At 36.6% G+C, this 72,089-nt stretch overlaps 3 protein-coding genes across 5 annotated transcripts; 2 read left to right on the top strand and 1 right to left on the bottom strand.

Moving 5' to 3' along the window:
- Nucleotides 1-35,577: 35,577 nt before the first annotated feature.
- On the top strand, nt 35,578-48,054 carry LOC140894664 (protein MICRORCHIDIA 6-like). 3 transcript variants are annotated; one of them, XM_073303230.1, is made up of 21 exons: nt 35,578-35,714; nt 38,126-38,497; nt 38,727-38,801; nt 38,909-38,943; nt 39,411-39,489; nt 39,590-39,679; nt 39,754-39,829; nt 41,780-41,858; nt 42,766-42,894; nt 43,110-43,208; nt 43,335-43,436; nt 43,526-43,663; nt 44,383-44,475; nt 45,297-45,348; nt 45,438-45,549; nt 45,812-46,068; nt 46,303-46,415; nt 46,532-46,608; nt 47,017-47,059; nt 47,558-47,690; nt 47,789-48,054. In XM_073303230.1, the coding sequence occupies exons 2-20, from the start codon at nt 38,134-38,136 to the stop codon at nt 47,675-47,677; spliced, it is 2,133 nt and encodes a 710-aa protein (XP_073159331.1). In that variant the 5' UTR covers nt 35,578-35,714; nt 38,126-38,133; the 3' UTR covers nt 47,678-47,690; nt 47,789-48,054. The 3 variants fall into 3 exon arrangements, with proteins under 3 accessions (XP_073159331.1, XP_073159330.1, XP_073159332.1); XM_073303229.1 differs by lacking the exon at nt 35,578-35,714 and adding an exon at nt 35,774-35,890; XM_073303231.1 differs by lacking the exon at nt 35,578-35,714 and adding an exon at nt 36,248-36,846.
- A 3,995-nt stretch (nt 48,055-52,049) lies between these two features.
- Nucleotides 52,050-52,901, bottom strand: LOC140862246 (uncharacterized). Its single transcript, XM_073265251.1, has one exon. The coding sequence runs from the start codon at nt 52,899-52,901 to the stop codon at nt 52,050-52,052; it is 852 nt and encodes a 283-aa protein (XP_073121352.1).
- A 1,035-nt stretch (nt 52,902-53,936) lies between these two features.
- On the top strand, nt 53,937-64,536 carry LOC140894663 (protein MICRORCHIDIA 6-like). The gene is made up of 20 exons (XM_073303228.1): nt 53,937-54,058; nt 55,191-55,559; nt 55,775-55,849; nt 55,948-55,982; nt 56,513-56,591; nt 56,735-56,824; nt 56,888-56,963; nt 58,281-58,359; nt 58,592-58,720; nt 59,758-59,856; nt 59,994-60,095; nt 60,181-60,318; nt 61,010-61,102; nt 61,915-61,966; nt 62,056-62,167; nt 62,422-62,678; nt 62,922-63,034; nt 63,188-63,243; nt 63,600-63,642; nt 64,217-64,536. The coding sequence occupies exons 1-20, from the start codon at nt 53,992-53,994 to the stop codon at nt 64,307-64,309; spliced, it is 2,157 nt and encodes a 718-aa protein (XP_073159329.1). The 5' UTR covers nt 53,937-53,991; the 3' UTR covers nt 64,310-64,536.
- Nucleotides 64,537-72,089: the final 7,553 nt, after the last annotated feature.

The raw sequence follows: 72,089 nt of genomic DNA, 5'->3' as shown, positions 1-72,089 counted from the left end.
AGAATTTGTGAGAAATTTGCATGAAAGAGTAAAGGCGAACATTGAGAAAAAGAATTTCCAATATACAAAGCAAGCAAATAAGGGAAAGCAGAGAGTTGTGTTTGAGCCGGGTGATTGGGTGTGGTTGCATTTGAGGAAAGAGCGGTTTCCTGAAAAACGGCGCTCAAAGCTTTTACCTAGAGGCGATGGACCATTTCAAGTATTGGAGCGCATCAACGACAATGCCTACAAATTAGATTTGCTAGGTGAGTATAATGTCAGTGCTACTTTTAATGTTTTTGATTTATCTCCGTTTGATGTAGGTGATGATCAAGATTCGAGGACAAATCCTTTTCAAGAAGGGGAGGATGATGCGAACATGGATGTCTCACATGATGTTCAAGTGGCCAAGGATCCGTTGGAGTTACCAAGAGGACCAGTTACTAGAGGTCGAGCTCAGAAGTTCAAGGAAGCACTTCGATCTTTGATGTTGAAGTCACAAGGGGGTGTTGGATTTCTTGATATTCCGTTTGGGGGATGTTATAATTTTATGGAGGTCAAAGGAGTTCAAGAAAGTGAAGAAATTGAAGCCCAAGGTCGAAGCTACAGCGCGCCCATGCCTGTTATTTTCGAACCAACGGCGCGCCCGCGCCGTGTCCTATGAATTTTGCGAACTATGGGCGCGCCCGTGCTGTTTTCTCGCGCGGCCACACCGTGTCCTGTGCAACTGCAGCGCGCCCACGCTACACCCTAGCGCGCCCGCCCCGACGTATTTTACACACACCAAAGGTGTTTGTGTGTGTGCGAGATATTATGCATATTTTGATATTATATGCTATTTTTAAAGTCTTTTATTCCTACTAGGAAACTTTAGGAGATATCTTTGATATCTTTTTGATTTATTGTGCGTTATATTTCAATATTTTGGGTTGTAATATAAATACTACAATATTCATTATTAATAATTAATTAAAATTTCTGATTATTGATTATTCAATACAAAATTCTCTCTAAAATTTTATCAAAGCTTTTGCTTTACCCAAAATCAAACTTATCAAAGTTTCATAGCTTTGTGGCGTTTGTCAATCGATTTTCAATTGGGTTGTCAAAGACAGATTCCTTTGAAGGTCTAATTGAATCTTTGATTGTTTTCTATCGTGAATTCTCTGTTGCTAGTTACAGGTTCAACTAGAGGTGGGATTCCAAAATCTGTTACTTGTTTTAAAGTCGGGACAAAATCTTTGAATTCTTTTGTTATAGAATTGAGGTGCGATTCGTTGTAGTCGTGTTGCCTTTCATACATAAGATTCATATCATGTACCAAGATCACATGTATATGTTGCATGACACATGTTAAGAGAAGTTTTCAATACCTCAAGATTGGTAGAGCCATTACACAAGTATTTGTCATGTAATGTCTTGTGCACTACTTTGTGTAAGGTATATGAGGAATACATTGCTCATGACTCAATGAGATCACATTTGTTGATGTCAATTGTCACCTAATGTCTAGAATTGGGTAATAATTATAATTTTCAAACTCGAAAGTTGTTGAATATGAGTTTTTATCATCTATTACATCAATTTATAAGACGACGCAAGTACGTGAACTCCACTAATCATATAGAATATGATTGGTGAGATCAGGCACAACACATACATAGTAAGAGAATACAATAGACTTAATCGAGCACTTTTGTTCCAAATTTGAGGACTATCAGTTGGATCATCAAGATCACTCTCTCCTAGCCGAAGTGAAATGTAAAATATTCGGAACAATATTAGACATATCCGGAATAATCGATTTGATTTGTGGCACAAGATGACTTGTCATTGAGAACTAGATCATCATCGTTTGCACGTGTATCAAGATCACATGTATATGTTGCATGACACACGTTAAGAGAAGTTTTCAATACCTCAACATTGGTAGAATCATTACACAAGTGTTTGTCATGTAATGTCTTGTGCACTACTTTATGTAAGGTATATGAGGAATACATTGTTAATGACTCAATGAGATCACATTTGTTGATGTCAATTGTCACCTAATGTCTAGAATTGGGTAATAATTGTAATTTTCAAACTCAAAAGTTGTTGAATATGAGTTTTTATCATTTATTACATCAATTTATAAGACGACGCATGTAGCGACCCGACCTGGATCCACTACCTAATCAAAGTTAAGAGCATAATTAAGCATACATTAAATAAATCGTTGCGGAAGACTTAAATACAATTAGACCGGCAGAATACAATCGGTTAAACAAATTCGATTATACAACCCAATCGAATAAACTTAAATAAAACCTACAGCTAATCTTGCTGTCTTCAAGGGTCACTGGTCTCTCCAAGCTCCTGGTGCTCAATCCTGCACCTATACCTGCCCCGTCGAATGGGGTGTCCAGGTACAGAGAAAAGACTGGACGTGAGCTCTAAGCTCAATACGCAAATACGGATAAACATACAAATATGATGCATGCAAATGACAGGGTATCCATATCAGGGATAACTGTATACAAACTGCTCAGACCGGCGCCTGAGATATGAGCTCGTCACATCGGGGTAGCTAACCACTGAGTGCGACCACTCACTCCCGAATCTCGGACGTGGACCACGGATTTCTCTAGGTACCAATACCTAAGGGTACTCGATATCAAACGTTCAAACAGAGCTGAGCAACCCTAACTGGCTCATCTCAAAAGATGTATAGATGTACAGGCATAAGATGATATGTACATGCCATATATCAATAACAATAACATGCAAACACATAAATGCAACATATAAGCATGCATATCCGCTGGCAATCTCAGTCAGTACTTACGTACCTTACTACAGGCAGTCCTAGTAGTCCCACTCTAGGTTCCAAGTCTATCATCAACTCTGCGTCTGTCGTCAGCCCACTGATGGCGACTGCCTCAGAACTTAGGCACAGCTCCTCTACGCCGTCGGGATAGCTCCGCTACTTTCAGATTCCCAATAGGACGCCTAGAACTCCCTAGATCTGACTAGAAAGGCTAAGAAACGGGAGAGAAGAGAGGAAATGTGCGAGTTGGAATGAAGCCTCGGATCCCATATTTATAGACGCGGAACAGAACGTCCGTTCCTCCATCATTGCGTCCGTTCTCCATCGTTGCGTCCGTCCGAAACATTTTGTTCGATGTCCCATCATGTTTGTAAGCAATGACATCATCTTGCTGGCGTCACGGATGATATCAGCTGGCACGAACGTTGCATCCGTTCTCCGGACGTTGCTTCCGTTCTAGGTCACCCTTCGGGCCATTTCTGATCATTCTGAATCCATTTCTGAAGTCCGTTAATCCAATAGAAATTTCCTTAATCATGTTTTACTAAATATAAACGCGCTCATATGATTAATTACATATTAATCGCTAAATACGGATACGGGTCACTACATTCTCCCCCCCCCCCCCCCCTCCCCTCTTTAAAGATTTCGTCCTCGAAATCTAGGGTAAACCTCAAGAACATAACATAGACCACTTGTCCAATCCACCAATAGTTTCGGTTCGAAGCATTTGGTCGAACAACCTTCGACAACCCCAAACCTCGCTCAACCTGCAGGGTCTATTTAATCACTGAACCACATCAGAACTTATACTCTGTTTAGAATCCATGCTGATTCTAAACTCGTACGCCTTAAACGATTACCTTGGCAATCAATGTCTTCTTATCCGTAATCCTGCTAGAATTGTGTAACACTACTGACTACCGTCAATTATCCATCATTAACCGCAAACGACACGGCACATTTGGTCCAAATTGCCGACTGTATCAGCCACACTGCCTACAAATCTAAGTGATGACACTCCTGCTAAGATCGTAACTAGTCATTAGCTATCTCTAGACACGCACGAACTCCATCGCTGCCCATCGAGAAAAAAGTACAATACATTGTATCTCACTAGTCTAACACTAACATTGCATCCCTCGATGTTATCGCAAAGCTCTAAACAATCTATCTAGATTCCACTCTAACCATCTGAAATCCGCAGTTGATTGCGATCAACCTTGATCCGAATCTCGCTATCGTAGATAGCATCTACTCGATCACATTAGTCATCTTGCCATGGATAACAACCAAATCCTGACAATTCCTGGCATCATAGCGCGTACCTTCAGTACTTACCCTGCCCGATGCTGACGAATGTTCCCAAAGAACACCAAATAAGTAAACAGATGACAAAATCTTTGTCTACTAACCCCAATTGTGACAAAATCATTGCATACAATTTCTTGTCTTAATGAACTCTTCGAGGTCGTCGCCTCAAAATACACTACCATCCTGTTGAAACTCTCAGATGGACTAACACCATCCTCAGCATTATTAGTCTATATCGAACATTTACCTCTATCTCGTCACTAGAGATAGTATCGACGAAAACGATTCAGGTTATCCTGTCCTAGATAACGGAAAATCCTTGACTCACTAACTGGGATAACCAAACTGGTTCACCTTGATCCCACACAGAATCTATCAATACTAGCGGCAATCCCGCTATCTCAACCTCTCAATGACACAGCATATCAGAACGCACTGGGATATCAGCGACAACAATCCCGCCAGACTCAGAAACACAAGTCTTAGCTGATGTCTCATCCCATGAAACAACTAATGCTAACTTTCTAATGCTCATTGAAATCCATAAGCACTTGTCGAATTGCCTCTCAAGAACAACTCTTGAGAAATCTGCTGGAAGCACCCAAGTAAAACACTCCGACTAACAGTCCCCAAAATTTGTTCGCTGACAATCCTGGGACAATCACTGAATCCTATTTCCGCAAACTGGATCAATCATTGCTAACACCAAGCAATGCTCAGATCAAAATCCGCCAATGGTAATCTCAGCAACGCTATCAACGAACTATGATCACAAGAGCCAACCTATGACCACTTTCATGATTCGTATAATCCAAAAGCCCTAATTCCCGCATTCCTGGAGATCCTTAACGACTAGAGAATTCTCTAAATGCACTTGAGTCGCTGCATCTAAGCATACCATGCTTTTAGTAATATCCCAAGTACTTACTGAATCACTATATCCCAATCAGCAACAATTGGAATAATCTGATCGATCAAGTCGATCTACTGTAGCTCTCGCTCTGCATGACAGTATCAACCCTACTCATAAAATCACTTATCAATGAAAAACTCTCAGGGCTCGATCAATATCGATGATCTCACTGCCACACGTCCGAAAATCCCAAATACTTGGAATCAAAAGAATCACAGCTGATTCAATCACTTATCTTTGACAGAGTCAGACAACAGCTACAAGTATGAAAGAGTGGGTGTCCGGTGAGCCAACTTGTGGCTAAGGGCTTTGATGACTCTATGTACAAACAATCTTTTGTTTAATATAATTTACATCTTTTATAATGGCGTTTACTTTATCTTTTATCATATTATTATGTTGTGACATACTATAAGATGTTTAGATGAAGACCTTGAATATACTATAGTGTATGTAAGATGTGGTAGCACATGGGGATGACTATCATGAAACACATCTTATAGTCACTGTATATTCTAAACAGTTCCTAGTCGATTGAGCCGTCTGTTAATAAGGATAAGGATCGCTCGAGATTGAGACTAGCATTTGCGATGCCGAGTACCACGTTTCATTGGTATGGGACATAGAGATGTTCAAAGCATGCAAATGGATATTCATACGATGAATGATCGAACTACCTATTCGGACTTTTCAAGTGGTTATCACTTATCGAGTGGATAAAGTCCGCGGTTTTGGTTGTACACCATTAGTACTTACTACTTGAAACATCATTGAGACTCTATATGCTAGTACTGTACTTTGACTCGTTTACCGACTCTATTGGGGTCATCAGGTGTCGGGATTGGGTATAGTTACAACACATATAGGAGTCGATGATTTGTTGTCAAGGATTCACCACATACTTGCTAGTGTGGATATCCTATGCAATCTGAGGAGATATTAGTGTGACGAATCTCTGGCCAGAGTACATGATGTGTTTTAGGAAATGGTTTCTTAGTAGCACATGCAATGTCACTATTTGATCTTCAAGATGTATTGCATAGTTATCGAATCTCGAACGACTCTCGATTTACCAATGGTTGTTGATTCGATCGGGATATCTGGATGAAGGGACCGTACTGTACGCTAACCAAAATCTATTGGTTCTTGCAGGCACTATCAGTGATACCTAGGGAATCATGGGGCGATGTTGCTAGGCGCTCTTACCATGATTCGATGGGCAAGTCGAAAATTGTTGTTCCGAGTCACAAGGAGTTGTGAGCCCACGGCTAGCTGTATCCCTGAACCATTGAGGGTCACACAAGTAATGGATTTTTAATCCCCGTTGAGATAATTAAATTTAAAGAGTTAAATTTAGTGAATAAAGAAGTGGGACTTCTTATTTAAGAGTAGAGGGAGTAAGATTTCCTAAAATGACATAGGGATGGACATTTTTGGAAACCACTGAATTCGGATTCAGAAAATTTATCTTGACTCTAAAAGATGCAGAAATGGTTTCTGTGAACATTGGTGAAATTGGTTTATCAATCTGAGTCACGATGAATTTTATATTAATTTCTGAACATGCGGGCTTTGCTTGTCAGGCTTGAACTTATGACTAATGGGCCCTAAGCTGTTAGCAGCCCACATTATAAATAAGTTATTGCAGTACAGAAATTACACAACAGAGGTCACAAAATATTTTCGAAAACCCTAGCTGTTTTTCCCATAATGGCCGCCGCCCCCTCCCTCTCTGTTCTGAAAATTCCAGCCTGTGAATTTTGAATTTGCAGTCTGGTTTAACGGATCAAATTCGTTAATTCTCTTCGTAGAAACTTCTGATAGATTTTCTAGTGCAATCTATCAGAGGGATTAAACTTCTGTTCGTGGACCTGATTGAAGAATTGTTCGTCCATCAGTTCCTGGGATATACAACAAGAGCAGAGTAATCTGTTGGTGTCCATAATCTCGTTTCGAGATTTCAAGGTAAAAATTTAATTGTTATTTAATTTTTACACGCACAATTTAATCGTAAAGTTTTGATACCCATGATATGGAATTGTTCCATATAAAATTTTTTAAAACTTTCGCTGCACCGGGTATCAATTCCAATTGATCTGATCACCGTTATCCAACAAAGTAGACACTAGTGCCAAACATACACCCATCTAGACATACTATCCACTGTCTATATTCATTCAAGATGATCATTAGGACTTGCCAAACCCAAAATGCACTACAATTCCAAAAGATTCCAACTAATGCTGAACTTGATCCTGATAATTATATCTCTCGCTAAGACTGCAACAAATCAAAGCTGAGGTAACCTACCACGATGTCCCACCTGGGATCACCACCAAGTGTATACTGACATAAGTCACGCTTCCCTCATGCCTCAAATAGCCCTGTGCAATTTTTAGCATCTGATATAATTCACTATTGAGAAAAACTCTCATCGCTGGAAAATACGCTCCCCCGATCCGATGTCCCAAACAGTTTACAAATTCATCTTTTGGATAACCCCTATCACAAGAGAATCCAATCACCGACTAGATTCACTAGTCTAGCAGTATCCCATAGACTAAAACTATCTTCTCAGAGTACACGCTTGTCAAAGAATCTTTTCCAAGACTGGTCCTTACGACAGAACTCCAAATCAATATATCTGACGATAGTCAGACGATATCTAAACCACTGATACCTAACCAGGCATCTAATCCAAGGTCATACCCCATCTTGACTATTACCAAGACTCTATACTGAGAAGCCTTCCCACCGCCGATCCTGAAGCACGAATGCTTCCAGGAAACCTCTGAAGTACAAAGACTCCAAGGTAACACTGCCATAGGATCGCGCCCCATCACGTCTAATCATGATCATAGTCCACAACTCTCGACATATACTCGACTTGGCATCCCGATGAAATCCCATCATCACGAAGTCTCAACCTACAAAGGTCAAACAAACTACTGTTCTAAGGAAATAACCTAGAAAAAAACTCAAAATTCCAAGCCGAACAATATTTCCATGCCTCCAGATGAATCACCTCATCACCGGAACTAACCCAGTCAAACGACTAATTAGGTCAATCCTAGGAAAACACATAGACTAACCCTATGTCAATCAGTTATAGCTGGCTTACTCAAAACCCTTGAGCTAGCATAGTTGATCACTAATCAACTAGAACCAAGCCAAGCTTAGAAAAATCACTTGTAATCATTCACGATTGGCTGGATAATTAATACATGTATCATTATTTCAAGTTATGTATAATTCTTTATTACAATCTCATGTAATACAATTACATTATTTCCAAAAATACAACGAAAATGTACAACCAATAACTTGAAATGATACAACCGGATTTTGATGATTCATTACAACTGAAATACTATTTACAATTACAAAAATACAGTATTTAAAAACCTCGTACTAGTCTTCGTTCCTTGAGCATGAAGTTTCTAATAGGCGCACGCATCAATGCAAGCATACTCCTTACCAATCTCTCTACCCATCCTCCTACAAAGACATTCGGAGAAATGATCCGTGCTCGCTAACCAGCTATGCTCTGCATCAGTGCCTGTCAGCCGTCCTTTTCTGCTCACGATCTACCATCTGCTTTCTTCTTGTAACTATTTCATGCTTTTGGACATGAAGTTTTTTGTTTGCCTATCGAACGCATCGATACATGCATACCGGCAAAACCATGTTCTGCATGAGTTTAATGACTTTACGCTCAAAACCTGTCATGCCTTAAGCACTCGAGCATTTTCTGGTGAAGGTCTTTATGACAGTCTCTCCAAATACAAGTGGAGAATCTCTTCGGACTGGAACCACATGGGTTATTACACACCATTCGTTCCAAAAAGTCCTCAGAGGTATCTGACGCGATATACTCGTTTTTCTCTTCCAGTCTTTCCTAGCTGGAATCCATATGTTCTTCGATCAGCATCCCAATGCATCGAATGATGAACCGTACACAGCAGTCAACCTATCTATCGATATGCTACTACTGGTGTTCTCATCACTGTTGCATTTCTTATAGTAAATACTTCTGCCGCAAACCTCGGCAATGAAGAACCAAATCTTCTTTCGTTAGGTCTCATCAATCCTACAAGGATAATCCAAAGTCTCAGTACTATATCCCAAGTATTTTGCATGCAGCTCTGATACAATAAATGTAGCGACCCTACCCGATCCACTACCTAATCAGAGTTAAGAGCATAATTAAATATGCAGAAAATAAATCGCTGCGGAAGACTTAAATACAAGTAGACAGGCAGAATACAATCGGTTAAACAAATTTGATTATACAACCCAATCGAATAAACTTAAATAAAACCTACATCTAATCTTGTTGTCTTCAAGGGTCACTGGCCTCTCCAAGCTCCTGGTGCTCAATCCTGCACCTATACCTGCCCCGTCGAATGGGGTGTCCAGATACACAGAAAAAACTAGATGTGAGCTCTAAGCTCAATACGTAAATACGGATAAACATACAAATATGATGCATGCAAATGACAGGGTATCCATATCAGGGATAACTGTATACAAACTGCTCAGACTGGCGCCTGGGATATGGGCTCATCACATCGGGGTAGCTAACCACTGTGTGCGACCACTCACTCCCGAATCTCGGACGCGGACCACGGAGTCCTCTAGGTACCAGTAACTAAGGTACTTGATATCAAACGTCAAAATAGAGCTGAGCAACCCTAACTGGCTCATCTCAAAAGATGTACAGATGTACAGGCATAAGATGATATATACATGCCATATATCAATAACAATAAATACAAACACATAAATGCAACATATAAGCATGCATATCCGCTGGCAATCTCAGTCAGTACTTACGTACCTTACTATAGGCAGTCTTAGTAGTCCCACCCTAGGTTCCAAGTCTATCATCAACTCTGCGCCTGTCGTCAGCCCACTGATGGCGACTACCTCAGAAATTAGGCACAGCTCCGCTCCGCCCCGGGATCGCTCCGCTACTTTCGGATTCCAAATAGGATGTCTAGAACTCCCTATAGGCAGTCCTAGTAGTCCCACCCTAGGTTCCAAGTCTATCATCAACTCTGCGCCTGTCGTCAGCCCACTTATGGCGACTACCTCATAAATTAGTCACAGCTCTGCTCTGCCGCCGGGATCGCTCCGCTACTTTCGGATTCCAAATAGGACGCCTAGAACTCCCTATATCTGACTAGAAAGGGTAAGAAACGAGAGAGAAAAGAGGAGATGTGTGAGTTGGAATGAAGCCTCGGATCCCATATTTATAGACACGGAACGGAACGTTCGTTCCTCCATCATTGCGTCTGTTCTCCATCGTTGCGTCCGTCCGAATAACGTTGAGTCCGATGTCCCATCATGTTCGTAAGAAATGACGTCATCTTGCTGACATCACGGATGACATCAGCTGGCACGAATGTTGCATCCGTTCCCCGTTGCTTTCGTTCTAGGTCACCCTTCGGGCCATTTCTGATCATTTTGAATCCATTTCTAAAGTTCGTTAATCCAATAAAAATTTCCTTAATCATGTTTTACTAAATCTAAACATGCTCATACAATTAATTACATATTAATCGCTAAATACGGATACGGGTCACTACAACTCATGTACGTGAACTCCATTAATCATATAGAATATGATTGGTGAGATCAGGCACAACACGTACGCAGTAAGAGAATACATTAGACTTAATCGAGCATACTTTGTTCCAACTTTGAGGACTATCAGTTGAATAATCAAGATCACTCTCTCCTATCCGAAGTGAAATGTAAAATATTTGGAACAATCTCAAAAATATTCGGAATAATTGATTTGATTTGCGGCACAACATGAATTGTCATTGAGAACTAGATCTTCATCGTTTGCACGTGCACCAAGATCACATGTATATGTTGCATGACATACGTTAAGAGAAGCTTTCAATACCTCATGATTGATAGAACTATTACACAAATGTTTTTCATGTAATGTCTTGTGCACTATTTTGTTGGAACACTCACAAAAGTATTCGGAATAATCGGTTTGATTTGCGTCACAAGTTGACTTGTCATTGGGAACTGGATCTTCATTATGATTATCACGGTGAATCTCTTCAGAAATCATTACAGTTGAAATCAAACACAAGTAAGCAACGTAGATAAATCTGTGTACATTCAATGCCTCAACAATCTGCATCCTCGACCATCAATGGTTCAACAGAACAGTTAAATTACAAGCATAATGAGCATTCATCCTCCGATGCGCTACACAACCAGTCTATTAGTGCACCTGTGTCTGACCATATTGTAGAAATATGTTGTTGTTTTGATTGCACATGTTTTGTTCTTGTGCTAATATTACTTGTAGCTCTGTTTGTTGTAATAATCAGACAATAAGTTCCAAATTTATACAAATTTATTCCAAATTAAATACAAGTGGTATAAACTATATATCAATTAGTTTATGCCATTTTGAAATTTAAAAAGACCTACTAATTTAATTAGTTGTTAACTGGAAAGACATATGATAGGAGTCGTTTTTATGTGTTTTTATTGCTTGTTTTGTGTTTGTTTTGCTTTCGTTTCGTTTACATATTGTCCGTTCTTTTCCATTCTTGTTCTTTATATTGTTTTATTATGTTCGTATTCACTCCTCTGGTTTATCTATTTTTATGGCAGGAAATCACCAAGAAATGCCGATAATTGGTGGGAAGGTGATGCACAATAGAGGCCATGCAGATAGAACAAGAAGAAAGGCAAAATTCTGGAAACAAAGAAGGGCGCGCGGGCGGCCACTATCTACCGCGCGGGTGCATACACGGTTGAGAAAAACAGTAGGTTGGAACTTTAGGAGGCGCCCGAGCGGCCATATTCTACCGCGCGGGCGCGGTCACGTATTTTTGAGACAGTAGCGCAAGGAATTTCGAGGCGCCCGAGCGGCCAATTTCTACCGCTCGGGCGCGGCGCGCAGTTTTTTTTATTTTATTATTTTGAGAGTTTATTTCGGAGAGGATTCTGGGGAACTATAAATACAATTATTTTTTTAGTTTTGAGGGTTACACGGGACGCATATCAGAAGACTACCGGCGGCTGAACGTTTGCGATTTCTCTTCTCCGTTGGGAGTTTTTCCTTTTCTTCTTCTTCTGAATTTTTATGTTGAACATCTTGGAGATTAAATTTTTGTAATGAATTCTAGTAGCTAAACTATTATTTTGTTGGAATCGAGGGGATCCTAATCCCGACACACTGTAGTGTGATTGAATCACCGGACGTATTGGGAATTTATTTATGTTTATAATTGATTTTATCATGTTTTTCTTTCTATGTTGATGATTAGCTACCTTTAACATAGATTCGTAAATTATGAATTGCTGTCGAGAGATAGGTTTATAATTAGGACGAATGATATAATCCATGGACTTAAAATATGCATAGAGATATGGTATTTAGTACATGTTAATAGCCATAGACCACCAGGTTGAAAGTTGTAGAATTCATAGAACGCAAAGCAATCAGTCGTGATAAATAATTAGAGAGATTTAATTATTTCACTGATTTGATTAGTTTGGCATCACCTCGAGAGAGAGTGTCAATGTTATAGGAACTTCTGTTAAATTTATAAGAATAAATTAAGTTCCAATCGTCCAGTTCAATTAGGAAAAAAGTGAACCAAAATTCCAACAAAATCTTTTTTGAATTGTTATTCTTCACTCTGAGATTTGTTGGCTTGGTTGTGAAATTTAATTTTATTTATATTGAGTTTTAATTTTAGATGTTAGTTAATTCACAAATCACTTTTTCGATACTTTGTGTAGTTAAAAATTGAAAAGACAAATTATTTTCGTTAGTCCCTGAGGACGATACTTGTACTCAGTACATTATATTATAACTTGAATCGTGCACTTGCGATTTATTCGAGCTTCATTGATAGATATATTTTACGTTGATTTTTCGTGGTAGTATTTGCTCGATCAACATATTTTTCTAAAACATCAATGACAAAGAGTATTTCTCAAATTCAAACATTATACATTACTCAAATGTGTAACAATATTGTTAACACAAAAGAAGTTGGTTCCAGAATAATATAAGACAACACAATACACTTGAGTACACTACGACCAAAACTCAAGTTAAAATATCACAACAGTTGGTTTCACAAAAACCTCAAACCAAGCGCAATCCAGCAATGCTTCTACTCGAATGTGTATGTCTTCTCGTGGGCATTTCCATGCTCAAACCCCCTTTTGGAGATATTTCTGCACATTTTTTGCCCATACTCACAAAAATATCCATCAAGCTACAACCACTGAAGATTGAGAAGAATTTTTGTATTTGTAGCAACCCAAAAACGAAAGATTGCAAGAACCACTTCCAGATTCCATTTTCAAACTACAAAAAACAGTCCCAACAATCGAAATATGATACATTCATTCATAATACATTATACACAAAAAAATAGTACACAATAACAAATTCAAGAACAATTACAGTAGGAATTAAAACTAAAACCATTATATTATGAATTAAAATATTATAATCGAGAATAATTAGAAATACTAGCTAATCTATCACAAAATTCCATAAAATGAACTGCATTCCCAGTAACAGACATAGAAATGGATATTTGTAAGCAAATCTGTAAAACTATCGCAATACACCAAATTAAACACATCTAAAATCATAACAAAATCTCAAACAATTCCATCAATCATGGATTTCGGAGATATTTCTGCACATTTTTTTCCCAAACTCACAAAAACATTCATCAATCTACAACCTCTAAAGATTGAGATGACGAACAATTGCTTCTTGTATATACGATAATCCAAAAACGGAAGATTGCAAGGACCACTTTCAGATTCCATTTTCAAACTACAAAAAACAAGCCAAAAAATCGCAACATAATACATTCATTCATAATACATTACACACAAACGAATAGTACACAATAACAAATTCAAGAACAATTACAGTAGGATTTAAAACTAAAATCATTATATTATAAATTAAAACATTATAATCGAGAACAATAAGAAATACCAACCAATCTATCACAAAATTTCATAAAATGAACAACATTCCCAGTAACATACGTATAAAGTGGATATTGGTAAGCAAATCAGTAAAAATATCGCTCACCAAATTAAACACAACTTTTAAAATCATAACAAAATCTCAAACAATTCCATCAATCGTGGATTTCGGAGATATTTCTGCACATTTTCTGCCCAGACTCACAAAAACATCTATCAAGTTACAACCTCTGAAGTTTTAGATGAAAAAAATTTCTTCTTCTATTTACAGAAACCCAAAACTTAAGATTGTTTGGATCAAAATAATTCCATCGATCGAACATTTTAAACACGAACACAATACATCAAGCTGTGACAATCTACTGTTCGCCCAAATTTTATAATATTTCAAATCGAAATTCATACCTTCAAATCTACGAAAAATTGACTGTGAGAAGTGGACATAAAGATTGACAAATTTCTTCAGTCAACGCAGATCTACAAAAAAACCCAAGCCGATGGATTACTCGTTTTTTATTGAGGGAGAATACTGGGGAGAATCAAGAAGAACAAGTGAGGAAAAGTACCGATCGTTCTTACTCCGAACATTATTATAAGCTTTTTGTTTCTTTTTTTCATTTGAAAAATAATAATAGAGGGTATTGTGGGGTTTTCAAGCAAATTGAGGGTAGTTTGGTAAATTGCTCACAAAAAGAGAGCTTAAACAATGTACAGACAATTGTCACGGAGTTGAAACATAAAAGCCTTACACAGGGACTGAAGAACAAATTATGTTTCTTGTTGGTGATTTATCTAGACTTTGCCCTTAAATCAAATCTCACTTCAATCACAATTTTTTGCAATTTTAGGTATATTTCAGTCTTTCACATGATGATCGTGCATCGAAAAAATTGAAGAGCTTACGGTAAATAGGTAATGTCCTACTCTTTTTACCCATGTCTCTCCTATTAATTAACCCGTCCCCTAAAAATTTGATGAAATTTTTCAAAGAATATAATATTGTATAATTGTTGTATTTCTATTTGATTTGCCTCTTGGTGTAACTCGTGATCTCAATATTTCAATCAGATGCTCGTGCAACTAGATTCTTGTTTTAGTTGCTCATCCGTTGCTTTTCATACCTTCACATTTTTTGTTTTTTGGCTAACAATATTATAATTGTTGACTTATTTATCTTCGTTACTTCAATTCATCTCCTGATACAAAATTCAAAGCCTGATGAAGTAGCATATATTAGGCGAATTTTTTTATTTGGGATTTTGTGCCAGAGAGTCAATTGTTTTGCGGTGGACCCGTTGGCAAACAATGAAAGTGTGGTGGTAAAGATGCAGAATTTGAAATTATAAATTGTGTTTGCACTTATATTGAATGTCTGGTATATGTTTGGAATATTTTAGCAGTAGTTTTTTTTCTTCTTTGTGTTACCCCTATTTTTAATTATAAATATTTTTAAAATTGTTTCCTCATCCAAAAAAGGAACCTATTAGAGTGCTACAACAGTGAATATAATTAATGCTGTGATGGATTCAACATCTTCTGGTAATTTTGAATTTGCTCTATTTTAGATAATTTCTACCATTTTGATGTCTCAGAGCCGAAAATTACTCATCTTGCACATTGCGTTTTGCTATCTTGAGAGGCTTATTGATGTTTCGGAGCTGTAAATTGCTTATCTTATAAAATAAAACTTTGCACATTGCCTTGCTGTCAAGAGGTTTATTTTTATAATCATTTGCACATGATATTTGAAATTCTTTTCAATTAATTTTGTTTCAAGCTTGATATTATATTTGTTTTTGTTTTTTTCAGTTTGCCCTACTGATATTATCTATATCTGCAGGAATCTATTTTTTGTGAGCTGCATCTAAACTGAAATCGACGAAATAGTATTATTATCAAGTGGTCACTAGACTCACCACACAAGAATCACATAAAAGTTAAAGATTGGATTTGTGTGAAAATAATACAGAAGTGGAATGAAATATTTGATTTGTGAATATGGATATTTGTGCAGAGTTTATTGATTTTGTAATTTTTTTTTGTCATAAGATCAAAGACATACAAATACAATTTACTTTTTCGTGTAATATATTAGAATATATTGCGTGTATAACCGACCTTTTCTCAGTTATTTTTCACAATGTGAATGGTTTGTGATATTATCAATTTCAATTTTTAAGTTATCTTCTCATTTTCTAAATACTTCTTTTTACACCGTTGTTTATTTTTGAACATGTATGCTTGGGTTGTGTTAATATGCCTGATGTCCCGGTAAGCCAGGAGGCCCGGGCCACGAATGACCCGGAGTGGTAGGGCTGTATTAAGGTAGCCCAGTAGCCTCAGGAGCCCGGAAAACCAGGTCTGCAGGACTTATATAAAGCCCGTGTTTAGGGGCATGATCCCCACGATTATCACCAACACAAGCTTTCCGGGTTCATCGTACGTGACAGGCAAACATGGGCAACTACCACACCCACGATCCAGATCGTGGCCACTACACTGGAATTGCGGAGTGACACTCTCACTCCAAGACCTTTAAATATCTGGTCATAGATATTTGTAGAGGTATGTTCACCTAAGTTTCCAAAGCACTATACTCATTTTCTCTAAAAAGCCCACTCTATTTCTAAGTCTAACTTAAGCATCGGAGTGGCCCCGCCGGAACTTTCTCCGACGTTCCACTAACGTGCTTTTTATTCCCTTTTTGGGTGTGCAGATCATCTTGATTAAGGAAGGGCAGCTCATATATTACTTCCATTAGCCCGGTCACCACGTCAGGCCCACAACACTACCCTGATAGCCCGGGCCCTGGTTTTACAACCATCATCATTGGCGCCGTCTGTGGGAAGCTTGTTCTATAGACGTAGATATGGCTTCTCATGATCAAACATTACCTGGAGACCATCAGCCAGAACGGAATATTACTATTCCCTTGGAGCAGTTAGAATCATTTGTCCAAGATGTGGTACGGAAGTCGTTGATAGCTGCAAAGCAGCCACAATCAAAGGACATAACAGTGGAGGAAGAAGGAAATCAGGGTAATCCAAACCCTATTGCCCAGGTTCAAGAAGGAGAAGAAGAAGAAAGCTCTTGGATGCACTCAATACAGCCGTCCATGGCAGATGAGTTTCATGAGCTCAGGAGGAAGGTACAGAAGTTGGAGGAGGGGGGTTCCCAAATGGCTTACCCTATCAAAATTCCGGGTTGCCCTTTTTCACAGGAGGTGATAGAGGAACCCTTGCCACTAAATTACAAGTCGAATAAAATCCGGGAATACGATGGGAGCACAGACCCAGAGGAGCACCTGGCTCGGTTTGAAAATGTAGCCATGTTACATTGCTATGGAGATAAGATCAAATGCAAAGTTTTCCTAACCACTTTGGTGGATTCTGCCCAAAGATGGTTTGAGAAGTTGGAGCCCCAGAGTGTTCAATCATTTGCAAAATTCAATCAAGTGTTTTTGCAGCACTTCGGCAGTAGCAAGAGGTATAGGAAAACTGCCTATAGCCTTTTTGAAGCAAAGCAGTCAGGAGAGGAGTCTTTACGAACCTATATCAAAAGGTTTAACAAAATTGCTTTGGAGGTCCCGACTTGTGCCCAGGAGACCAAGATCACGGCTTTCACTCAAGGTCTTCGGGAGGGGGAATTTTTCAAATCACTGGTGAAAAAAGCACCCCGGACCTTCGAAGATTTGCTGGCTCGGGCTGAAAAATACATTAACATGGAGGAAGCTCAGAGGCAGAAAAAGGAGGTGGCCCGGCGGGAGGGAGGCCGGGAACAAGGAAGAAGTAGAGAGAACCATGATCCCATGGGGCGATTGTCCCGGTATGCTCCGTACCGAGGGACCCGAGATAAGGCTGTTCATATGTGTGAAGAAAGGGTCGACACGCAGACCCCTGTTTCTAAGGAGAAGCTCTGAAAGTACTGTGCACTTCATCAAGAGTGCACTCATGACACCAGTGAGTGTCGAACTCTGCAGCAAAGACACCAACTGCCTTATGCTAGAGATGGTAGGCCGGTCCCAAAAAAGCCCCGAAGCGTGCCTTGGTTTCGGGGGTCACAGACGTCGATTCCTCCCCGGGATGCCACCAGCTCTCGGGAAAAAAGAAAACAAGAAATGGATCATGCAAAAAAAGACAAAACATCTGGGGATGGGCCGGCCAAAGGTATCATTAACATGATATCGGGAGGATCTACGGATGGAGATTCCAACCGGGCTAGGAAGGCCTGGAGTCGGAGGAAAAGCTTAGGGGTGGAGGAAGGAAGGCAGGGGGCGGGGCCAATCATCACATTTGGACCCCAAGACCTGGAGGGAGTAAACTTACCCCATAATGACGCCTTGCTTATACAAGCTCGGATCGCCAATTATGATATTCGAAGGGTGTTCGTTGACTCGGGAAGCTCAGTGAATGTCCTTTTTCAAGAAGCATTCGAGCAGATGGATTTGCAGGGGTATGAGTTGAGCCCGGTAAAAACCGCCTTGTATGGTTTTGCCGGGCACACTGTCCAACCCCAAGGGGAAATGTTGCTGCCTATCACCTTGGGATCAGAAGATGAGAAGAGGACGGTCATGACAAGATTCACATTAGTGGAAGCACCTTCTTCCTATAATGTCATCTTGGGAAGGCCGGCTATGAACTCTTTCAAAGCCGTAGCCTCAGCTTACCATCAAAAGATCAAGTTCCCAGTGGGAGATAAGGTCGGAGAAGTTCGAGGAGATCAGCCTTCCTCTCGAAAATGCTATGCCGAGACAGTGAAGATAGACTACAAGAGGGCAAAACAGAATGGAAAGGTAGAGGCCTTGGGGGGAAGAGAAGTCTGTTCGGTGGAGGAATCTAAGAGCGAGTATGAAGAGGTAGAGATGGAGCCCGGGCAAACAGGGAAGTCTGTTAAAATAGCTCGGGATTTAGACGCATGGTTGATTGAAGCATTGAGAGGCTGCCTCATTCAGAATAAGGATGTGTTCGTCTGGGCTCAGGGTGATTTGGTGGGAGTTTCATCTCGGGTGGCAGAACACAAACTAAACATCAGCCCAGGTTCCCGACCTGTCCTACAAAAGAAGAGGCATTTTGGGGCCGAGAAGGATAAGGTGATAGCGGAGCAGGTTCAAGAGCTACTGCGGGCCGGGCACATCAAGGAAATACAATTTCCTACTTGGTTGTCCAACGTAGTGCTAGTACCAAAGGCCACGGGGAAGTGGAGAATGTGTGTGGATTTCCGGGATTTAAATAAAGCCTGTCCCAAAGATTGTTACCCTCTGCCCCGAATTGACCAGTTGGTGGACTCCACATCCGGGTGTGAGTTGCTGAGCTTCATGGATGCATACCAGGGCTATCATCAAATTCCTTTAGCCCTGGAAGATCAAGACAAAGTCAGCTTTGTCACCTCGGGAGGTACTTTCTGCTACGTAGTGATGCCATTTGGTTTGAAAAATGCAGGAGCTACGTATCAGCGGATGATGGACAGAGTGTTCCGGGAACAGGTGGGCCGAAATGTGGAGGTATATGTGGATGATATATTGGTGAAGTCCAAGACCCGGGATAGTTTCTTACCCGACTTGGAGGAAACTTTTGCGACAGTTCGGCGATATGGGATCAAATTGAACCCGGCTAAGTGTATGTTTGGGGTGAAAAGTGGCAAGTTTCTGGGGTTCATGGTCACTGAACGGGGGATAGAAGTCAACCCTGAAAAAGTGAAGCTGTTGCGGGAAATGCCTTCACCAACATCTATTAAGGAGGTACAGCGATTAACCGGCCGGATTACAGCCCTGGCCCGGTTTATAGCTCGATTAGCTCATCGCAGCTATCATTTTTTCCAAGTATTGCGTAAAGCCCAGAGGTTCGGCTGGACTGAGCAATGCGAGCAGGCCTTTCAGGAGTTGAAGGAGCATCTGGCTAGCTTGCCTATCTTGGTTAAGCCGGAACCAGGGGAACGATTGTGGGTATATCTATCCACTACAGAAAAGGCGGTCAGCACTGTCTTGATAAAAGAGGAAAAGGGAGATCAGAGGCCTGTGTACTACATCAGCCATGCTTGGGGGCGGAAGTTAGATATATGAAAATTGAGAAGATGGCCTTGGCTCTAGTAATAACGGCCCGGAAATTGAGACCTTATTTCTTGTCTCACCCGGTAACTGTTCTTACTAATAGCCTCCTGGGGCGTATTATGACTCATCCAGATGCCTCGGGAAGACTCGTGAAATGGTCGGTGGAATTAGAAGAATATGATATTGAGTACCAGCCACGTAAGGCCATCAAAGCCCAGGCTTTATCGGATTTTTTGACAGAGGTGGCCGTTTTTGGCCGAGAGGAAGTATGGAGGGTTTTTGTAGATGGAGCAAGTGGTGCTGGAGGCAGTGGTGTGGGGATCATCCTGATCTCACCTGCCCAAGAGAAGATTGAGATAGCCGTGAAGCTAGACTTCCAGGCCTCCAACAACGAAGCTGAATACGAGGCTGTGATAGCGGGGATGCAACGAGCCCGGGATGTCGGGGTAAGTCATATCATAATTTATTCTGACTCTCAGTTGGTTGTTCAACAAGTAAACAAAACCTTCTGTACTCGAGAGGAGAAATTGATAAAATATTGTAAGATGATTGAAGAGCTCGGGGCCAGTTTCAACACTTGGAGTATAGAGCAGATACCCCGGGAAGAAAATATGGAAGCAGACGCCTTGGCTAAAAGAGCGGCCGCGGGGGAAGGTGATAGTAGAGAATCCCTTCTGCAAAGGGAAACGGTGGCTGCCATAGAAGCCTGGGAGCCGGTCCTCCAAGTAAACACATGGAAAGCCCCGATTGTCAAGTACCTAACTCAGGAGAACCTCCCGGAGGACAAAGGACGAGCCCGGATCATACGAAGACAGGCAGCCAAGTTTGCTATCTTGGGAGGAAGCCTGTATAGGCGTTCCTACCAGGGCCCTTTGCTCAAATGTTTGGGGGAAGGAGAAACCGAATATGTCTTGCGGGAAGTGCACGAGGGATGTTGTGGAAACCATGGAGGGTCTATGAGTCTGGTCCGAAGGGTGTTGCTGTCAGGATATTGGTGGCCAACTATGCAGGCAGACGCATCCAAGATTTCCCGGTCTTGTGAAGGATGTCAGAGGTTCGGAAATATACAACATAGCCCGGCAAGCAACTTGAATCCGATATGGGCATCCTGCCCCTTTGATCAATGGGGTCTGGACATAGTGGGACCTTTTCCACTAGCCCGGGCACAAAAGAAGTTCTTGTTGGTAGCTGTTGATTATTTTTCCAAGTGGGTGGAGGCAGAGCCTTTGGCGAAAATAACAGAGGCCGAGGTGATCAAGTTTTTATGGAAAAGCATAGTATGTCGATTTGGGCTACCAAGAAAGCTGGTCTCGGATAATGGCAGGCAATTTCAGGGCCAAAAATTGGCAGACTGGTGTGCTGAGATGGGCATTAAGCAGGTTTTCACCTCGGTCGCCTATCCTCAAGCTAATGGCCAAACAGAGGTAACCAATCGTACTATTGTTCGGTCTTTACAGGCGCGATTGCATGGAATGGGGAAAGATTGGGTTGAAGAGATCCCGAGTGTGTTATGGGCCTATCGCACCACTCCACACACTGCAACACAAGAATCACCTTTTAGCCTAGTATATGGGTCGGAGGCTATTTTGCCTGTAGAGATCGGACAGCCTTCAGCTCGGATTAAAGCATATGAGGACACAGACGAAGGAGCCCGGGCACAAGAATTGGATCTCATTGAAGAACGAAGAGAGAAGGCGGCTCGTAGAATGGAGGCCTACAGAGCTCGGGTGATGAGAGCCTATAATCAGAAGGTCAGGCCTCGGGAATTCCAAGAGGGAGAATTTGTGTTGAAAAGAGTTAATCCAGCAGGGGAAGTAGGGAAGCTAGATGCCCGATGGGAGGGACCATATAAGCTTATCAGAAAAGTCGGTGCCAATACTTGGTACCTACAAGATGGCCAGGGACGCCCCCTCAAGCGACCATGGAATGCTTTACATTTGAAGAAGTATTTTGTGTAATGATTTGTATTTAATGTTTTATTAATGAAGGATTTTTATCATGAAAGAAGGATTGGCATTATATAAGCCCGGGAGGTTCCAGGCCCCGGCACCCATCATAAGCCCAAGGCATATATGTAGTAACCCAGATACCATTTTAAGATAATAATATGTTAAACATGATTAAGGGTTGGTATTTAACCAATTTCGGAGTGTTATTGGACTTCAGAAGTAAAATTTGGGCTTTTTAATTTTGGGCCGGATAGTAAGCTCCGATCCCGGATAGTAAGCTCCGATCCCGGATAGTAAGCTCCGATCCCGGAACGGAAGTTCCGATCCCTAACTGTCAGAAATGATCGATGACTCAGTCGCGAGTTTTGATAAGTGTCGGTCATAGAGCAGATCGAAAGCTCCGATCGTAGATCGGAAGTTCCGATCCTGGCGTGGCAGACATGCATGCAATGAGCTGGATCGGAAGCTCCGATCCTGAAATCGGAAGTTCCGATCCTGGCCGAGAAATTTGGCTATAAATAGGGCCGTTCAGAGTTCATTTTCAATTACGAATTCCCGAGTTTCCTTCTTCAGTTATATAGTGTGAGATATACACTTGAGGGCCCTATCGGTTATAATAGAGGTTCTGGAATAACCAAGGTGTGGTTATAGTCATCCGGGACTAGCGACTCCAAAGGGCTAATTACGGACGAAGGTATGGTTCGGGAATCTATTTAAGTTTTGGGAGTATTTATTAGCTTAGTTAAGGCTTATAGAATTTATGTAGTGATACGGTGAACTTTTGAAATATAGGCTTGGAACCTAGGATCCTATTATACTTGAACTAGCCTAGAGGTACGTACACATTGACTGAGATTGCCAGCGAGTATACATGTTTACATGTTGCATTTATTTGGCATTATTATATGGCATGATGTATGATTTACCGTTTTCTATACTCATATGTCATGTGCATATACACGTTGAGTCTATACCTTGTTATACCTGATTATAGAGCCGCTCAGCTCTATACTCGATAGTCTGTCACTGAGAGTACCGCGACGGCGGGGGCATTTATGTCTGTCTACTCTGGTGTACTAGACGAGTGTGGTTGCACCCAGAGGTTGATCCGTGCGGTGGCAGCACTCATATGGCGCCGGTTCTGAGCATGACTTTTCAGATGATCTTTTACTAGTCATCATGTTGCATGCATTATATACATATGTTTACTCATGTCTATGTACTGAGCGTAGCGCTCACGTCCTAGTTGTTATCTTGGACACCCTATTCCATGGGGCAGGTCGCAGGATGGACGGAGCTGGTAGTTCAAGGCAGGACTAGGGAGCAGGAGCCTTGAGGATTTTATTATACAGCAGGATTCGATATAGCTATATAATGTTTACTGTTTAAGATTTCGATTTGGTTATATCACTACAGATTTAAGTCTGAATTATGTTACTAAGCTGATATGTATATTATGGTTTTGTCTCCGCATGTCTTACTCTGTTAAGTTATTTTGCTGTATTAAGTTTAATGCATGCTATTAGTTGCCAGTTAGTAGGTGATACCATGCAGGGTCACTACATTTTTGGTATCAGAGCATGCTTAGATTTTGGGATTAGTACTTGGGATTTAGAATTAGTTAGAGTAATTCTTGCGCATTTGGGATTTTAATGTGCAATTCTTTTCAGGATATGGCTGACGAGAGTCATGGTAGTGTTGGCCAGGGAGGTGGTCATCATCATCGTCGCCATCATCATCAGGATGATCAACATCGTCCTCATGAGGGTCGACGTCGCTATACTATTAATAAGTTCATGCAGGTAGGACCGAAACCCTTAGTGGGAGGCGAGAATCCTGAACAAGCTAGAAGCTGGATGTCTAAACTTGAGAGCACGTTCCGAGCTTTCGAGTGTACTGAGGAGCAGAAACTGGAAGTTCTAGAATTCGTTCTAGAGGATAGAGCACGTTTTTGGTGGGATGCCAAGGTTGCTCAAGCACGTACTGAGAGAGGACAGGTGACTTGGGGGGATTTTTGTCGGGAATTTCAGAAATTATATTTTCCTCCGGCTGTTCGCCAAGCACGATCTATGGAGTTGCTTACTTTGAGGCAAGGATCAATGACTATTGATCAGTATCAGCAGCGATTTCTTGATCTGCTACCTTTCAGTCCTCATATCAATGCGAGTGATGCATCGAAGTATGATATCTTTCTGCAAGGCCTGAACCAAGATATCTACGCACAGGTTGTCGTCTGTGATGACCCGGTGTCTTATGAGACTTTGGTGAACCGTTTCCGTCTTGTGGAGACCAGCAACAGGCATGGACAATTGATGATGCCAGCACAGCCTAGTGGATTTGTTGAGCCTCGAGCTCAATCTGTTGTGTCATCTGTACCTACGTCTTCTTCTACTCCTACTACTTCGTCTGGTTCTCGTGGTTCACGAGGTACTTTCCGCTTTGGGAAGAAGAAGAAGAAGGAGGAGGAGTTTTGTAGCCACTGTGGTGGGAAGCATCCTGCAGCTTCATGTCGGAGAGCTACTGGGGCTTGTTATATTTGTTGTCAGCAGGGACATCTGCGAAGAGATTGTCCTCAGCGCATGGGTTCTGCTAGTGGATCGGGATCCCAGGTTGGATCTCAGGCTTCTACTTTTCCACGTCAGCAGCCAGCACCACAGAGTTCTTCTGGTTATCATCCCCAGACTCAAGGGCAGGTGTTTGCTCTGTCTCAGGAGCAGGCTACTGAGGGAAGCGATCGCATGTTGGCAGGTAACTTCTTGTTATGTGGTATTCCTGCACTTGTATTAATTGATACTGGAGCATCGCATTTCTTTATTTCTAGTCGCTTCGTTAAGAGACATAGATTACCTTACGTATCATTAGATATGGATTTAGTTGTATCTACTCCGTTGGAGCAGGAGGTAGTAACTAAGCGTCTAGTGATGGGTTGCCTTCTGGAGTTTGAGGGTAATGTGTTATCGGCTAATTTGATGATATTAGCGATGACAGATTTTGATTGTATTTTGGGAATAGATATGCTGACTTTGTATCACGCTACTGTGGATTGTTATCAGCGTCTGGTACAGTTTCATCCCGTTGAGGGTGATAGTTGGTACTTTTATGGTGAGGGTGCGCGACCTCCGATGCCAACTTGTTTCGGCTCTGAAGGCATGTCATGTCTTGGAGTCAGGTGGGGAGGGCTACCTCATTTATGCAGTTGATATGTCCATGAGTAGTACGGGTATTGATCAGCTACCGGTTGTCAGCGAGTTTCCTGACGTATTCCCTGATAAGATTCCTGGTTTTCCTCCGGTTCGAGAGGTTGAATTTGGTATTGATCTAGTACCAGGAACTACGCCTATATCCCGAGCACCTTATCGTCTGGCACCGTCAGAGATGAGGGAATTGAAACAGCAGTTGCAAGATCTGCTTGATAAGGGATATATTCGTCCGAGTGTTTCTCCATGGGGAGCACCTGTTTTGTTTGTCAAGAAGAAGGATGGATCGATGCGATTATGTATTGATTACAGGCAGTTGAATCGTGTCACCATCAAGAATAAGTATCCTTTGCCGCGGATTGATGATCTGTTCGATCAACTACAGGGTACTTCTGTTTATTCGAAGATAGATCTGAGATCTGGATACCATCAGATGCGGGTACGAGACTCAGATATATCTACGACTGCTTTCAGGACCAGATACGGGCATTATGAGTTTTTGGTGATGCCATTCGGTTTGACGAATGCACCGGCAGTCTTTATGGATCTGATGAATCAGGTATTTCGAGATTATCTGGATAGATTTGTCATCGTCTTCATAGATGATATTCTTGTCTATTCTCATGACAAGGATGAGCATGCACAACATTTGAGGATTGTTCTACAGACGTTACGAGATAAGCAGCTATATGCGAAATTGAGCAAGTGTGAATTCTGGCTTGATCGGGTAGTATTTCTCGGTCATGTGATTTCTAATGAAGGGATATCTGTTGATCCTAGTAAGATAGAGGCAGTGCTGAACTGGTCTCGACCGACGACGGTTGCTGAGATTCGTAGTTTCTTGGGTCTAGCTGGATATTACCGTCGGTTCATCGAGAATTTTGCACAGTTGGCAAGGCCTTTGACTCAGCTTACACGGAAAGATGTTTCCTTCATTTGGTCCTCGGATTGTGAGAAGTCGTTTCACGAGCTGCGTAGACGTCTTACTACTGCACCTGTGCTAGCTCTACCTTCTGGATCAGGAGGTTATGTTGTCTATACTGATGTCTCTGGTCAGGGGTTGGGATGTGTGTTGACACAGCATGGACATGTTATTGCCTATGCTTCTCGACAGTTGAAGACGCATGAGAATAACTATCCAGTGCATGATCTCGAGTTAGCCGTCATTGTATTTGCGCTCAAGATTTGGAGACATTATCTTTATGGCAAGAAATTTGAGATATTTACGGATCACAAGAGTTTGAAGTATTTATTCACTCAGGCAGAGTTGAATATGCGATAGAGACGCTGGATGGATCTTCTGAAGGATTATGATTGTGAAATCAAATATCATCCAGGTTCTGCTAATCTTACTGTTGATGTCTTGAGTCGGCAGGTGAGACTGTCTGCACTTCAGACTAATGAAATATCTCATATGATTCAAGAGTGCTGTTCATTGAGTTTTACGCTCAAGCACAAGAAAGGGAGGAATGGGATTCGTTTGTATACTATTCTATCTGAGCCAGCATTATATTCTCGGATCAGAGATGCTCAGATATCTGATGTTAAGACTCAGCGATTGGCACGTCTAGCCAATGGAGTTAATACATCTGGATTCCATTTTCAGGCAGATGGTTTATTGTGCCTATCCAATAGAGTGGTTGTACCTAATGTTGCGGAGCTCAGGAATGATATTCTATCTCAAGCTCACAGGAGTCGATTATCAGTTCATCCTGGAAGTATGAAAATGTATAAGGACATGCGAACTAGATTCTGGTGGAAGGGGATGAAGCGAAGTGTGTATCAATTTGTTTCGAAATGTTTGGTTTGTCAACAGGTCAAGGCTGAACATCGACGACCAGGTGGATTACTGCAGAATCTTGAGATACCCGAATGGAAGTGGGAGCACGTAACTATGGATTTTGTTACCCACTTACCTATGACGTCACGTCAGTGTGATGCTATCTGGGTCGTTGTTGACCATTTGACGAAATCAGCACATTTCATTCCTTATAACCGGGAGTATTCTTATGATCGCATGGCACGCTTATATATCCAGGAGATTGTGCGATTACATGGGATTCCAGTGAGCATAGTCAGTGATAGAGACCCGCGATTTACCTCACGTTTTTGGGGTAGTTTTCAGGAGGCGTTGGGTACCACTCTGAGTTTGAGCACGGCGTATCATCCGGAGACTGATGGGCAGTCAGAGCGCACTATTCGTACGCTGGAGGATATGCTACGTTCTTCTGTCATGGATTTTGGCTTATCATGGCAGGATTAGTTACCTTTGATTGAATTTGCCTACAATAACAGTTATCATCGTAGTATTGATATGGCAACTTTCGAGGCATTGTATGGTCGACGGTGTCGTACTCCGTTATTCTGGGATGAAGTCGGGGAATGGCAAGTCGAGGGTCCTGAATTGGTGCAGCAGATTGTAGACAAGGTAGATTTGATCAAGCATAGGATCAAAGTTGCTCAAGATAGACAAGCCAGTTATGCGAATATTCACCGCAGGCCACTTCAGTTTGAGCCTGGTGAATATGTTTTTTTGCGAGTATCACCTTTCAGGAAGGTGATGAGATTCGGTGTGAAAGGCAAGTTGTCTCCTCGTTACATTGGGCCTTTCCAGATACTGGAGAAGATCGGAGATGTTGCTTATCGTTTGGCTTTACCGCCATCTCTTTCCAGTATACACAATGTTTTTCATGTGTCGTTGCTTCGACAGTACATAGCTGATGAATCTCATGTGATTCAATCTACTGATATTCAGCTAAAACCGGATCTGTTTTTTGTTGAACGACCAATCTGTATCCTAGACAGGAAGGAGAAAGTTCTTCGGAACAAGACTATACCACTTGTAATGGTACAGTGGCAGCGCCGAGGCGTTGAAAAAGCAACTTGGGAAACTGAGAGTCGTATGCGAACAGAATATCCTGAGTTGTTTGCTTTGTATTTTTTATTACCATGTAAGATGTAATTACCGTTGTTGTAATAAGACATGGTTTGATGTTTCATATTGTTATCTTTATTGTCTTTAGATGTTATTTCACGGACGAAATATCTAAAGGTGGGTAGAATGTAGTAACCCAGATACCATTTTAAGATAATAATATGTTAAACATGATTAAGGGTTGGTATTTAACCAATTTCGGAGTGTTATTGGACTTCAGAAGTAAAATTTGGGTTTTTTAATTTTGGGCCGGATAGTAAGCTCCGATCCCGGATAGTAAGCTCCGATCCCAGATAGTAAGCTCCGATCGGAACGGAAGCTCCGATCCTGAAACGGAAGTTCCGATCCCCAGCTGTCAGAAATGATCGATGACTCAGTCGCGAGTTTTGACAAGTGTCGGTCATAGAGCAGATCGAAAGCTCCGATCGTAGATCGGAAGTTCCGATCCTGGCGTGGTAGACATGCACGCAATGAGCTGGATCGGAAGCTCCGATCCTGAAATCGGAAGTTCCGATCCTGGCCGAGAAATTTGGCTATAAATAGGGCCGTTCAGAGTTCATTTTCAATTACGAATTCCCGAGTTTCCTTCTTCAGTTATATAGTGTGAGATATACACTTGAGGGCCCTATCGGTTATAATAGAGGTTCTGGAATAACCAAGGTGTGGTTATAGTCATCCGGGACTAGCGACTCCAAAGGGCTAACTACGGACGAAGGTATGGTTCGGGAATCTATTTAAGTTTTGGGAGTACTTATTAGCTTAGTTAAAGCTTATAGAATTTATGTAGTGATACGGTGAACTTTTGAAATATAGGCTTGGAACCTAGGATCCTATTATACTTGAACTAGCCTAGAGGTACGTACACATTGACTGAGATTGCCAGCGAGTATACATGTTTATATGTTGCATTTATTTGGCATTATTATACGGCATGATGTATGATTTACCGTTTTCTATACTCATATGTCATGTGCATATACACGTTGAGCCTATACCTTGTTATACCTGATTATAGAGCCGCTCAGCTCTATACTCGATAGTCTGTCACTGAGAGTACCGCGACGGCGGGGGCATTTATGTCTGTCTACTCTGGTGTACTAGACGAGTGTGGTTGCACCCAGAGGTTGATCCGTGCGGTGGCAGCACTCATATGGCGCCGGTTCTGAGCATGACTTTTCAGATGATCTTTTACTAGTCATCATGTTGCATGCATTATATACATATGTTTACTCATGTCTATGTACTGAGCGTAGCGCTCACGTCCTAGTTGTTATCTTGGACACCCTATTCCATGGGGCAGGTCGCAGGATGGACGGAGCTGGTAGTTCAAGGCAGGACTAGGGAGCAGGAGCCTTGAGGATTTTATTATACAGCAGGATTCGATATAGCTGTATAATGTTTACTGTTTAAGATTTCGATTTGGTTATATCACTACAGATTTAAGTCTGAATTATGTTACTAAGCTGATATGTATATTATGGTTTTGTCTCCGCATGTCTTACTCTGTTAAGTTATTTTGCTGTATTAAGTTTAATGCATGCTATTAGTTGCCAGTTAGTAGGTGATACCATGCAGGGTCACTACAATATATAAGCCCTTGGCATTATATAAGCCCGGGAGGTTCCAGGCCCCGGCACCCATCATAAGCCCAAGGCATATATAAGCCCTTGGCATTATATAAGCCCGGGAGGTTCCAGGCCCCGGCACCCATCATAAGCCCAAGGCATATATAAGCCCTTGACATTATATAAGCCCGGGAGGTTCCAGGCCCCGGCACCCATCATAAGCCCAAGGCATATATAAGCCCTTGGCATTATATAAGCCCGGGAGGTTCCAGGCCCCGGCACCCATCATAAGCCCAAGGCATATATAAGCCCTTGGCATTATATAAGCCCGGGAGGTTCCAGGCCCCGGCACCTATCATAAGCCCAAGGCATATATAAGCCCTTGGCATTATATAAGCCCGGGAGGTTCCAGGCCCCGGCACCCATCATAAGCCCAAGGCATATATAAGCCCTTGGCATTATATAAGCCCGGGAGGTTCCAGGCCCCGGCACCCATCGTAAGCCCAAGGCATATATAAGCCCTTGGCATTACCTACTCTTTTATTTATATATATCAGACATTAAATAATGAATAACAAGAACAGAGGAGTTCCATTGACAACAGATTATGAGAGGAGGGGCTCCTGCGGCCCAATTACAAATAATAATTCAAAGTGCGGGGTTATTAGAGGGACCGGCATCTGCATTTGTCTGACTCGGGGCAGCCTTCGCATTTTCAGCTCCTTGGGTGGCGGGGAGGGAGTCGATGGCCTTATCCAAGTCGGGAAAATCTCTCTTGTCAGAAGACCATAGGCCAGCTTCCTCGAATTGATCTCGGCATTTGTAAAATCCGACCTGGAAAAAGGTGTACGATCTATCCACCACTGCCTCTTGAAACTCAGCAGAAGATAGGAAGGTTGCTTTGAGCTCTTCCTCTGACTTCAGGTGAGTTTCCAGAGCTGACACTGCTTTCTCCGCTTTATCCCTTGCACTGGCCGCTTCAGCTTGAGCCTCTGCAGCTCGGTTTTCAGCCGCCCTCAACTCACCCGTAGTGGTGGCTAAAGCATCTCGAGCCTGCCCTAGATCAGCTTCAGAGCGGGCACGGTCTAGCTGAGCAGAGTGAAGACCTTGCTCGGCTGCCTCCAGGGCTGAACGGAGACTAGACGCCACTTGATCATGACTTTGTTGTGCCATCATCAAGTCTTGTTCCAGTTTTTTGATCAACTCCGTGGCAGCCCGAGACTTCTCAGCCTCTACGTGTGCCCGATCAGTCTCAATCCGACCAAATTTGGTCGCATCTTCATAGCTGTCCACCAGCATATGCAGTCCCTGAAAGCAGAGGTGTTAGAAATAGAAAATAGAACACGTTCAAGACTAGGAGAAGTAAACTTACGGATATAACCCGGTTGGTGCCCTCGAAATACTTCACGGTCGGGTTTTGGTTATAGAGGTGGAGCTGCTCCGCAGAAGTCAAGAGGTCCTTCAGCATCCGCACTCCTCGGCCAGAGGCCCCGGCTTGGAATATATTTTCCCTTGCACCAAAGGGACTAGATCCCTGGGCAGCCTGGTAAAAGGGGGCCAATGGGGGGAAAGAGGGAGAGGAAGGAGCCACCTCTTCTGGGTCACTAAGAATGACCATTTCTGGCTCCTCTATGGTTTTCCTCTTCCGCGTCAAAGGAGAGGAGGGACCGGCAGTAGAAGGAGCCGGCTCATTCGTCCACCCTGCCTCCACAGATGGAAATGGCAGGGGTACGGCAGAAGGTGAAGGAGCGGCGACCTTGGAGGTGACAACTGCAGTGGAAGCCTCCTCACCTAGGCCTTGTTGAGCCCTGCGTTCCTCCGCTAGTTGAAGGACTCGGGCCTTTCTCGCTGCCTCTGCAGCCCTGGCTTCTTCCTTTTCCCGGGCAGCTGCCTTCTTGGCTGCCCGTTTCTGAGCAAAGGCCTGCTTCATCAGTCGAGATTTTTTCTTCTTAGGCGGGGCTGGGGATGCTGCGCAAAAATGATAAAAATTGGTACATTACAAACAGTATGTAAGAGAAGCAAATACATGGTAACAGTAAAGCATACCAGGGACTGGGGCCGACTCATCATATTCATCAATAATCCGGTCAACCGGATCAGTTACCCGAGCACCCAGCCCGTAATCATTCAAACTTTTTTCCTCCAGGAGAGGGGCTGAAGGAAACTTCTGGTTTTCCACTAGCTCTTGGGTTCGGAGGTAGGGTTCCTCAAACTTATAATTTTTAGGGAGCTCGGGTTGAAGAGGAAGGGCCGTCAAGAATTGGGTAGGTCTGGTTCGGGCACCAGGGAGTTGAATATAAAAGAATCTCTCTTTCCATCCCTTCCACGAGGACAGGGTATCATCTAGAAACCGGGCATTCTGCCGGGCATTCAAAGAGAAAGCCATCTCCGTGAAACGGCAGGCATAATAGTAGTGAAATATGAAAGGGGTGATGGCTAAGTTGTTCGCTTTGAAAAGAACATAAGTGGCAGCCATCATGCGGAAGGCATTGGGATGAAATTGGTTCAAGGGAACCTTGTAAAAAGAAGCAATTTTATAATAAAAGGGATGAATAGGGAAACGAAGCCCATTCCTGAGCTGTTCCCTGAAGAAGGTATAGAACCCCTCGGGTGGCTGGTCAGCCCGGCCTAGGGGCCCCGGAATGAGAATCGAGTACGCCGGAGGAATGTTACCCATAAGCTTAAGTTCCTCTATGGATTCTGGGCGGAGGGTACTGGTAAAGTGGGAGAACCAGGGACCTTCGGGGTTTGGTTTGGGCAAAGGAAGGAGAGGCCCAGAGTCGGATATTTTAGTCTTACCCTTGTCCTTAGAAGGCCCGATTTTAGCCTTCTTCGGACGAGAGGAGGAGGGAGCTACTAGGGATTGGACATGGGAGGTGAGAGGCGGGGGAGAATCGTGGCGTAAGGCCTCGGATTCTATATCAGAAGAGCCACGAACGTGGCCACCGGAAGTTGAAGATGTGGAATTCGACATGTTCAAAGGACAAGTAAACTTTAAGGTAAGATAGACAGAAAACTTACAGAAGAAAGCAAGCTTGCTACGCGGAGTCGCCGGAGCCGGAGAAGTTTAGTAGCAGGGAGGGAATACGTGAATAGGAAAGGTAAAGAAAAAGTGAAGGAAGGGGGTTTTGTTTTTATAGGCGAAGAGCTTTAATGCTGGCCGTAGATAAAAAGATGATCGAAGGGTAAGGATGATCTTGGGAAGTTGAACCGGGCAGCGTAATGATGACGCGGCAGTCGAACGGATAGATAACGTCTTCTGACACCTGCCCGTCTTTTCAAAATTCTAGGGTTAACGTCAGCCCTAGAATTTTTGGACATTACTGGACGAGACACCCACAAGGTCGGGGTAGCAAGGCTTTGAACAGCCAGGGGCAGGACTGTAAGTCAGGACAGCGAGTGAGACTCTAGCCCGACTATTTTTGGGCTGAGTAGTGATGCCCCGTTAAGACAGGGGAGCAGGGCCACATATGCCCCAGGGAACAGGGACATAAAGAGTCAGGGATTACAGGGTTGTATTAAAGCAAGGGTGGCGGAACTGTAAGTCGGGACAGCGATTAAGACTCTAGCCCGACTATTTTTGGGATGAGTAGTGATGTCCCGGTAAGCCAGGAGGCCCGGGCCACGAATGACCCGGAGTGGTAGGGCTGTATTAAGGTAGCCCAGTAGCCTCAGGAGCCCGGAAAACCAGGTCTGCAGGACTTATATAAAGCCCGTGTTTTAGGGGCATGATCCCCACGATTATCACCAACCCAAGCTTTCCGGGTTCATCGTACGTGACAGGCAAACATGAGCAACTACCACACCCACGATCCAGATCGTGGCCACTACACTGGAATTGCGGAGTGACACTCTCACTCCAAGACCTTTAAATATCTGGTCATAGATATTTGTAGAGGTATGTTCACCTAAGTTTCCAAAGCACTATACTCATTTTCTCTAAAAAGCCCACTCTATTTCTAAGTCTAACTTAAGCATCGGAGTGGCCCCGCCGGAACTTCCTCCGGCGTCCCACTAACGTGCTTTTTATTTCCTTCTTGGGTGTGCAGATCATCTTGATTAAGGAAGGGCAGCTCATATATTACTTTCATTAGCCCGGTCACCACGTCAGGCCCACAACACTACCCTGATAGCCCGGGCCCTGGTTTTACAACCATCATCAATGCCTTTTTTTAAAATGTTGTTGGCGCGTTTCATTAAAGCTTGCTCATGTATTTATGGATGGATTACTTTTGACATTTTGATCGTTTTAATTTTGACATTTTCTGGAAAAAAAAAGTTGTATCACCATATTTATGCCAATATGTAAATACATTTGAATTTCCATGATATTGTACTTATTTTATATTTATACACACGCATGGTGTGTGCGTCGGTCGCTAGTTAATTTTTTTTATAATTCTCCTACCTTTATTATTGATGTCCTAGTTTCGGATCGTAATAACTCTACTTTCGATTTTTGTTGAATGAAATTTCTGTTTTTTGGGCTAAAAGACAAATAATAAATATCAAAAGAATAATATTTATGTTTTGAAAAAGGAAAAAAGAAAAAGTATTCACGGGACCGGTTATCTCAAACTCTACACCAAAAATAGCGTGAAAAGCTATTTTCGGACGCTTTCTTTTTCACCAAAATAGCGTTCCCTGACTCTGCACCAAATCAGGCTTTGAAAGTTTAAACGCAAATTGAATTGATGCAAAGCTTTTCAATTTTTTTTTAATAAAAAATATTTTATTTACTTTTTAACGATAAAAAATAATTGATAATTAATTTGGTGGATACTAATGTATCACATATGTAATAACTAACCAGCCATCTAGCAAACGCTTTGCGTGTGTAACACTAACACACGTATCTTTAAATTTTATTTTTAAATATTTGAATTTTTAAAAAATATATATATATAAAAAATAAATGAGACATAAAAGTTTAAAAATTAAGAAGCAAATATAACGTGTAGTGGGAAATTGAGGGAGAAAATGGGTGAAAGTGGTTTAAGGATAATTCAGTTCTAACACATAAAAAAACAAACAGTTATTCTAAGGCATGAATCTATTATAATATAAAAAGATAGAAAAATACGTAATGAGTATTTTAAGTTAATTTCTTTTGATTAATAATTTAAAAATATATTGCTTCAAAAAAATAAAAAAATATAACAATTTCGAAAATTAACCAATGTTTTAACGAAACAATATAATTTCTAATTAAACGTTCAAGCACGCCATTTAATTATACTTATGTTATTATTAATAAAATTTATAAATAGATGTCTGATCTATATTTTTTTATGTATATTTATTTTTAAGAATAAAAAAATAGTAAATGAATAATTTAAATGAATGATTGATTGATATAACAGTGTCATAGAATTTATGAACATGTAATTTACAATGATTTGTAAAATATTTATTTAATAAAATAATTAAAAAAAATCTATAAATCAATTTTGTGATACAAAATTTTTATGAGACTCAATTTATAAAAAAAATATTATTTTTTATATCACAAAATAGTATTTATCGCCGTAAATATAATTATACGAACCAGATCGGTCGATTAGTTGGGCTGTGACAATCACACTAAAAATAGATTTCTCGGTAGAGACGTGCAGAGCGCAAGAGTTACCATTTATGTTAAAAGAAATTAATGAACGCTAGCGAAAAAATGTACACGTTTTGTATGTGTAAAAGAAAAATTTTTATATTTATATATATTTTTTAAAAAAAATTAAAACATGGAAAAGTAAAAGAGATTAGTGGGTAGTTGAGTTTGGTGTTCTGGTTAATTTTTATATAATAGTTTAGAAGCATAGATGAGGAAGGGTATTTTGGTCAATGAAAAAGGGGAGAGAAACGGAAAAGGTAACACGCCATAAAGTGTGATCAATGAAAGCAAGATTACTGCTGATAGCTAGCTGGAGGGAGAATGGAGTGTGGAAGAAGCAAAGGCATAATGACCCCACCCGCATATGATTGAAGCGCATCCCGAAGCCACCAGGTATATTCTGGTGTCTTACTTTGAGTTTCGATGATTTGTAGCCTGAAAAGATCAAAGAAAGAATGTTGGGTTTTGTTGCTTTTGAAATCTGGATTTTTTTTTATTTTGGTGTGAAAGATGGGAAAAAAAATGAAGGGAAATGGCTGAAATGCTCGACAATATGATTTTTGAAAGTGGTACAGTTTTTTAGAGTAGCCACGCTAACGTGGTTTATTTTCAGCTTGTGCGGAGAGTGTGATACTTGTTTGATTTTATTTTTCTGAAGAATATTTTCAGTATATATAGAAGTCACGTTGATGTGCTGCTGGTTAGCAAGATCGAGCCCGGAACACTGAGTTCCATACATGGAGCTGCTGTGATACAGTGATGTTGAGTTATAATATATAACGTGCTGGTGGGCCACAAAATGTATAGTTTAAAAAACTATTTTTTTTTTACAATAGAGTTTAAAAAACTATAAAATAGTAGAATCGATGGTGACATTTGGTGGGATTTTTCTGTTTGGGATATTTTGTATTAGAAGAAGATGGACTTTTATTGAGCTGAAGGATGAGCGTGAGAATGGATTAGCCGGAACACAGAGTAGCACCTTCGTTTCTAACTGAAAAATGAAGGAGAAAGCGCTGATGGAAAATGGAGGTGAAAAAAAAAGAGAGAAGAAAATGAGTGGAAATAAGAAAATGTTTAGATGGAGACCGCAGGCCCTTGGTCAAAACCGTACATATTCTTTTTTAAATTCAGGGCATGTTGGGTGTGTGGCACAACTAAAACTAAATTTATTTAACCAAAACCAAAACTGGTCAAAGAGACGAAAAATCAAACCGAAAAAACCGAAAGTTTTTTTGGTTTTAACCAAAATTCGGAGACCCGTAATTTTTCCCCTTTGATAGTCATGTAGTTATTAATAAATTATGGAATTCTCTTCCAAATCCTGCAAAACAAACCACTACTATAAAATTGTACTACTAATTGTTCTACTAATTTCATGTGTATGAGACTAGTCAAGGGGTGTCAGGTAGTGTTGAGGACTGCTCGTAGAAAGCACTTTTGATCTTTTCCTTCAAATTTTGTGAAGAAAAAGCTCAAAAATCCTACAAACAATCCCAAACACTGACTCAATCGCTTTAACAATGTAAGGTGATATATAGCTCTGCATTGGGTACTTGACAACTTGTCTAGCTAGAATGACTGTTTTGGGACAAACTACTGACTGCTAGGGAGGATTCAGTAAATTGGAAGTATGGAGACTAACTGACTAACCTTGGAGGATAATCGTTCTAAGTTGAGTACAAATAAGATAAGATACATCCATTGATGTAAGGGTAATGATCATGGATGACGTATACAACTGATTGTAAAAAATTTGAATGTCAATTTGATTAGACAAAAAGATAGAAGGGCATTAATATATAAATACTTCAAACTTTAAAGCTTTGTCTAATTAATATGTACTTTAGAGTAAAATGCTCTTAGAAAATACTGCTTTCTCAAATGCTTTAAAGAAAGGTCTTTTTCTGTATGTACTAATATGGTATCGGATGTCTCTAATTATTGTGTCAAATTCCATGTGATATTTTTTTGTAAGAAGTTATATATTCATTTAATGTTATGAGTAGAAATTATTTTATTTATATGTATTGACGGAAAGAAAACATGTTCTGCAATATGGGATGGATGTTTTTTAATATTTTTCCGGTTCAGAATGACACTAAACCAAATGGTAAGAGCAAATATTCTGCTATTTGGCTAGGGTAAAAATCGAGAATGACCATTCGGTAGTAAAAATCGATTGTCTTCAGACAAGAACGTAGTCCTTATTACTGAAGTTAAATGTTTAGGATTATTGTCAAGTAATGCTACGCGGGGCATATGAGAAATCATATTGATATCCTTTTGTGATGAGGCATGATTATAATTACGTGAAGTCGATGTTATGCAATTTTCTACCGAATACAATCACATGTATTACGTATAAGGTTTTTTAATTTGGATTATGAAGTCCTTGTTATGCAAATGTCATATTTTGTTGAAGAAATGAAAACTAGATTATTGAGTATGCATGGTTTACGTGAGGAGGAGAAATTTGTTTTAAATACATCGCGCCACGCCTTGTTGCCAAATGACTCCAAGCTTCCAACTATGGGAGATGGAGAGGTCTCAAGTTTGAGACTTTGTTGCGTAAGAAAACCCCTTCACCCCATTGCATAAAACAAATGAAAGAAAGGATCTGGATTTTCATCTAGATATTTTTTTAAAAAAAATTAATTCAGTCCTCTCTGCTTATTGTTTATTGCCTTTTACTGCCATCTAGGTTATCTATTTTTCTTCTCGTTGGTTTTTCCCTAAAATAAAGCTACAATCTTCTCTTGATATGTTTAGTAACCATTGGTCTATATTTTTTTCCTTTCCAGTCCATAAAATGTGGTTTGCAAAAATTAATTTAACTAGCAACCACAGTCTTGGAGAACTTGGTGCAGAAGCTGATAAGTTCGAGCACAATTCGGGAAGAAGATATTTGCAACAAAATGAGAACCCCGAATTTGATTTGACCGCCAATCAAGAATCTAATTCGAATCTTAACGGTCATGCGTGTGAGGAGAACAGAAGGTCAAGTGTTGCAAATTCAACGCATGGTGGTGCAAGTGCTTGGAATCAAGAGCAGGGCCCGAATGATGATACAAACCTTTGCTCCACATCATCAATATATCTAACCCCCCTTTGTCGGCAGTTCTGGAAAGCTGGAAACTATGATGACAGGCTTACTTCTGAGCCTAGCTGTCAAAGTATTTTGCTCTCTAAAATAATCAAAGTTGATCTTTTTAACAGATGATCTTGACATTGAAATAGGCAAACTTTAATTCATTACTTTAAGAAAATGGCTTTGACAATTACCAGTTTATCTTACCTTACTTGCGAGTTCTGTGTATTTTGGGCTAATGATGTTTTTCAGCTTTGATTAGAGTGCATATTTTCTGTCACTTTGTCATCTGAAATCATCTTTTTCATCGACAGATGGCACAAGTTATCTTCGTGTTCACCCCAAATTTCTTCATTCAAATGCTACTTCACATAAATGGGCCTTGGGTGGTATGTGCTGCTCATGTTGTTTTCTGGTTGAGCTGCTTAAACATATCATATTGGATAGTTCTGAAAGATGTTTACTCGTCCTTATTTTACTTGTCCCATGTTTACAGCCTTCGCAGAGCTTCTTGATAATGCTGTTGATGAGGTAATCTTTCGAGAGTATTTTTATATGTCCATTTTATCCTTTTGGTACTTGGACTTATCTGATCATTGCTCTTTGCTGCTTTAAATGGTTGACATCTCTGATTCAGTGAACTTCTTTAGTATTGCTTCTTCTACTTTAATGCATCGGCTATGCTCCAACATGATGATGGATGAATTAATTTTTTTAAATTTTCTCTCCCTCAACATGGTCTCTCTCCATCAGTTTTAGGTTAAAATAAGTTATTTCATTCTTTTTGGATCATGCAAATTTTTTTGCTTATTTCATGCATATGCTTATCAGTGATCAAGATGAACTGAACTTAGCATCATTTTTGGTTCTGGGTGAGGTTGAATTGCCATATAGGGTGTCTTGATGGAACATTTTTTAAGGTTGATTGTTAGACAACTATTTTGTACAGTTTGTGCCTTATTGATACACGTTTTGTATTTTTTGCAATTTATTTGTAGATAAAGAATGGAGCAACTTTTGTCATTATCGATAAAACCTTGAACCCCAGAGATAAAACTCCTGCTTTGTTAATTCAAGGTATTGTATACCTTCACTTAGCTACTTCACTATTGTTACATTGGCGTTAAAACCTTGACGTAAGGTTGGATAACTGTGAACTATGATGATTTTCTATTAGATGATGGTGGCGGAATGGACCCAGAGTCAATGAGGCGTTGCTTAAGTTTTGGATTTTCGGATAAGAATTCGAAAACTGCTATTGGACAATGTAATAATTATGATTAATATAATTTTTTTATATTTTTATGTTTCATGACGAGATTCTAATACGTAGCCTTGCAGATGGAAATGGATTTAAGACGAGCTCTATGAGACTCGGGGCTGATGTTGTTGTGTTAAGTCGCCATATGAAAGACAGGTTCCCTCTTGCTTTCTTTGAAAACCATGATGTGCTCTCTCTATATGTTCTTTTGCCCGCACATTATCTTTTCCATCTCTTCCTGGTGGTGTGACTGAATACCCCTCTTCATCTGAATAACTTTTGATAATTATATTTTTAATGTCACATGCGTCTTTATTTTATAAAATGTGAATTTAAACTATGTGAATGTGGCCTTGAAGTCATAGTTACTTATTCAGTTTCTTGCGTGAAACATGATAAGGTTGTAAGATGCATTAGTAACTTGAAGTCAAATGTCGCAACATTGGCTTCTCCAAATGTGGAGAAAAATAAATTTTTATTGTTCGGAAAGCCGTACATGTGGTCTGTGGCACCGTTTGGTTTGAGTGATAGAATAAGTAATCCATAGATAAGTAATATAATGTAAATTAAAAATAAATAAGAAAAAATAGTTAATACATTATTTGATTTGATGGATAGATTATAATTTATTTGATTTAATTGATGTAAAATTATCAATTAATAAATAAATAAATAATATGACGAAAATATGACGAAATTAATTGGGATAAGTTATACATAGATTAATAACACATCAAACCAAACAATGCTCAAGAGAATAAAATTCGTCCTTGATTATTTTTCTCTACATTGAACTGAGTTTATAGACAAATCTAGTTACAAATGATAGAAACAAATCAAAAATCAAATCCTCTTTTCAAGGGATTTTCCCAAGTATCCTAATTTATCAATACACACAAAATCAGCCCAAAAATTAAAGAAACATATTATATGTTTCCACATGAGAGAATCCAAAATAAAATATAGGAAAAGCTAGTTAAATATCCATATATGAGCCATCAGTCTCATGCTAAATATGGACCACAACAGTATCTGCCATCAGTTAGTTCAACATCCTTATACGATCCATCTGTCATCAGTTGGTTTACCATCCATAAACTAGCTATCAGCCATCAGCCCTTCAGCCTCATGCTAAATTAAATTTTCTACCCCAGCAAGATGGGAAATATAAGTTTTTCGTTGGAGAATCATGCATCATCATCATCATCATCATCATCATCTAAACGACCATGCGAAGTATGCTATTATTGAAAACATAAAAATATAATGAGGAGAGCTAAGTGAAGACCGCCTAGGCAGAACAAAACCTAAATCTGAGACCGAAAACGTCTTAAACTCCTTATGCTTCCCAATCCAACTAGGGGCTGGAAACTTGATCTTATCCCATCTTCAAGCGATTCTTCTAGATTGTAAAAAATCCTCCTATTTATCTCAAACCAAACTACCAACAAATTAAATGAACTACCACCAAAATCAAAAATCACGATTAAAAACTATAAAACCAATTTAAACAATTAAAATTCTAATCCAATAAAATTCTCCAAATAAATATACTAAAATGTAATCTCATCAAGAAGCTTCATTGTTCAGTTTGGGCTTGTTCCCTAAGCTAACTACAGCTTTTATGGACAAATTAGATGGCCTTATGCCCTATTGCCTTTTTTCAGGAGTGCAAGCGAGATTAAGCACATAAAATGAGGGATAAGCTTATCACTGTATGAAGTTGTGAAAAGGAAACTTACTAGTGCATTTTTCGTCATACCCATGAACCATAACTAATAACTTGTGTACTTTCTCTTTGTATCATTTCTCACTGACCATAGATGGTCAATTATTTTTGGCAGTTTTGTAGAATTAGAACTATTTTTAACATTTAGAAAAAAGGAATGTTTGGTATTCTGTCAAAGCTAAAATTTTTTGCAACTCATATCGAGTAGAGATTTCTCATTTTTTGCTGTATGTTGCTACTATAATTAGCTGTCATTCATTTAATATTTTCATAAGTTAATAATCATCTTAAAAAACTTGAATAAATTCTCGTGTTTCCTTGCACAAAATTGTTTATTTATTATCATGGTATATTTTGACTTAATTTTTCTTGATCAGGAAACTGACACAAAGTGTAGGTCTTCTATCTTATACATTCTTGATGCAGACAAGGCAAGATAGTATAGTGGTCCCCATGGTACTTGATGATGTAGTTTGATCTATACTGTTATGCAGGCTCTGATCTTTTTGTCGTGATTTCCTCTTGAATGCAGAATCAATCCAAGTTAGCCGATAGAAAATTACAAGTTTCTATTTATCTTTGCTTTTCGTTAGAGTTTCCTTTGTGCTCAAATTACATGCACTGTTTTGGTGACAAGTTTCATTCAAGACCTTGATGGTCTTCAGAGTTGTCTTTGATAAGTTTTCATGCTTCAAAATCGAAGAAAAAATCAAAGTTTTTCAATGGGACACTTGTACCATGTGAAACGTATCGAATCTTGCTTCTTCGTAATGACAATTTCTATTTAACATCATTACATGACTCTGATTATCTCTAGTGTTTATAGTTTGAAGCAAAAACTTTATATGAAAATTCTCATTGGATATATTGTAGTTTTAATCCATCTCGCATGTCAACATCTTCTATTGTGGAAACAATTTGGGAAGATTTTAAGGTTTCATGGAACAAGCTTGGGAAACTTGTGATAGCATGAAATGAGAAACTTACAAGATGTGATATAGTTATCAATTCTTTGCTTCTAAATCAATGTCTTAATGTCCATTTATTGAGAAAAGAATTATAATAAATCTTGGTTGTTATCTCCAAAGCTTAAAATCTTGGTTGGTATTCTTAGATATTTTAATGCATACAATTATGATTTCCTCGTAAGGACACTGTTATTGCGAGAGGTTAATAAGGGTATTAAGAAGAATTTATTCTCTTTTTATTATTATTAATTTTCAGAAGAACTAAACTTCATATGATGTGTTTTCAATCTTCTTGTTTCTGAAGTAAGACGTAGCTGTTCTTTTTCATGTTTCAATGTGTTCTTTTTCAATATTATAAATTTATAATATGTAAGGGCTGTGCCTAAATTATGCAGGTTGATTATCAGTTTAACTTACACACGGGTACCTGGAATATATTGTATGATGAAGATCAATTTAAGAACAATCTTCGCATCTTGTTGCAGTGGTCTCCATTTACTACAGAAGCTGAACTTCTGAAGCATGTACGCCATCTAACTGAACTAGTTCTTTCCTCTTCTCTTTTTTCAACCATTACCTTTTCCAGCAGCCCTTTTATGCGTGAGGGTGTCTAACAAAGTTATTTCTTATTATTTTTGTGATATCTGCTATTGTGTTCCCTATACACACAGATTTCCGTTTGAACCATTATCTTTTGAACTTAACTTCATCGTCACCTTTGCTTTCCCCTGTGATACAGTGTGATGACATCGGCGGTAATGGTACAAAGATAATAATTTACAACCTATGGCATAATGATGAAGGTAAACTGGAGCTCGATTTTGAGTCAGACCTAGAGGTTCGCTTTACTCCTTTGTTAACTTCTATCAAAGGATTTGCTGCGACCTTTTACTTCATTTTTCCCTCTTTGATTATCATATTGCATCGATATTGTTGCTTAGCTTCATTTAATTAATGGTCTCAGGATATTTATGTGTCGGGAAAGGGCAAAAGTTCAGCAAAAGTTGGTTCTCGGACGGAAGTAAATGAACATCATCTTGCTAATTGTCTTTGCTACTCGCTCCGTGTATGTTTGTAATATTCGTTTTTGCATAAACATGTACATAAAAAACCATTGCTTTCTAAGTTCTAACTCTCAGTTTCCTATTCATACAGGCATATTTATCTATTTTATACTTGCGCATTCCAAAAAAGTTCTTTATATTATTGCGTGGGCGAGTTGTTGAGTATCATAACATTGCCGGTGATCTCAAATTTCCAGAATTCATATTATACAGACCCCATAATGTTGAGGTAAATTCAAGTTTTGGCAAACTCGTATGATGGTTGCATGGCAGTAGATGTGCACTTATTTCAAATACTCCTAGGTACACAAAGATGCAAAAGTTACATCGGACATCGGGTTCCACAAACAATTATTAAGCTGCTAATAATTCTAGGAGTTTCTTGCACCAAGAAGTAGTCTTTTGGGTGTGGTTTCTAATCTTGGGCTTATACACTAATAATTCTAGGAGTTTCTTGCACATATATAATAATATACAGACATATTTAGGAAAAGTTTGTTTGTTTTTTTTTTTAAAATAAAAAAACCTGGTCGTGGTGGTGTGTGGGTTGGAATTTTTAGGCAGGCTTTAAAGCACCTATATTATTTAGATAGGGTCGAAGAGGTAATTCTCTCTAATACAAATGATGCATTATTTCAACTTGGAAGCAAGATTTTATTTTGAACACCACTTTCTTAACCTGATTTTGACTTGCTAGTTGCTGCCATTTCAAGCAGCAGATTCACTTGAGTTTTTTTGCATCTTCCTCAAACTTATGCAAAGTAGTTCATCACTGTATGGGCTTTAATAGTTCCATTACTATTCAGTGTCACTGTCTTAAGTCCGAAACTGGGCATCTAATGACTTTGTTCATCACACACACGCACATGAATCACCTTTTTTTCATGGCTGTTGGACTCTAATATAATACAAGTTCGCGCTGCAACAGAGTTTATTTGCTTCTTGTAGGATTCAGTCACCACTACAATTGGATTTTTGAAGGAAGCTCCCCGAGTAAATGTTCACGGTTTTAATGTCTATCACAAGAATAGATTAATATTGGTAACTGCGCTTACTGATTATGACACATTTGGCACTTAACATTCAAATAAATTGCATTCCGAAGTGTAGGCAGTGATTTAAATGATAAGCTGATATGCTTAACGTGAATTTGTCATTGTAAATAGCTGATCAATCTAGACATGGTCTCATCAACTCCGAATAATAGCAGCCTTCCTGATTCCCTGTATACAAGCAATGCAATATTCATGTTCATATACATGGTGCTGTCCGATTGTTTATGTAGATAGCTGTCTTGGTTGCTGTTTGTACTCTTCATATTTGGCATGTGGCAAGAGTTAATTCCTTTTATCGGATGCTGGTTTTCATCGGTTGAGAAATTTTTAGACTTCCGGTTTATTTTCTTGATGGTGAAAGATGTGCAGTCCCCACATGTTAAGCAAGTGTACTTTTTTTTTCTTTTCTTATGTGCTGCTCACTGAGTGCATGCATGCTTTGGAAGCTACACATCTCGGGTGAAAAGCTTGGAAGTGATTTTTAACATGATGATACTTTGTAGTTTCGGTGGTGCTGGTGATGACGACGACGATGAGATGATGACGATGATTATTATTATTATTATTATTATTTAACTTTAGATTTTAGGAGAAGTTTTGGAACAATCTATTTTCAGCCTGTTCATTTATATTAATTTTCAGTCGCAGTCATGTGCAGTGCCCAAAGATTGGTCCTGCACCCTCCTCCCTAATAAAAGGAGAGGAAAGAAAATAAGGAAGCACACATTCACTAAATAAATAGAAATGTGTTGCATGAATGATTATTTTACCTTAATCTTACATGTTGTTACTGTCTCTTGATTGCAGCCATTTTGGCACGTCGTGTCCTATAGAAAAAGCAGAGGCAGAGGGGTTGTGGGTAAGAATTCTGAAAATTTCTGTTCTCAGGATCTCATCTTCAATCATGCGAGAACTAAGATCTGCATGACTTGTTACTGGACATGGCAGGTGTTTTAGAAGCAAACTTTATTCAGCCGATTCACAACAAACAAGACTTTGAGAAAACTCCTGTTTTTCAAAAGCTTGAACACCGCCTGAAACAAATGACACAAGAATACTGGTAGGTAATTATTTGAGGAAAATTAGACGAACAAATATTTTTGACTGATGTAGATCACTTGTGAACGAGCAAAGCAACTATTTGAGATTTAGTATATCCGTTTTTTCTTGTTTACTACAAAGCTTAAAGACTTGGAGCAATGCATTTTTAATCTGTGGAGGCTCGTATGACTCGTATCAGAGCTGCGATTACTGTTATTTTGTTTGCTCAGTCATTAAATAAAATGATTTTTCTTACAATTATCATTGTTGAACTTCAACAGGGATCAGCATTGTGGACTCATTGGTTATCATAATGTTAGGAAAAGACCTCAGGCGACAGTGACGCCTCAAGCTGATTCTGATTTTAGTCCACGTTGTATACATCAACCTAACCTGTTAGGCACCAACCCCTCCGTTGCTGTTAGTCCAAAACTACCTGCAGCTACCGGAACTGTCCCACATGAAACAAATATTTCTTCGGATATTGGGGCAGCAAAGTTTGGAATTTCAGTACAATCCTTACATCAGAATTCACCAGGTAAGAAGAGTAGCTGTGCTGTGATCTACTAATAAATCTAGCGATGGAGCATTTGGTTTTTCGGGATTCAAGTCCTGGGATTTGACTCATATGAAGTGCAGCCCGGCTAATTATATAAATATCATTCACTGCATTACTGATGCTCGAGCTTTTGTCCTTCAATATTTTTTGTCCAAGTGACTCTCAATTGGGAGGTACAAATGATCTAAAGCTCGTGCTTTCAATTCTGCATAGGAGTGCCTCTGAAGAGGAAAGAAGTTGATCACGTTGAAGAGCCTGAAAGTGTGAAAAGGACAGGGGTGATAGGTTCCCCAACAATTGACACGATACTTGGTGGAGATGTACAGGTGTTCGACTGTTCGTCCATTTGGAATGGTTTTTCAACCATTATGGCCATCACAAAAAACTCGTTATCCATTTAAAATTATGTGTCTTGATCGAATTGCAATTTTTTTTCTCGCAGCATGTTCAAACTCCTACTCAGTTGGAAAACCAAAAGGCTACTAACCTTATTTTTGAAAACAGAAGACTACTTGCGCTGTAAGTCTTCAATTAGATGAACGTAGTTCATGATTATTAATCTCAATTCTCGTGGAAAGCAACAAAAAAGTCTGGCTTGTATTTTCGTCAAACACGAGGTGTGAGGCAGTCATCGTTCTTTAAATTAAAAACATCAAAATTTATCGGGTAGTTTTTTTTTTTTTTTTTAAATTCTTTTTGCAAAATATCCTCCGAACTACATTCATTACGGTCTTAATCATATTTCCTGGTCAATCATTCCTCCGAACGAAAAGATGATTGGTGTTCGCTTTACCTATTGCCGATATCAAAATCTCACCAAGCTCCGTTTAACTTGAGCATGCATGCTTGTGTTTGCTTTACCTATTGCCAATATAAAAATCTCACTGAGGTCCCTTTAACTTGAGCATGTATGCTTTTGTATTTTAGATGTGAAGAATATGAGAAGATGGAGGAAGCTCTCAACAGAAAGGTACTTCTATCTACTTAATAATGGTCCCGGCAATAAGATTTTCTCCTCAAATTTTTTTAAAAAAAGAAAGAAAGAAACAAAACTTGCTTTTATGTGAGTAGTGACACTATTGATATAAACATCATCCGTCATAGCTTACTTCATGATTTGAGTCCAACACTTGACGTACAATACATAATTTATTTCTCGTGTCTCTCGTCCCTTGCAAGGTTCTGTTTGGGAGCACTAAACCTAGGAGATCGGTCATTTTTTACAGATCTTGTTCTTATGACAATGATAAAGTGAACTATCCATTTCCCCTGGTTTTTGTTTCTGTTTAGTGGGATGTTGTTGTTGCTTGTTTGCTGGAGGGGAAAATGTCTTTTTTACCATTAGTTTTCGTAACCAAATTATATCCTTTTTCAGTTTTAACAAGGTCTATGCTTTCATTATTTATGGATATTAGTATTTTTATTCTCCAAGAGAATCTGCGAGAAGACTTGGTGGTTGATTGTGTAGGCAGAGTTCCTAACAACGGAGCTACAAGAAGCACAACTCGAGTACGCACGCCTTCTGCTGGAATCGGATTCGTTGGAGAACACTAAATTTGAAACTATAGTCATAGAGATAGAGGACTAGTCTTTATCTAACTGTAAGTAGCTTTTTGAATGGTTAATCCAGAATTATCAAAGTATATGCTGAAGAGTGAATGTATAAGAAGATTTGGTGGTTGGTTGTGAACTTGTGTAGGTGCAGCTTCTTAGAATGGAGCTATAAGAAGCGCGACTCGAGTACGCACGCCTTCTGTTGGAATCGGATTCCTCGGAGAACTCTAAATTGGAAAATATAGTCATAGAGATAGAGGACTAGTCTTTAACACACTGTAGCAGTACATGGTAGCATTCTGAAAGGTGAATTCATAATTATTAACGTGTAATTATGCTGCAAAGTTTTGAATGTATGAGACATATGTGCCAGGTTCGGAATATTTCGAGTATTTACACAACATTTGATTAGTTTTTGTTGAATGCAATGTCGACGTTGATCATGTGACATGTGAGGTCCGTATGTTATATAAACGGATAGACTTTACTTAACTAATTAAAATTGGACACTCGGTTTAACATGTAATCGAATTAAAATTGAATTTTTGGATGTAGTATGAGAGTATTATTCTTGTGTTAACATCTCAATCTTTCTTTTTTAACTAGCATTTCTCCAGACATGTTTTTTTGGTATGAAACATGAAATTTAATCCTTTTCATTTTAATTAAAAATAAGTGTTTAAAAATAAAATGTGAAGGGGTCATTTTATTAAAGAGTAAAAATTATTTTGGTAAATGAACTATTGATAAAATGTTAAATTAGTATATGAACTATTGAAAATGATTTAATTGGTGTATGACAAAACTCAAAAGTCAATTTTGCCTTTTACTTAAATTGTTTTTAATTTGAATATTTTTATTAAATTGATTAATTGAACTATATACATATTTTTGTCTTTTAAATTATTATATTATATTAATTACAATTGTAAATATAAATTCATATTTACTAATTACTATACTATGAAAAGAAGATTATATCATGTATACGAAAGTATTCAACAAATTAGTAGATCATAAATAAAAAGACACACATATAAATCATTTTTAATTTGATTAATATAAATAATAATATTATAACATAGATAAACAGAAAAATATCTTTTATTATATATTTTTAATATATATTATTTTTGAATATATAATTTATCAATTGTTATATATATGTGTGTGCATTTTGTATTAATTAATTTTTACAATATTTCGTACAATGAGTACAATCTTTTTTTATAATATAAAATTTAAATAAATATACATTCATGCTTATAATGGTATTGATAAAATAATTTTGAAAAATAAAATGTATATAAACAAAAATATTAAACTTTAAAATAATGTAGGTAAAAGGTAAAATTGACTTTATAAATTGATTATGTATCAATTAAATCATTTTCAATAGTTTATGTACAAACTTGACATTTTACCAATAGTTCGTATATCAAAATGAATTTACTCTTTTATTAAATGCAGTAATGGACTAGACTTCTTGAAGATATTTTCCATGTACTAAAAGATCAAGCCAAATATACTTTTGATTCCTCAAATCGTTTGGAAATATTCGGAACCTTAATTTAATATATGAGCATCAAATTTATTTTATGCATAGACAAAAAATGTACTTTCATATTTAAATTTTTTATAATAAAATATGTATATTATTTGAGTTGGAAGATAAATTTGTTATAATTCATGAATCTCGAATTCAAAATCTCGTTTGTAAATTGAAACATAGGATAAATCATAAATATTTTCCAAATTCTCTGTCTAGCACATTTTTATCTTCCATGTTACCTAAAATTTAGCCCTATAGGCATGAACGTGATTAAATGTCTATATTCTATGTTTTTGTTTTGTCCATTTCAGACGTTCAGCCTTTATTTTTGGGGCTTTTACGGTTTTACCCAACATAATCCATATGTTTTGGTTTTGCAACATTCTGTTATTTATATAATTTTTATGGAAAGAACCGATCCATATCTGGTGTATATTTTTCCATGATCAAGTTGAAATTTCATATCATAAAATTGAAAATCGAAAATTTTGTGTTTAACTATATGATATACCTATTTTCATTTCGAATTATTTGTTTATGTATCGGGCACTTATATTTTCCGTTATAATACATTGGATTTATGTATCTTGACTTCTTGATGGACCAATTTGTCACTATTGGTTTTTTTTTTGGTCAAAATAATTACATCTAATTAAATACACCCCAAAATAAAACACAAAAACTTATGTGAGATGATATCACGGATCAATTTTATGAGATAAATTTTTTATTTGGGTCACCCATAAAAAAATATTACTTTTTAATGTTCTTAAAAGTCTCCTAGACGATTTTTCTTTTTAGCCTAAATATCTAATTATTCTAGTCCATTCCATCTTCATATTTCTTCTATAATTCTTTTTTTTTTATCTAATTTACATGACAAAGTGTTGTTTTTTTTCAAGTATAAATATCTAATTATTCTTGTTCATCTTAATATTTTTTCAATAATTCATCGTTATCGAATTCAACCCGAAATACATGACATATTTCTCGTTTTATAAAAATACAAATTGATGGACAAATATGTCAAATAATTTTTTTAAAAAAATTATAAAATATTATATATTAATCTAGGCGGCCGACTAGGCGGATTTTGAGGCGTCTAGGCGACGATTAGAAGGCTTAGAGGGCCAATTAATGTAATAACTCCCAAAAACTTCAACTGTCTAAAAATCGAGATGGTGGACAATCGTCTAGCGCCTAAGCGGTCCTAGGCGTTGTCTTTTAAAACACTTAGATATTTAGGCTAAAAAGAAATACATGCAGGGTTGACCAATATCGTTGATAATGATAAATGAGTCTGTTTCACAAAAAATTTACTCAACGTAAAATCATTGTTCCACCTGATTTATATACCCTTACAAACATATCTATAAAAAACATGATTCAAATATCAAATATATTTTAGACCACATATTTTCAAATATTAGATATAAAACCTTATATTAGAAAGGTAAATACTAAATATGTTAGAGATTTTAAAACATAGAGGTGAAATATGTTTTATTTTTAAGAAAATAAAAATATATATTAATATATACTAACCTATTAATATATTATTAAATTTGTTATGAGACGATGTCACATATATTTACTCGTGAGAGAGTAAACATTGATCATATTTAAAAAATAATAATATTTTTGACGTAAAAATTAAATTTTTTCATGTTGACCTAACTATAAGATCTGTATCACAAAATTAACCCATAAAAATGTATAGGAGTTCTTATGTTAATACATTGTAAGACTTCTATACTTTTTCATCTTTCATAAAAGGTAGACGCAATCAGCCTAAGCCACATGTAAAAGTTTTGCACGATCCAAGATTTTTCCAATTGTCATATATCATAAATATTTCATTGTAAAATTTGGTTGATGTAAAAGTTACGAAAATTTATAACTTTAGTCTGAAATTTGTCATTTTGATTTTTTATGTTTTCATATATTAGTCTTATACGTCAGTTTTATCATTTTTAACTTTTGTCACACTGACGTACAAACAATGGAAATGCAAAGTGACATATACACGGATAACAAAAATCATTTTCCATAAAAGTTAAGCGACGGAGTTTTAAAAAAAAAAAAAATTTAAACGACGGTGTATATTTTCTCATAAATACTCCCTCCGTTCCATATATAATGTCTTGTTTTCCTTTTTCATATGTCCCAAATATATAGGCATATACTATATTTAGTAAGCTTTTATTACTCTATTTTACTATTATACCCTTATTTAATTTGAGCTTTTTGCTATTAACTAGTTTTTGGAAAATACATAAACATGTTATTAATTGTATTCTTTATATCTTAGAAAATGTGTAAAAAAAATAGACATTCATCTTTCGCTCAACAAATCTGGTATACATTTAATCATCCGCATCTCCTACATCCTAATTCATCTTGTGAACAATCGGCCATGAGTGAAGATTTTGGAAAAAACTCAAACTCCATCGGTTTTGCAAAAAGTGAATGCGCAAGTAATATAGACAATCTTGGCTCAACAAAAGGTGCGAGACAATTGCTTGATTTGAATGTCCCACCAAGATACGATGGCTATATTTCCACTTCTCAAGAGTATGAACGTACGATATCTCGGATGCTAAATATTTATTTGCCAAAATGTCATGAGAGCAAAGGTTCTGCAATGGCTTCTCGAAAAAAATGGAGTAAGCAGATTCTTAGATGATTGGTTTTTGGATTGTATTAGCATTTTTGTATTTAAAATTGCAATATGTACATATGATTATGGAAATATCGAGATCTGTGGCCATGGTTTTTTTTATTCTTTGTGTATTTTATAATATTCCAATGAATAACATATTCATATTAAATTGAGGCACAGATGATTTTATAATCAATTAAGATATGTCTTTGCCATTTCTAAGATTTCATATTCAAACTCAATACATTTTGGCAGTTCTCCCATCCTAATCAGTTTCTGTTTGTTCATATGTGGAATCTTGTACTGATTACCACCCAAATTCTTCATCACCTCAACCATACATGATTGCAACGACAAAAATACATTATTCAAATCTTTGGGAGGAAATGTATTGAAAGCACTCTCCACTGCTATAATAAATTCTTCGACGGTTGACGGAGCTTCTTGATGTTGAAGCGAGTCAATGGCTCTAAAGAAACCGAGATCCAAAACATTCAAATCAGGACTATTCGGAGGTTGACAACGTAAACGAATATCGAATCCATCTTTTTTTGCCTCCTCTACAAACTCGACATCATTAACATCCAAATGTGGCTTTGCATTGTCTTGTTGAATAAAGATGGTCCTAGAACTTGAGCGTGGCCATTTTTCCTTAATTGAAGGCAACAACTTATGAAGGATATATGATCGAATGACATCTTTAGTTATCGATGCGATCGGCTTCGTCTCCAAAGTCCCTGCTGCACGGTTTTTACTTCTCCTCTTGGCAGGTTCATGAGACACAAATGGCCATATTCCAATTTTCCCATTGAATTCGTCGCCTGTAGTCTCATCAAATCGAGGACGAGCAACAGCAGCTAAAAACATTATCTTTGTAATAAAACTTTTACTTTTGCATGTGCGGAAGGGCTCGATCTCATCTGCGTGGAGATAATACTTTTCACATGTTTTCGTCAAATAAAACCACTTTTCATCAATATGAATGTGATCGTGCATGTTAATAAAAATAGGTCTACTAGTAATTGTACTTTCCTGATCAACCATTGACAAGCAGAACTCCAACCTTGCCCTTCTGTTGTCATCTGACAAACATGGTTTAACTGGATTTGAATGTGGCCGAATATTTCCGTCTTTTATTCTCCTATGCACGGTCGTTTTTGACAAATTCAAAGCTTTTGATAAGGATCTTATATTTGTCCGACGACGACGGGATGTTCTTCATTTGTTCAAAATCAATCTCAATTCTCTTCCGATGTCTTCTGTTCAAGAGCTTATTAGGGAAAAGTGGCACACCTCTGTTCATAGTAGATTTTCCTTCCCGCCAAATTCTAGAAACTGATCTAATAGATATAGAGAAGGCATTGGCAACTTTCGAGAGTACTCCTCGTGGTAGCTTCCCATTGTCTGGATGTTGAATGAGCAGCATTTCAAAAATTGCAACTTTCTCGGCGTTGCTAAATTTTTTTTTCTTTTTTCGAGGTTGATTCAAAAGGTTGGACTCTACGTTGCCATTGAAAAGAATGTCATCTTCTTCTGGTAATTGATTCAAATCAATCGGAATATTTGTGAAGAATGAACATGGTTATTTTCAGATGAGGTAACCTCTTCTATCGAGGCATTCAAATCATTGGAAGGAAATTGTGGTTCAATGTTCATTTTTTTTGTTGAACTTGTGATTATCAAACTAGTATTTCAATTTATATTGTCCATTAAAAATTCAAAAACAGTTTTGACGAGAAAATAAGGCGCATATCTAATTAAGTTGAAAATTTTAAGAATTCGAATGATCATTCAAATTTGGCAAATTTAAAAATTCATGCATGAAATCAAATTTAATGGCTAATGCAATTGAAATTTTTAAGAATCCAAAAGAGTAAGTTAGTTAATTTGGAATTAATTCAAATGGTTTTGGAACTAATGAGAGTGAAAAATAGAGAACTTTAATTTTATGTTGTTATCATTAAATAGGGATAAATCTGAAAACTTATGTGTATATTTGATATTTTCAAAGTTTTTTTTAATATGTATGAAAATAAAAAAATAACAATGTTTAGGAGACGGAGGGAGTAATATTTAGTGGAATAATGTTTCTTCTAGAATACTCCAGAACGGCTCGCAAGCTTTACCAGAATGCATGGCGAGGCTGAATGACCCGACCCGATTTCGATTGACCCGGGAACCTACCATCAAACCACCTGCAGGTATAATGCCTACCGATATGCTGCAGCTAAGCTAGGTTTTGATGATTTCTTGCTGGAAAAGAAAAAAAGACCGTCTTTGGATTTGTGCTTTTAGACTCCGAACCTCGGTAATGAATATGAGAATACGAAGGAAAATGGTTGAAATGCTCGACAATATGATTTTGAAAGTGCTTGAGTTTTTTTAGAATATATAGCTATTCAATGATTTTGTGTTTCCAGAATCGGTGCAGTGGTTTTTGGTAATGTGATTTTTTTTTCAGCTAATACGGAGAGTTGTGATGGTTGTTTGATTTTTCTTTTCTGAAAAATATTTTTGTTTTAATGTAAATGTCGCGTTAATGTGTTGGTTAGCAAACTCAATTTGAAAACACTGAACGCCACATGCATGGTAGGAGCTGCTTTGGGACGTAAAAATGAGTTGTGATCGAATACATGGCTATAAGAATTTAGTGCATTTGGTTATTGTATGATATGATAAATGGAAGCCTCCTCTAGTCAAGCTCAATTTGTAGAAACCTTTGACAGAAGGGATGTGATGATTATAAGAATTTGAATAAAACTTGTAAATTTTTTTACGGAAGACATGGGCTTTGAACTCGGAACTGAAAGAGTGCGGGTTAATTGTTATATGCAAATCTTAGTCTTTTCAATTTCCTTTTGAAAGCAGCTAACATCAAAATGAAACACTGATTGATTGTGATATGAGTTGGAGTGTAGTTTTGAGTTAAAAAAGAGGTGGATCAGGACACTTTTATCCCTCAGTATTTAAATGAGTAGTCATATTGCTTGAGTTTTTGTTCTAAGTGTGTGGGATGTTTAGCAAGCACCATGTACCTTTCCGGCAAGAGGTCTCAAGTTCGAGATTTCGTATGTAGAAAAATCCCCTCCCCAATTGTTTAAACAAAGAAAGAGCAAGAAACAAAGAAAAAGAGGAGGAAGAAAGAAAGAAAGGAGATGGATTATCATCATCTATAATATTTTTATTACTAGTTTCTTTCAGCATATTGTTTATTCCCTGCGCTATCATATAGGTTACTTATTTTTCTTCTTGTGGGGTTTTCCATAAAATATAGCTATGATCTTCTCTTGATAATTTTAGTAACCAATCGCCTATATTGTTGGTCCTTTCCAGTCCATAAAATGAGTTATACAAACATCAACTTAACTGGCAATCATGGTCTTGGAGAGCTTGCTGCAAAATCTGTCACGTTCACGCACAATTTGTGGAGAAGACCTTTGCAACAGAATGAGCAGCCCAATTTCGATTCCACCGCTTGCCAAGAATCTAATTTGAATCTTATCACTCATAAGTATGAACAGGATAGGTGGTCAAGTGCTGTAAGCACTCTGTGTGGGGGTGTAAATGTTCTGAATCAAGAGCACCCAACTGATGACTTAAACCTTTGTTCCGTGTCATCAATATGTCAAGCTCCCCTTTGTCGGCAGTTCTGGAAAGCTGGAAACTATGATGACAAGCTTACTTCCGAGTCTACATGTCAAAGTATTTTGCTCTCTAAGAATTGAATTTGATTTTTTAACAGAGGGTCTTGAATGGAATAGGTTAACTTTAACTCAATATGTTATGCAACTTACTTTGACAATTATCAGTTTATTTTGCCTGTCTCAGTACATTTAGGGTCAACCATCTTTTTCAGCATTGATTATAGAGCACATATTTTGCCATTTTATCATCTGAAATTATCTTTTTCATGACAGATGGCACAAGTTATATGCGTATTCACCCCAAATTTCTTCATTCAAATGCAACATCACATAAATGGGCCTTTGGTGGTATGTGCTGCTCATGTTGTTCTCTGGTTGAGCTTGAACATATCGTATTGGATATTGCTTCAAGATGTTTTCTTGATCTTACTTGTCCATGCTTACAGCCTTCGCAGAGCTTCTTGATAATGCTGTTGATGAGGTAATCTTTTGAGATTATTATTACATGTCCTTTTTATCCTTTTGGGATCTGGAATCATCTGTTTGTCATTCTGTTTCCGTTCCACTCTTGGTGCTTTGAGTTGTTAGTTTCACCGATTCGATGAACTTTCGTATTACCTCCAACACGATGAATTAAATTTTTTCCCCTCTTTTTCTCAATCAACATGGTCTCGCAGCCATCACTCTCTGGTTAAATAATTTCTCTCTCTTCTTGATGCATATACTTCACTGCTTTGTGGAATTGCCTTTATTATGAACGCATAGATGATAGATGTTTGAGATTTATCATGCAACACTTGTGTTGTTTTCACGCATATGCTTGGCAGTGCTGAAGAGGGATTTTACATATCACCTTTTTCGGTTCTGTGTGAGTTTGAACTGCCATATAGGGTGTCTTGCTGGAAGTTTATCGAAGGTTATCTAGTTGATTGTTAGTTTTCTATTTTGTGTACTATTTATGATAGGTGTCCTGTTAATGCATCTTTTGTATTTTCTGCAATTTGTTTGTAGATAAAGAATGGAGCAACTTTTGTCATTGTTGATAAAACCTCAAACCCCAGAGATAGATCTCCTGCTTTGGTAATTCAAGGTATTGTAATACCTACACTTATGATATTGCAGTACTTAGCTACTTCCATTAGTCTATTGATGTCATACTACTTCCATTAGTCTATTGATATCATACCTTTCGTAAGTGGTTGGGTAACTGCGAACTATGTCGATTTTTATTAGATGATGGTGGTGGAATGGATGCAGAATCGATGAGGCATTGCCTAAGTTTTGGATTTTCCGATAAGAATTCAACAACTGCAATTGGACGATGTAATTATCACAAAATTTGAATTTTAATGTTTTGTAATGAGATATTTATACGTAGCCTTGCAGATGGAAATGGATTTAAGACGAGTTCTATGAGACTTGGGGCTGATGCTGTTGTGTTAAGTAGGTGCTTTAATGACAGGTTTCCTTCTTTCTTTCTTCGAAAACTTTTATGTGCTCTTTCTGTTTGTTCTTTTGTCCGCATGTTATCTTTTCCTTCTTTATTTTGTGATTCACTGCACACCTCTCTTCTCTAAAAAACTTTTGATATTTCTTTTTATGCAGTATACCTTAATCTTTTTACTTGTGGATTTAAAACTATTTAGCCATTGCTTTGAAGTCTGATTTGATATGCATGTTCGCATGGTTGATCCAACAGGCTGTACATCTTCTGGTGTTATGTCAAACCGAAGTATACTCAACCTATTTAACTAGGTCTTCAAGTCATAGTTGTTAATCGAGTTTTTTTTTTGCGTTAAAACATTGTAAGAGTGCAACATAAAGTAGTAATTCGAAGTCAAATGTCTCAAAATTGACTATTCTGAGTGTGGAGAAGAATAATTTTTGTTGCTCTGAAATTTGTACATGTGCTAGAGAAAGCAAAATAATAAGAAAGAACTAAATTGTTCCTCGATTCATTTTCTATACAACAGAACTGAATTTGTAGACAACCATGTTTTTTTCTCATGATCTTCGGGCACAATAATATCATCCAAATACACTATCAAACCTATGACTCCCCTCGAGGTCGAGTCCTTCATGAGGAGAGTGCGACCTACCCAAATTTGCTTATGAATGGTAGCTGAAATGACTTTGGTAAACCTTCCAAACTTGGCACGTGGAGACTGTTTCAAGGCTTACAGTTTGCTATGGAGAAAGGTGTTCTTCATATCATCCTGCTGCAATTCCCAATCACAGCTAGCAGCTAGGGACAATAACGTCGTCAAAATGTTCATCTAAGCTAATCAGTATATGAAATTTTGAAAAGGAAACTTAGTAGTGCATCTTCGTAAATGAACCATTACTAATAACTTGTATGCTTCAAGTATTGTTTGCAACCTCTAAAAATAAATGATTATGGATTTTTGCTTCACAAATTTGTTAAGAAAAAATTCATAATCACTTTTTTTTAGAGGTTGCAAACACTATCTTGATGTGTCATTTCTCATGGACAATGGATGGTCCATTTTTTGTTAGTTTATTAAAACTTAAAAGGTTTGGAATCGTTTTTAGAATCTAGAAAAAATTAATGCTCATTACTCCGCCAAAGCTGAATTATTTGCAACGTATTGAGTAGAGAGTTTTCTCATTTGTCATTGTAAGTTTCTGATAATTACCAGTCATTCATTTAATATTTTTATCAGCCAGTGATCATCTCAAAAAAAACTTAAGTATGTTTATTTTGTCAACTTGCTTTTGTTGAATCATGATATCCACCGACTTCATTTTTCTTGACCAGGCACTTGACACAAAGTGTAGGTCTTCTATCATATACATTCCTGATGCAAACAAGGCAAGACAGAATCGTGGTTCCCATGGTAATTGATGTGTGTAGTTTGATTCGTATCGTTTTCCAGGCTGATATTCTTTCGTCGTGTGATTTCTTCTGAACTGTAAAACCAATCCAAGTTACTTCAATAAAAAAATCACAAGTTTCTATATATCTTGGCCTTTCTCTTAGATTTTCTTTGTGCTCAAACTACATGCACCATTTTCAATGTGTTTGTTTTTTATATTGTAATATTTACCTAGTGTGCCTTAATTATGCAGGTTGATTATCAATTTGACTTGCAAACGGGCACTTGGAATATATTGTATGATGAAATTCAGTTTAAGAACAATCTTGCCATCTTGTTACAGTGGTCTCCATTTACTACAGAGACTGAACTTCTGAAGCATGTATGCTATCTTACTAAATTAGTTTCTTTTCTCTTCCTCTTTTTTCAACCTTTCCGGTATCCCTTTTATGTGTGAGGGTAGTCTAACAAAGTTGTCTACCATAAAAGAAAGACATCAAGATAAACTGAAGATATTTTCTTAGTATTCAAGTTTAAGAATATGTATGATAAATGGAAGATTAGAGAGCAATCCTTCAGTTAATTTCAGGACCATAAAATCAGAATAAATAATAAAATCTCTAATTTTTCCTGATATGTAGTAGTTCCCTAATTTCTTAGGAAACTTAAGTAGCTGACAATCCCTAAATTATTGATACTTTCCCTCAAGTAGCCCAAATATATTGTCCACGCTCAATTTGCTGAATTGAACTTCAAAAGGTTGTCTCATCAAGCTTTTGGTGAAGATATGAGCAAACTGTTTCAAGGTGGTAATAAAACGAATGCTAATTATACCTTCTCCAAGTTCTCCTTTATGAACATGTGTCAATTTCAACATCTTTTTTCTGGTCATGTAACTAAAGATTGTGAGATATGCTAACGGCCGATTTATTATCCCAATACTTTCTTATCTAACTGTTTGTGTGTTATCATCTTCACTATTGTTCATCTACCCCTAGAAATGAGAATTGTGACAGTATGATCGTCCTTTAAAGAAGTTAATAATAAATCATGAAAACAAACATTAATTTAAGTGTGGGATCTTAACATTTGTATCCTTTTTTATTTATAGGATAGCCTAAAAAATACATTTGTGTGCTTTAGGATCAAGTTTTGTTGTGCTAGGTCATGGTTATAAATGAAAGTAGTGCCACCAACTTCTTGATTGTTCGTGTTGTCTTTATTGTATGTGGTTGTATCAGTTACCCAATTTGTTATAAGCACAATAAAGTGGATGGGAATACCTAAATTATTGACAAGTTATTCCTATTATTTTTTTTATATCTGCTATTACATTCCCAGTTGCACACAAATTTCCTTGTAAGTCATCATCTTTTGAGATTAACTTTGTTCTCTTGTTTTCTTTTCTCTGTTGCACAGTGTGATGACATTGGTGGCCATGGTACAAAGATTATGATTTACAACTTATGGCATAATGATGAAGGCGAAATGGAGCTCGACTTTGAGTCGGATCTTGAGGTTCACTTTTACTCCTTTGGTAACTTCTGTTGAAGGATTTGCGGCGACCTTCTACCTCATCTATTTCTCATAGGTTCTCATAGGTTATCATCTTTCATTCATTTTGTTGATGAGCTTCATATAATTAATGGTTTCAGGATATTTGTGTGTCCGGAGAAGGTAAATGTACTGCGGAAGTTGGTTCGCGTATGGAATTAAATAAACATCATCTTGCTAATCGTCTTTACTATTCTCTCCGTGTATGTTTGTTTGAAATTCTTGTTTTTCCTAAACATGTACATCCAAAACCATAGCTTTCTAACTCCTAGTTTCCTATACATACAGGCATATTTGTCTATTTTATACTTGCGTGTTCCGGAGAACTTCTACATAGTATTGCGTGGACGAGTTGTTGAGTATCATAACATTGCGAATGATCTCAAATTTCCAGAATTTATAGTGTACAAACCACAACATGTGGAGGTAAATTCAAGCTTTTGGCAAAATCTTATGATGGATGCATGGGACTAGTGTACACATATTTCAAATACTTGTGGTACAGAGATGAACTGTTTCTTGCCACGTCAACTCCTCCACAAGCAATTATGGAGCGGCAACCAAGAATCTCTTAGACCTAGAAGATTATTCTTTTGCACGTGGTCTTTACTCTCGGGCATATGTCCTAACTTGCACGTTCATATACACTGACATATTTAGGCAGACTTTAAATATCCTATTTTATTTTAAGAGGGTCGAAGAGGTACATTTTCTCTGATACAAAATGATACATTATTTCTACTTGAAAGCGAGATCATTTTCTGAATGCCAGTTTATTAAACTGATTCATACTTGTTGCCATGTCAAGCAGCAGATTAATTTAGTCTTAGTGCCTCATCCTCGAACTTTAAGCCAAGTAGTTCGTCATTGTATGGGTTTTCATATTTTCGTTCACTATTTTTAGTGCCATCATCTTAAGTCAGATAATCCTGGTGTTCCATGTGTATCAGTGTATGTTCGTGATACATGTACGCACATATACACTCATATACACGCACACACCAACATATATATTTGCATGACAACATCTATACTTACTTTGGCCTTTTTGGTTGGCTATTGGATTGAGATGTAATTTAAGTTTCCTCAGTCAACAGAATGGATTTCTTTCTTGTAGGCTTCGATCATCACTGCAATTGGATTTTTGAAGGAAGCTCCACGAGTAAATATACATGGTTTTAATGTCTATCACAAGAATAGATTGATATTGGTAACTACTTTTACTGATTATTAAACATTTGGAACTTTAGAGTCAAATAAATTGCATTCCAAAGAGTAAACAGTGATTTCAATGATAACCTGCATTTGTTTAACATGATTGTCATTGTCAATAGCTGATTGGTCGAAACATGGTCTTGTTGGCTCCAAATTTAGTAGTCATCCTAAATTCCTGTATACTTATTATTTAAGTGGAAGTAGTGTGATATTCCTGTTCATATTAATGGTGCTTTCAGGATGATTCTTAGATAGTTGTCTTGGTTGCTGCTTGTGCCCTTCATATCTGGCATGTTTTTTCACAAGTTAAGTCCTTTTACCAGATGTCAGATGATGGTTGTGCAGGTTGAGGAATTCTTTGACTTTTTTATTTTCTTGATGATGGTGAAAAGCAAGCGTACTTAATCTTTTATGTGCATAGTCGCTCTATTAGCATATGTTATACCTGGGATGTTACTTATCCTGGTGATGGAAAGCTTGGAAATGATTTAAACAGCATGATATTTGCGTACTTCTGTGATTTTTTTCTGCTGAACTTCAGATTTTAGAATATTGGAAAAATCAATTTTTGGCCTGTTCAGTTATATTAATTTTCGGTTGAAGATGACCAATGAGTATATTGATAATCTGATCAAGCATCATGTATGATGCCCAAACATTGGCCCAGTAGCCAGCACCTTCTCCCTAATCAAAGGAGAGAGAAGAAAATAAGGAAGCAAACACTAAATAAATAGACGATATGTTCACCCTATTATTTTTACGGACTTGCATCTTAATCTCAAATCTTGTTCCTGTCTCTCGTTGCAGCCGTTTTGGCATGTTGTGTCCTACGGTCAAAGCAGAGGCAGAGGGGTTGTGGGTAAGAATTCTGCAAATTTCTGCCTCACAGCATCTCTATTTTCAATCACATGAACTGAGATCTTTATGTCCTGTAACTGGACATGGCAGGTGTTTTAGAAGCAAACTTTATTGAGCCGATTCACAACAAACAAGATTTTGAGAAAACTCCAGATTTTCAAAAGCTTGAAGACCGCCTGAAAAGAATGACACTAGAGTACTGGTAAATAGTTATTTGAAAAAAATTAGATTGAGAAATGGTTTTGACTGATATAGATGGCTTGTGAACAAACAACTATTTCAGATTTAGCACATCTGTTTTTCCCTCGTTTACTCCACATGATAACTAAAAGATAGGAGCAATGCCTTCTTTGCCTTATTAATTTGTAGAGAGTCGTATCGCAACAGCGATTGTTTGCCAGTCTGATGGTTATGAAATGAAGGTACAATATTATTCTCATAATTAAAATTCAACAGGGATTATCATTGTGGACTCATTGGTTATCAACAAATTAGGAAAAGACCTCGGACAACTAGGATGCCTCGCGCTTCTTCTGATTTTAGACCAGGTGGCATATATCAACCTATCCTGTTGGGTTCTAAACCCGCACTTGCTACTGTTCCAAAACTATGTGCAGCTCCTGGAACTATGCCACATGAAACAAATACTTCCTCAAATATTGTGGCAGCAATATCTGGAATCTCACTACAATCCTTATATCAAAATTCACGAGGTAAGAAGAGTAGGCATTTTGTGATCTACCAATAAATCCAGTGATGGAGCATTTGGTTTCTCCAGATTCAAGTCCTGGGTTTTGAGTCATCTTAATGGCAGGCATGGAAATTATTTTATAGAAAAATTAATTCATGACATTACTGATGCTTAAGCTTTCACCCTTCAATAAAATTTATCTGAGTGACTCTGAGCTGGTTAGGAGGTACACATGATAACAGCTTCTTCTGTGACTTCTGCACAGGATTGCCTCTGAAGAGGAAATTGCTTGATCAAGTTGTAGATCCTGAAAGGGTGAAAAGGACAGGGATGATAGGTTCATCATCAAGTTACACCATGATTGGTGGAGATGTACAGGTGTTAATCCATTTGGAAGGGGTTCTCGACATTTATGGCCATCATAGATAAACTTGTTATCCCTCATATTTCCATTTAAAATCTGTGTTAACCCTCATTCTCTTAATTGAATTGTGTTTTTCTTTCTTGCGGCTTGATCTAACTCCTAACCAGGTGGAAAACCATAACGCGGCTAACCTGATTCTTGAAAACATAAGACTTCTTACACTGTAAGTCTCCACCTCAGATGCACATAGCTTCTGATTATTATGCCAATGTCCATTGAAAGCAATAAATAACGCCAGCGTCTATTTCAGCCAAACCGAAGGCGTGAGGCAGTCGTTGTCCATAAAATAAAAAAATTAATTTAATTAACTTGTTCTTTTGAATTTATTTCTATCGTCACTATCATCATTATTCTTTTGCAAAATTTCCCTCCTAAATACAATCATTCGCCCTCTTGATCATATTTCTTGACCATTCATTGCTACACCAGTAAGATGATTTGTGTTTGCTTTATATATTCTGATTATCCAAATCTCACCGAGGTCATTATTTGCTTATGCATGCATGTTTTGTATTTCAGATGCCAAGAATATGAGAAGACGGAAGAAACTCTCAATCTCAAGGTACTTCAATCTACTGATATAATAGGCATAACATCTTTGTAAAAGTTTTTGGTCGAAGTCTAAAAAATATTGTTCTTAGTTGCTGTGCATATATGAGCACTGGCATCCTCCGTTGATACAAAACATTATCCATCATAGATTACCTGCATGATTTGAGTCTTAGCTCTCGAACACAATACAAAACTTTTTCTTGTTTCTCTCATCTCTATCAAGCAAACAAGTCCATCGTCCCTCGTTTTTCGTCAGTGTTCATGGGAGGTTTTTGCTGATTGTTTTGCAAGAGTAAAAAACATCTTTTTAACTCTACCAAATTTTATCCGTGCTTCTGTTATTTATGGATACTATTATTTTTATTCTTTTAGTTTGCACATGTTTCTATATTTAGTATTTACTAGGATTATTATGTTTGTTTCAGTCAATCATGTCATCAACTTACGGTTTTTTTAGCATATGTTTTGAGCAGTTCTTTTGCACTTGCTTCAACGAACAAATGATTTTATCCAACCGAGCATTTTTTTTCCTCAAAGAACGAGAGACGTTCTTATAAGAAGGCTATTGGTGGTTGATTGTGTAGGTAAAATGGCTGAAGATGGAACTACAAGCAGCTCACCACGAGTTTGCGCGACTTCTATTCGAATCAGAATCGTCCGAGAATGTTTACTGTTAAAACAGAGATAGAGTGAGAGCATTCTTCATCTAACCGTAAATAATGGATTTTGAACTTGTTGGTTCAGAATTGATCAACGTGAGATATGGTAAAAAGTGAATGAATGAAACATGCCAAGTTCTGTATTGGAACAGTTGTGTTGAAATTGATTGTCTTTGCTCGTTTGTATTAGGTTTGCATTTGGTTTTGTGGTACCGAGTGGAGGTGGACAAATCATGGATATTAGCGATTTTTGGCACTTAAATTGTAGTTTTATATAAAATAATTCCACACCCCCACCCCCAAATATAATAATTTTGGTAAAGTTTGTTCTTTATTAATTTTTTATTTTATTAGTATAAATGAGTATAATAAAGTTAATAGAAATGAGTAGAAATATCATGCTTAATAAAATATAGGGAATTTTGGTAATAGTTGAAAAATTAACGCACGATACAAATTGTGGATTATTATGAGAATGGTTATTTATTTATATTATTATAACATGGAGAGTTTGTTGTCATCGGAGGGAGTTTGAACTTTGGAGTTTGGTCTCTTTCACAATAGGGAAAAGGAGAAAGGATGATGCCATTCTTCCCATGTAGTGTTCAATATTAAGAATTATAATCAAATAGAAAAATTGTTAATTTTAATTTTAAAAAATAATGAAGGGATCTTATATTTGGACAAATAGGTGATGCCATAATTTGATCTAATTTTTTTTAATGGTTATAGGGCAATTAGATATTTAGATCCTAATCTAATTGCCGACTTAGAGAGCCCATTGGCACGATGATGCATGATGTTAGATCTCCAAGTATGTCTAGAACTTAGAATAGTGATTATTTATCATAAAATTATACAGGAAGGTGACATTTGTAATTATTCAAATTCTTTATTTTTCTAATACATGCATGTGGTCTTATTGAAGTTATTTGGACAGCCGAACTAGTTATAGATCAGTTCTCCAATCAAACTATGCCTCGATCTTGTAGGGTGGTAGATTATTACAATTTACAAAATATTCCATGTTAAATTTGATTGTTTGACAATTAACGATTGTATTTTATATTTCATCGAGAAATTATGTTTAATAATAAAAATTCATAGCACTCCAAATCCAATCATTCATATATATATGAATGATGGGATTTGATATATATATATATATATATATATATATATATATATATATATATATATATATATATATATATATAAGTTTTAATCTGCCCAACAAATTCCTGTCCACTTCGTCCGGGTTTTAGTGATTTTTGTTTCTGATTTTTCGCACCACTAAAACACGGCACCGAGTTTTAGTGGTCGGGCACGAAGTGTGCATCATTTGTTGGGCAGCTGAAAATTTCTCTATATATATATATATCTATTATCTATTTATTACTATTATAAATATATGAGTTTCATTGTTAATTTACATGGTTACCCTTTCATTATTATATAATATTAATATTTTTTCTTCATTTATTTATTCGTGTGACTCTTCAATTAACTTATTTACTTAAAAATTATACTATGAACTCTTTCAAATAAAATATTAAAATATTGTTAGTATTTTTAAATATAAATATGTGAGTTTCATTGTAAATTTACATGGTTACCCTTTCATTATTATATAATATTAATGTATTTTTTCTTCATTTATTTATTCATGTGACTCTTCAATTAACTTATTTACTTAAAAATTATACTATGAACTCTTTCAAATAAAAACTTAAAATACTGTTAGTATTTTTAAATATATATATATAAATATGTGAGTTTAACACTTGACTCTTCAATTAAATTATTTATTTAAGCATTATGCTATAAACTCTTTCAAATAAAAAATTAAAATGTAATTAATATTTTTAAAATATTTTTTTCACTATGAATATGTGATTTTCATTATGAATTTATGTGACTACTGTTTTTCTTATTACATAATGAATGTTTTTTCTCAATTATTTATTTATGTGACTCTTCAATTAAATTATTTGTTTAAAAATTATATTATGTACTCTTTCAAATAAATTTTTTTAAAAAATCTCGTATTCGATTATTTACTTCACAGATGAACCAACACATGGAATACTAATAATACTAATAATAAATTTTGGTATCTTACAAGATAGTATATGTATACTTAAATAAAAAAAAATACATATCTTTATGTGAGTTTCATTGTGAATTTACATGGTTACCCTTTCATTATTATATAATATTAATGTGTTTTTTCTTCATTTATTTATTCGTGTGACTCTTCAATTAACTTATTTACTTAAAAATTATACTATGAACTCTTTCAAATAAAATATTAAAATACTGTTAGTATTTTTAAATATAAATATGTGAATTTCATTGTAAATTTACATGGTTACCCTTTCATTATTATATAATATTAATGTGTTTTTTATTTATTTATTTATTCGTGTGACTCTTCAATTAACTTATTTACTTAAAAATTATACTATGAACTCTTTCAAATAAAAAATTAAAATACTGTTAGTATTTTTAAAAATATATATAAATAAATGAGTTTAACACTTGACTCTTCAATTAAATTATTTATTTAAGCATTATGCTATAAACTCTTTCAAATAAAAAATTAAAATGTAATTAATATTTTTAAAATATTTTTTTCACTATGTATATGTGAATTTACGTGACTACTGTTTTTCTTATTACATAATGAATGTTTTTTTTCTCAATTATTTATTCATGTGACTCTTCAATTAAATTATTTGTTTAAAAATTATATTATGTACTCTTTCAAATAAATTTTTTTAAAAATATTTTACTTTGATTTCTAATTTATCGTATTCGATTATTTACTTCACAGATGAACCAACACATGGAATACTAATAATACTAATAATAAATTTTGGTATCCTGCAAGATAGTATATGTATACTTAAATAAAAAAATCCATATCGTTTGTACTTTATTTTTCATATTAATCTATCTTTTATCTATTTTATTACTATTATGATATAGGAGAGTAAGAATTATGATTAACTTAAATATTTTTTCACACACTAATTTTCTGAAGTTCACTTTTATATTTTATACATCTAGTACTTTTTATTATTTTCTCATTTTTTATTTGAGTTTTTCCTACAAAATATATTTAACCTATTTAATTCACACTACTTTTCTAGATATTACAAGATATTTTATGAATACTTAAAATAGAAAATTTGCGTCGTGTAATTTATTTTTTCTATTAATCTGTCGATGGTATATTCTATTACGATTATAAATATATAAATAACAATTATGAATTAACTTAAATATTTTTTTACACACTATTTTATTTTTTCACTTTTATATTTTGTGTATATACTATTTATTATTTTCTCATTTTCTTATTTGATTTTTTCTTTCAAAATATATTTAATTTATTTAATCTAAACTATTTTTCTATTAATCTTACAAGATAGTATATGAGTACTTAAAATAAAAAAAAGTTACATAGTCCTACAAATATATTTAACTTATTTAATGTAAATTATTTTTCTATTAATCTTACAAGATAATGATAATAATAATAATAATAATAATAATAATAATAATAATAATAATAATAAACTTGTTTCATAGCTTTCAACTGAGCGGCACCTTACCTTGCATCTAGAATCGAATTTATGATATTCTTTTCAGCCATTTCCTTTGCTTGCTCGTGCCGTTGCTCGATCTAACCGCAAGCCTTTCATCGATTTTTCATAGATGAGTGACCGTATGAGGCGGAAGCTCCACGTACGGTTTTGAAGCAATTCTTGTTATACGTTCGTTCCAAGGTACTCCTTTACTTTAATTTTACTTTAATTATTTATCGAATTAGAACTATATTGAAATAATATATGGATATATACTTAAAATATAAAAATGTACACAATGTAATTTATTTTTTACCCATTATTTTTTCTGTTAATATATTAGTTATTATAAATTATATATTAATTACTATTAAAAATATAATCAATTTATATATCCTTTTTAATCATGATTTGAGTTCTAATTATGAGTTTAATTAAATATTATTATTTTTCATACACTATTTTTCTATAAATTTTACAATATATTATATGAATATTTAAATAAAAAATTGTATAATGTACTGCATACTTAAATGTCTATGTTTTTTACACATTGTTTATCTACTAATATTACAAAATAATATATGGATATTAAAAATAAATAAATAAAATAATTCAAGCATATATGAAATATAAATATTGCGCTACAAATACAATCAAATAATTTTATTTAAATTTTGTTTTTCTGCGTTATTTTTCTTGTCAAACTCATCGAATATGAGTTCAAAATATATTAAATTAGCAAACTAATGATGTCACTAATCGAAAAACCCGAATTATTGAATTGTATAATTAGTTTTTGTTTTGATAATTTGTTTCATTTGGAAATTTAACTCACAATAAACTATTATTAAAACTTAAGGTGGGAAAAAAATTCAAAACATGATCATACATGACTCAATCACTAACTCATATATAAAAAAATAATTATCAACATACTGTATTGAAAACTTTCTAATTAATTAAACATATATATTAAAAAAAATTCTAATTAATTAAGCTAACTTCATTTATAATTATCATATTTTGTCTTTGAACTAACACCATTAATTCTTCAGATTTTTATCATACTTTTATGTCAGCATGTTAATTTTGAATCTTAATTATGATGTAGATTTTAGTTTGTAAATAGTTCTTAAATTATGATTCAATAAATTTATTTTGACGCATAAATATTGATATTTGAAATATAATTAATTGTAGATGTATATTGTATGCATGCAATACATATAATCATTAATATAAAAGTTCAAAAAAAAAACCATAAAACGTGAGCTACACAAGATATATAAAAAAAACTACACAATTAAACAAAAAGTAACACAAGTAAAAACTAAATAATTGTCTATTACCTATAGCTTACTAATATTGAATTCTCAAAATTGGGGATAGTCGTCGGATCTGGAATGTTATAGTATGTATCATTTGATTGCCCAAAAAAATATATTGAGAGAATAATACATATAACAAAAGACCAAAAAAAATGCAATGAAATCCATAATAAGACAAACAAAAGAAAATGATACGATAAAAAAATATTACAAAATTTAGTCCATTTTTTAAAAAATAATTAAATGAATATGTTTATTTCAAGATCGATTTGAGAGTAATTATTAACATGAATTGTCAAAAGTTTCAATACTGCTGTTATAACAATTTTATAGAGTTGTCTAATTTTGTTTTGAATTCTATTACTCCAACACGTATTTTTCACGTGCAACGCACGTACATTGTTGCTAGTAAAGTTTTATATATAACAGTGATGATTAAAAACAATTTCCTTATAAATATGTAACTTGATGTATTCAATATAATAATATTGTTTAATTCGACGAAAATTTGCATATGGATTGTTTTTTTTCAATATATTCATCAATACTACCTGTATAATTAACTCATTAGTATCAACATTAATTATAACATGCATCCTAATATGCATGAAATTCATTGTCACTGTCCCACAAATAGAGTTATAAAGCTTTGACATTGATATTTAATAATAGGTGACAAACTCGAAATGTATAAAGTATAAACCCCTCACGATTTGATGATGCAAATTCTCTATCAAGCATAACAATGAAAGATGTAAAGGGACGCAAATATTATTAATGCATAAGTGAATAATACATGAAAATATTGGATAATATTAGATTAATTTTTGAAAAGTTGACATGTGTACAACTTAGTTTCAAAATTGTATCATCTTGAGTTCAAAATCAATTGGTACCAGCTTGAGTTCAAAATCGAGATATATTAGATGAATTTTCAAAATTAACATAACAACTGTCTTATCGGTTCTAATTTTCATTCCTCTGAGTCAAGCATAATCAATTTAAATAAAATAAACCAAGAAGTATGAAAACTTAGCGTCGAGACTTAGTGAGAATGTCTGTCACTTGTTGCTTAGTTGAAATGTATTCAAATTGAATGTCGTTTATCAAACATGATCTTGAATGAAGTGATGTCTTATGTCAATAATCTTTGTTATAAAAATCTTTAAAAAAAGTCAACCTTGCTTGTATTTTCAAATAAAAATAATACTTTTGAAATAAAAATTAATAATTTTCATCTTTGTCTCAAGTATAAAATCTATCTCGCAAAATTGACTTGCGAGATTGCTTGCATGATTTTTTATTTTAATTTTGTTTCGAATTTTAATTATTTCAATGTACGATTTTCACGTGCAACGCACGTGCATGTTTTCTAGTATATATATATATTCAAGTTTAATCTATTAAAATTGAAGGATTGATATGTTTGGTATGATTAAACTCTTTATTTTATCTTTTAGTATATATTTAATTATCAAAATGTCATTTTATTTTTTCTATTAATATTTATTTATTTACGAAAATGACACGTATATAAAATTAATTTATTTATTTACAAAAAACACTTTTCAAAATTGATCTTTGCTTTGCTTTGCTTTTTTTTTTTTTTTTGGTATTTCTTCACAAAAAAAACAGATCGAATAAGAACGCAAAGCGTGCACCGAGTTCTAGTATATATAATGAGCCCACGACCCTTCTGAGAGTGTTTGAGTTGGTGAATTGGATAAGTCAAGTAGATGGATATTTGATCAATATTTTGTCGAGCGAGCATGTTATGTAAAGTTTGTTCAAAATGATTTACTTGATTAACATGATTAATTTATAGTCTATTACGTCAATTTAGAATTTACTCAATACACATTGAATAACATATAGCGACGACAGATTCAATCATTTTTTTTAAAGAAGGATAATGAGCCCACACACTTCATTTTAAATTTGATTGATTAATAACAGGGATGTTATCTTATATTTGGAGATTTTATTTTGATCGCTTTGTGACGTGACGTTTGCATTGCGTCAGCATGCACGAGGCCGAAAAGTAGGAGTGCAGTATTAATGCATTGCATGCTCAAGTAAGAAGTAGCCAATTTTGCATTGAGTTTATTCCAAATCAAATATATCATTCTACTTCATTTTTATTTTCAAAAAAAAAAAAATAAATTTCTCACCTGGAATAATGCGCATTTATTTATATATATATATTAAAAATTATATAATTATGTCTTTTTTTTGTGAGATGGTGAATTTATAAATACTAGAAGTAGAAATAGTAGCGCTTTGGTTTACAAGTGTATGGACAGAGTTTTTGAAGTATATGTGTATATGTCAATATATGTATGCAATTTCGTAAATGATGGTGGGTACTCAAAAGTCACTCATCAGATATTTCTTTTAGATGGGAAAAAGGTTGATTAATATCGAGTCTTGAACTCAAGTCTTGTTGGATACTTAAGATTTTGACGTCAGATGAGTTACAAATGAGTAAGTTATCGGTCACTCGTTAGATATTTTAAGTACAATGAATTTGATCAAGTAATTTGTTGGATCCCAATAATTTTAGGTAGAGACCTCGAGAAAAATTTGAATGTGATACATGTTTTAAAAGATTATTAAGATGTAAAATTTAAGTAGGTCTTTATGAGATGAATCAACTTGACTCATATTGTTGTGAAATGGTGGGATGGTCCCATAAGAGTAGAATTAAGTCGCGATTTCACGTGAATATTTGTGTTAAAAATTTTATATTATGACAAAAAATTCCCAAAAAATTGAACAAATCTTCATTTGAAATGACCATTAACTCTAGCTGATATGACCATTTCCGCTATGTAAAAAAAATCTTATAAATTTCTTATACTAAATTACACATAA

The sequence above is a fragment of the Henckelia pumila genome, chromosome 4 (genome assembly GCF_033568475.1).
Source record: "Henckelia pumila isolate YLH828 chromosome 4, ASM3356847v2, whole genome shotgun sequence".
Classification (NCBI taxonomy): Eukaryota; Viridiplantae; Streptophyta; class Magnoliopsida; order Lamiales; family Gesneriaceae; genus Henckelia; species Henckelia pumila.
Note: the sequence above shows the minus strand (reverse complement) of the source record. Positions and strands in the feature narration are given on the sequence as shown.

Excerpts from the sequence above, each read along its gene's own strand:
- LOC140894663 (XM_073303228.1), top strand. The coding sequence starts at position 53,992 with ATGGCGAGGCTGAATGACCCGACCCGATTTCGATTGACCCGGGAACCT. Across the intron at positions 55,850-55,947 it reads ACATAAATGGGCCTTTGGTG|CCTTCGCAGAGCTTCTTGAT; the intron begins GTATGTGCTGCT and ends CCATGCTTACAG. Across the intron at positions 60,096-60,180 it reads GTCTTTACTATTCTCTCCGT|GCATATTTGTCTATTTTATA; the intron begins GTATGTTTGTTT and ends CTATACATACAG.
- LOC140862246 (XM_073265251.1), bottom strand. The coding sequence starts at position 52,901 with ATGGTTGATCAGGAAAGTACAATTACTAGTAGACCTATTTTTATTAAC.
- LOC140894664 (XM_073303229.1), top strand. The coding sequence starts at position 35,854 with ATGGCTGAAATGCTCGACAATATGATTTTTGAAAGTG. Across the intron at positions 46,609-47,016 it reads AACAGAAGACTACTTGCGCT|ATGTGAAGAATATGAGAAGA; the intron begins GTAAGTCTTCAA and ends TTTGTATTTTAG. Across the intron at positions 47,060-47,557 it reads AGGAAGCTCTCAACAGAAAG|GCAGAGTTCCTAACAACGGA; the intron begins GTACTTCTATCT and ends TTGATTGTGTAG.